We start from the raw sequence: 61804 nt of genomic DNA, 5'->3' as shown, positions 1-61804 counted from the left end.
CACACACACACACACACACACACACACACACACACACACACACACAGGGCTACAGACAGACAGAGGGACGGGGGGCATAAAAAGGATGAAATCAGACCTCTGATTCACGTTAAAAAACAACTCTGACAACAATCCAGGGTTCTCTAATAGGATGCTGATCAATTGGATGCAGAAGTCAACAGCTGCACCCCCCCTCTCTCTCTCTGTATACACAGAGGGAGACTTGGCTATGATGATGAACACGTTCACTTCCTCTTTTCACTTCCTCTTTTGATTCAACCCTTTCTCTCTCTCTCTCTCTCTCTCTCTCTCTCTCTCTCTCTCTCTCTCTTTCTCTCTCTCTCTCTCAATATGTCGCTCCATCTCCTCTTCTTATTCACCCTGCATCCAGCCCTCCACCTCTCTCTCTCTCTCTCTCTCTCTCTCTCTCTCTTTCTCTCTCTCTCTCTCACTCTGATTATGTTCCCTTCTTTCTGTATTGCTTTTGCCCTTCACGTCCTTCCCTCTCTGAATTCTTTGACTTTTCCGGCATCCAATCATTCTCTCTCTCTCTCTCTCTCTCTCTCTCTCTCTCTCTCTCTCTCTCTCTCTCTCTCTCTCTCTCTCTCTCTCTCTCTCTCTCTCTCTCTCTCTCCCCTCATCATCTTGCCTTTTTTGTCTCTTTCACCCTTCACCTGTTCCTGCTTATCTACAACCATCCTATCCCTATTTTCTTCTCGTCCTCCTCTCGACTCCTCTCCTGATTCTTCTTGTTTCTTGTTTCCCCTTTCACCCTTTTCTCCCTTTCACACTTTATCTCACTCTCTTTCTCTCAGTCCATGCCCTTCCCTCCTTTCCCTCTATACCTCTTCCTCTTTTCCCTCACCTCTTCCTCTCTGTCTTCCTCTCTCGCTTTTTCCCTCTCTTTCCCTTTCACCTTATCCACCCGATACCCCCCCTCTCTCCTCCCCTCATCTCTCTGTCACTCTCCTCCCCTCATCTCTGTCTGTCTCTTTTTCTCACTCTCTTTTCTCATTTCCTCCCTTGCCAACTTTCTTCCTGTTCTTCTCTTTTCCATCCTGTTCACCCACCCTCTCCATATCCTTTCCTACACATCCACACCCACCCACCCCCCCCCCCCCCCCCCCTCTCCTCTTCTCCTCCTATCTACCTCTCCTTGCCTGTCTAGCTGTGTCACTCTCAAGTTAGCTCTTTTCTTTTCTATCATCCTTATATACAGGTCCTTCTCAAAAAAATAGCACATTGTGTTAAAGTTAATTTTTTCCCATAATGTAATGATAAATAAATGGCAGTGGCATTGCATGAGAGTTATGGAAGCCCAGATATCCTTGATGCCTTGCTGTCAGCTGTTTTTTGTTCTTTGATCTGGAGACCCACACTTCCCTCTTCATTATACCCCATAGATTTCTATACCACGCTTAGGTACTTTGGTGGTTATGGACATTCTAAATCACCAGACATAACATTCCAATGACTTTCAATGGGGTTTCATTTCTGGCCAATTAAAATGTTCATAACCACGAAAGCACCAAAACTTGGTATAGAAATCTATGGGGTATAATGAGGAGGGAAGTGTGGGTCACCAGATCACATAATAAAAAACAGCTGACAGCTAAGCATCAAGGATATCTGGGCTTCCATAATTCTCATGCAATGCCAATGCCATTGACTTCAATGTTAAACGCAGTCAGGTCAGCAGTCTGACCCATGACTGCGGTTTTGAGTAATGAACCAGGCTGGGACTTTTAAGAAGCCTCAGGAATCTTTTACCGGTGTTTAGAGTTAATTTGTTGATTCAGATGATTAGGTTAATCTCGTCTAGAGAACCTTTTCATGATATGCTAATTTTTTGAGATAGGAATTTTGGGTTTTCATGAGCTGTATGTCAAAATCATCAGTATCAAAACAATTAAAGGCCTGAAATATTTCAGTTGGTGTGCAATGAATCTAAATACATGAAAGATAAATTTTTATCTTTACATTATGTAAAAAAAAATACTTTATCAGAATATGCTTATTCTTTGAGAAGGTCATGTCTATTATATTCTCTCTTCTGTATTCCTCTCTTCCCCTAATTTCCTCCTCCTTATCTGTCCTGTCTTGTCTCTTTGGCAACCTCCTCATATCCACCCCATCCTCTGCCCCCCTGGGCATTTCCTCTTTCTCCACCGTTTTATCCTGTCCCTTCTCTTTAACCTCTCTTCCTACATACATATCCATCCTACATGCCGTTCTTTTCCTATTTTTTCTCTCCTCTCCTCTCCTCTCCTCTCCTCTCCTCTCCTCTCCTCTCCTCTCTTCTTCTCCCCTCATCACCCCCCGACCAGTCATTTCCTCCTTTCCCTCGATTTCATCCTCTCTCTCTCTCTCTTTCTCCTCTCCTCCTACATACGTATTCATACTACACAACATTATTTTCCTCTTTTTTCTCTCCTCTCTCTCTCTCAATCTCTCTCTCTTTCTCCCATCTTCCTACATACGTATCCATTCTACCCACCGTCCTTTCCCTCTTTTTTCTCTCCTCTCCTCTCCTCTCATCTCTTCTCCTCTTCCCTCATCTCTCTCTTTCTCTTTCTCTCTCTCTCTCCCTCTCTTTTTCCCCTTTTTCTACATACCTATCAATCCAATACCCGCCATTCTTTTCCTCTTTTTTCTCTCCTCTCTCCTCTGTGTCTCTCTCTCTCCCTCTCTCTGTCTCTCCCCTTCCTCCAGTCATTCAGTGTAATTAACAGCTCTTCACCCAGCCCCGCTCCGCTCCTCTCCAGCTAACGTGTTGCACCTTTGGATGCAGCTGTAGGCAGAGCGGAACAGAGCAGAGAGAGAGAGAGAGAGAGAGAGAGAGAGAGAGATGCTCTTTATTTAATTGCGCTAGCTTGCACACCAGCCTGCCTGCCTGCCTGCCTGCATGCCCGTTTGCCTAACCACGCGCCAGCCTCCCTGCTCGCCAAACCACCCAAACCGCCCAAGCCTCTCTCTTGCTCCTAATGGCATTCATTCATTTGCCATCCAGCTTGTTTAGCCAATTTGGCAGCCATTTGAAATGTGTTTATTTGCATTCTGCCATGTACTACGTAGCATGGGTGAGGAGGAACAAGTGGCTGTGTGTGTGTGTGTGTGTGTGTGTGTGTGTGTTTGTGTTTGTGTGTGTGTGTGTGTGTGTGTGTGTGTGTGTGTGTGTGTGTGTGTGTGTGTGTGTGTGTGTGTGTGTGAGAGAGAGAGAGATATTTTTTATGTGTGTGTGTGCCGGTCTGTGCTTGGGTGTGCGTCTGTGTGTGTGTGTGTGTGTGTGTTTGTGTTTGTGTGTGTGTGTGTGTGTGTGTGTGTGTGTGTGTGTGTGTGTGTGTGTGTGTGTGTGTGTGTGTGTGTGTGTGTGTGTGTGTGTGAGAGAGAGAAAGAGAGAGAGAGATGTGCGAGTGCGCGTGTCTGTGCGTGCGTGCATGTGCGTATGTGTGTGTACGAAGGCGCATTGAAAACATGCAAATTTGCCTTTTTCCATTGCATTTTTTTCCATTTTCCGTTACCTAAAATAAAATAAAGCCCGTTCTCAGCCTGACATTACAGGACAATGATGAAAGATAATGTGCGGTTATGTCTCCGTGGATTTAATTATCGCGCTTCTCAAGTGTTCCCCTTCGCAGCAAGGTCAGAAATGTGCCAGCAACCAGAAGCAATAAACAGCTGTAATAAAAAATGTTAAAAAACTGTCAACAGGTCATACAGTAGGGCATAAATATCATTTCTAGTGGCAACATTTAACACCTTTCATTAATTAGTGTTTTAAGCAACCTTATATTCCTCTTTGTGGAAAATGCAAGCTGATTCAAAATGCAAGTCGCCAGTCTTGCTCACTAGTCAGAAAAATCAGCAACTAAGCAACTAAGCAACTAAGCCAGCAACCAAAGGCAATAAATAGCAATAATAGTGAGGAAAAAAACTGACTGTAGGTTGTCAAGAGTTGCCTACAGCATGATTTCTAAGGGCAATGTTTAACACCTTTCATTAATTAGTATTGTAAGCAACCTTATATTCATCTTTGTGGAAAATGCCAGCTGATTCAAAATGCAAGTTCCAAGATTCAAGATTCTTTTTATTGGTTCCAATGGAAATTTGTCTTGGACATACAGCTGTCGTACAACATACGTACAACACTGATACACATGATGAAAAATAAAACACGGACAGACATAAAGTGCCAGCATAGAGATATATAAAGTGCATACTTAAAGTGCATATTTAGTACATCCTCCTTCATGGCCTACATACTGTATGTAGGTCTGCCACTCTTCCTCACAGTGCAAGATCAGTAGCAGGGCTCCGCCCTACTGGTGATGCAACGTCTTCGACTCAGCTACACACAGTAGGGCAAGGCAGAGCCATACAGAGGGGAGAGTCGGGCAATCTCCACTGTGTCCTAGGGCCGACTTCCGCATTAGCAAAATTAGCTGTTTAGCGTCTCAGAACTGCTTAAGCGTTGCGAATGTTAGTGCCTAGAAGTGGGCGTAGCACACAGCAAATGCGATGCGATGCAATGTAGGGAATATGACAAGACTTGCTGTTCGTAGTAATAACTTCAGATAAACATCACAGATGGTAAAACTGTTGTGATTATCACCACCGAGACAGTTGATAGTTTACATATTTGTGGTGATTACCCCGCAGTATAGTTCCTTATTTTTGGCTTTTAATGTGGTGGTTTTATGTTGAGTCTATGGAAAGACAACCGCTTTAGGCACGACCTTATCTCGTTTTAAAGGCGGGGCTGCAATTTAATTCCTGGTCCTCCAATCGCGTAACTCTCCCCTCTGTATGGCTCTGGGCCAGGAGCTTGCTCAATCCTGCTACAGCGGGAACTCCACCCACTTTGTCTGGAACCAATCAACTCAGCATTTCCAACCGTCCTGGTAGAGGCAAGTTCAAGGTAGTGACGTGGTTTAAGCAGAGACTTTCTATTGGGCGAAGAAATGTTTGGTTTAAACTTTGTCACATCCCTCAACCAGTAGCAAGCCGAGGGAGGCGGGTCAACCAGGCCATGGAAACAAAGTTCTTCCTCTATGGAAATGCTAATCGTTATAGTCCTGGTCAGACCTGAATTGCGGTAGTAATCTGAAGTCTATGAAAGTCAGGCAACAAGATCAGAACTGTGCAGCAACCAGTAAACAGCTATAATAATAATAAAAAATGACAGCAGGTTGTCAGCAGTGCATGGGTAGAGTATGACGTCTAGGAGCAAAGTTGAATGCCTTTTATTAATTAGGACATTATTTTAAGACCTTGTATTTCTCTTTATGGACAGCTTCACAATGCAAGTTGCTAGGAGCACATATAGGAGCAATGTATAGGAGCATAGTTCTGGAGCAATGTTGTTATTTTTATCATGTCTATCGTTAATTGGATCAGTGTTAAAAGCCCCCTTGCATTTTTATATGGAAAATATAAAGTGTCATGTTACATTTTTAAGTACCACTGTGCACAATTCAGTGTAAGCCACCCACTTTGGCATTCCTCTTTATTGAAAACACAGATGCCTTGTCACATTGAACACTAACACTGTGCAGAGATTAGTGAACACAGCTGCTCGTTATAAATGCAAGTTCTCAACAACGCACACATATAAGGCAGTATGATTTCTGGAGCAAATCACACCTTGCATTTAATTACATCAATGTCTTATAAGCCACCCACCTTGAATTCTTTTGTGTGGAAAATGCAAATATAATCGTGTTACACAAGGGCACAGCGGTGTGTACACAGTTTAGTCAACACAGCTGATTCAAAAGGCAAGTTGTCAACAACTGTCATTCATTTCCATGTTGTATTTTAATTTCTTTCAAACGTTTGCCCCCCCCCCCCCCCCTCGTGGTGTGTGCCAAATACATCATCAGATGTTCCAACCCACAGGGCAGCTCTCTCTCTCTCTCTCTCTCTCTCTCTCTCTCTCTCTCTCTCTCTGTTACACACAGGCAAGTACACCATGTGCACGCACACACATGGCCATGTGCGCACACGCCCATGTCTGTGTTCCTGTGCCATGCCATTTCAAAGTCCTTGGTAATAACAAAGAATATTTCAGAATAACTCAGAATATTTCTCACTGAAAATCCAGATATGGAAAACATCCTCTAAACTCTGAAGGCCAATTTGTCAAGACCAGACTGTCGTCTTTGGTACAACGACCATGATAAAACTTTAAAAGAAGTCAATAACTTTTAGATGACCTTCACTGTAACAAATAGCTGTTAATTTAGGGCAATTCTGCAACAGCATTCTACTGTTTTTTGAAAAAACAGACAACTACTGTGAAAATACTACTTTGAGTCAAGTATTGAGCATAAACAGTAAGTACTGCACAATAGCAGCATTGGCCGTTGTGGAAGCAACCAAAATATTTTAGGCAGCACCATTGAAACTCTATCATCCTTCACTTGTCCGTGATCGCCATCAAGCTGCAATAGCCCACCACCTGAAGATCTTAAAGGAGTAGTCCGGTGTGAAATGGTTTACGTTGTGTCAATATGTGATGCTGAGCGCTGACGTTTGCCTCATACCTCGCATCCAAAGGTCCCCTGCATTCCGAAATCCGAGTGGTAGGCGGGACCCCGCGAGCTAGGTGAAATGCAGCTTCTGTTGGGAGGTCGTGGCACCTGTGTTAGCCATGGGGCTAAATCTTTACTTTACACCCATTTACGAGGCTCAAAGTTGCAAAAATGTTGATCCCGTAGTGTCGGGTGGTTGTTGACATGTAAATCCAGGCACTGAGAAGTTTGATAGTGCACCGTTGTTTTAACTACAATTACGTTTTTGAAGGCTGCGCCTCGGAGGACTCTGCCGGGCGCCGCCATCTTTTTTTCTAGTCGCGATACGTCAACAGGTCATGTGATACATCACGTGGTTATTGGACTGCAGTCGGAGACCGTCTAAAACTGACTTCAGCTTCAGCGACAAAATATTACAGTACTTATAGGTTTGTTTGTTTTTTTATATATATACAATGGGTGTTTTGTCGCTGAAGCTGAAGTTTTAGACGGTCTCCTTCTCAGTGCCTGGATTTACATGTCAACAACCACCCGACACTACGGGATCAACATTTTTGCAACTTTGAGCCTCGTAAATGGGTGTAAAGTAAAGATTTAGCCCCATGGCTAACACAGGTGCCACGACCTCCCAACAGAAGCTGCATTTCACCTAGCTCGCGGGGTCCCGCCTACCACTCGGATTTCGGAATGCAGGGGACCTTTGGATGCGAGGTATGAGGCAAACGTCAGCGCTCAGCATCACATATTGACACAACGTAAACCATTTCACACCGGACTACTCCTTTAAGTCATTCTCACTGGTTAAATATTCTCTGATACTAACAAGCATTAAACAATTTCTAAGGAAACTACAATACTTAAAAAGTGTTTGATGCAGCACATTATGATGATTTTCATCACTATGATTTTGATATGAAAGTGTGAATGGCTGAAACATTTTAAGAACTTGAACACTCTTGCAACAAGCAGCCTCTTCTAAACCAATCTGCGTATCAGTGCCTGGCCTCACCTGAGTAGGGCTGTTATGCCATTATTCAATTACGGGCGTCACCTGCCAAGGGCCTGATGACTCTGGTCACATGGTACTCTTGCACCTGTATATAAATCTGGACTATCAACACTTCAATTGCTTGCCTGCCTGCTGGCTGGCCTGCATCTGCATGGCACAGCATAGCACTTGCTTGCCTACAAGCTTGCTTACATGCTTTCATACTTTCCTCTTTGTGAAAGCTTGCTGTATGTGGCATCATTTGTGGCATTGTTGCATATAATGTGCCTGCTGCAAATTAGGCATTGCTTTGAGAGCTAGCTTGTAGTGCTGCTTGTTTGCTGTGCTACTTGGTGCAAATTATTTTTTTAAAGACTGACCAATGCTATATTCATCACTGGCCCCTCAAGAGATACAGTAAAAAGCCCACCTCTCACACTATCATTGTAACATAGCACTGCGTACTCTGAAATTTTATTCATGCCCACACTTTCAAAGGACCGCCGCCAATCATTTTCTCAATACAGCATAGCACCATAGTATCATGCTCAAGGCACTCCAGTCATGGTGAACGATGGGAGGGTGGGGTGGTAACATGAAGTATTGGCAGAGGACGCGCTCAACTTCTTGGAAAAACGAAAGTCTTTGGGTGCGAGATAAAAAGCGTCAACTTAAGGAGGAAAAATCCGCACTCACAAACTGTGTCTCATTATTTATTTATATTACCACCATGTCCAAAAAGCAAACGCGTTTCGGCTAACAAGCCTTCACCACGCACTGATGAAGGCTTGTTAGCCGAAACGCGTTTGCTTTTTGGACATGGTGGTAATATAAATAAATAATGAGACGCAGTTTGTGAGTGCGGATTTTTCTTCCTTAAGTTGGGGTGGTAACATGGCCAGGGTACCACAGTTATGGAGAATGATGGGTGGGGTGGGAAGTTGCCATGGCCATATTCATGAATACAACTATGACCCAGTATTTGCCTGTCACCACACAGTACAATTCAACTTTTTAACTGAAATGTACTGTTATTTTACTTATACTACTGCATAAATATTGTAGAGCACTTTTAGTTTAACAATACTAATACTGTGAACGTTCTGTAGAGTACTGTTATTTAACAGTTCAATTGCTGCTGAAAAAATGTTATATACTGTGATACATTAAACAGCAATGAGCTGTATTTGATTTTTGGTGTGAAATAACAGTAGAATTACAGGTAAATATAATTGCCAGTAACTGCCGTTATTTTGCAGGGAAATTTTCTTAGAGTGTTGGGTACCTTTTACAAGAAAGGATTTTGCCTGAAAACTATTTACATACAGAAATGAATGCCTTACATCTGCACTCTTTAACAACTTAATAGTTTTATGATGATATGATAAAACTGATAGAAAGAAAAGTCAGTAAATTTAAGGTTACCTTGAGTATAGGTAATAACAAAAGATATGGAGAGAAAATCATTCGCATACAGGAGGGATGTAGTCCTTACCTCAGCAGTCTTAAACTGCATCCCAGATTTATGATAAAATAATAAAACGTATAACAAAAGTCAATAACTTACAATTTATTGGCATAGTTTTCCTTTGAGCCAAATTTTCACCACGCCAAAAATAAAGTGTTGATATCGTAAAGCAGCGCTCTTCGTTTAGATGCTGAAAACAAATAACTTTTAAATTAACTTGAGAAAATATCAAAGGATATGAGTGAAAATGTGTGTGTACTCTACTCTGTTTGGGGGCAGAAGTGTACAGGTAGGCTATGTGTGTGTGTGTGTGTGTGTGTGTGTGTGTGTGTGTGTGTGTGTGTGTGTGTGTGTGTGTGTGTGTGTGTGTGTGTGTGTGTGTGTGTCTGTGTGTGTGTGTGTGTTGGGGGGGGTTGCTTTCACAATTTTGTCTCAGGCTTTGTGCATTTCTTCAATTTCATTCAAGGCTCTAAGGTTCAGGCAAGACTACGGTACGGAAACCCTCTGAAACCACACTTTATCAACCTTTCCCTCTGAGAAAGCGGAAGAACGCCATTTCAGCTGGTTAAAAATTAAAGGAGAAAGCACACCTATTACAAAGTAAATCATGTTGAGATGGGAACCGTGACATTTATATGCATGATATGGACAAAAAGATAACTGATTATGAATAATAAATGGGGAAGAAACGTTATTGGGAAATTCTATTCGAGGGGGCACATGTCTTAGATTAAGGGCTTGGATGGGGAGATGAATTTACGTACTTTTGCTCCAGACGGTGTTATTATCATCGAGCATTATACAGGGATGTATAACGTGGAGCATGGCTAGCATTTTAACTGGACCTGTGCGAGCACACAGACACACAGGGGCGGGCCAACAGGGCAATTGCCCAGGGCGGCACCTGAGTTTATGCACTGTTACCACATACTGTAGTTGTAATCATTACATTACTATTGGTCGTTTTTGTCAGTTATTCGAAGCGATTTTTTCCCATTTTTTTTGTCCGGGGGGGGGGGGTAATGGGTGAGGCAGTGGAGGGGGCATCACCCAGCATGCAACTCATTGCATCACCACCAATGCACACACATACAGTGCACACAGACAGACAGACAGACAGACAGACAGACAGACAGACAGACAGACAGACAGACGGGCAGACAGAGAGAGAGAGGGGGGGGTGCACTGAAGATTGACTATACACTACATAACACATACCAGAGCACAAATTAGAATACAATTTACTTTGTAATTGCCTTTTTGAGGGACCTCATCAAAGACGGCACTGCCACTTTACATTGACTAGTCATCTCCTTCCCACTTTGACATGTCAGTAGGTACAGTATGCTGTCAACTTCTGCCCACACTCTCAGCACGTTGACCCTGTGGGTCCCCACACCACATGTCAGACACGTGCCTGCAAAATATGACATATAACAAGTGCACACACATGCACGCTCTCACAAACACACACACCGACACACACGCACGCACAGGCACACACACACACACACCATGCACCATGTCTGATTTTTGACACATTATAATCCAAATTTAGGTTGATTTTGACAACCATGAACCATGCCGGCACTTACCTAATATATCTCCCACGGAAACAGACGCATGCACGCACGTACGCGCCATGCACACACACAACCTGTACAGTGTGCACGTGCACGCACATACACACACACACACACACACACACACACACACACACACACACACACACACACACACACACACACACACACACACACACACACACACAGCCACACACACACACACACACACACACACACACACAAACGCACAGCCAAACACACACACACATGGGGGCCGCTAGGGGGGGGGGCGGGGGGGGGGGGGGGGAGTGGTACAGATTCTAAGGGCCCAAGCACTGATAGGAGCCCTTAAGGGGGCCCAAGCACTGAGAGTGGCCCTTAAGGGGGCACAAAATTCAAATCTTTCAAGGGGCCCAACATTTCTGGCAGTGCCCCTGCACACACACACATGGGCCCTGCCATTTACGTACTTCCATTCATATTAACCCTAACAAGCACTCACAGTTTACATGCCCCTATAACTAATACCACACGTACACCTAACGTGCACGCACACACACACACATACGCCATTCCCAAAATGTATCAGCATCTGCTCTATTCTGGATTAATTAGGCTTTTGAATAGGTAACCTGAGTCTGTGGAGAGTTGTCTAAGCCTCAAGATAGTCACTGTTTATCCCTGAGGCCAATTAGGCCAAGCAAGAGACTAATGTCACCACAGACTAATGTCACTGGGGGGGGGGGGGGATACAGTAGATACAGTGTAATAACCAGTGTAACAATATTTAATACCATCAGGGCTCTAAATTAACACACGCCAACACGCCAAACACGGGTGAAAATTAATTTTGGCTAGTAGAAAAAAATACCTACCCGCCAATTTGGCTAGTAGCGCCCGAGTACAGTAACTTATGAACGGTAAACCGCTGCTCTGACGAACGTTATAGGGCGAGATTTCCTACATTACCCATGGACACTAGCGTCACGACGTAGCCTCCCACCGTGGGCTTTCCAGTGCATCGAGCGTCAACTCCATGCTGTTGCGCGCGCCAGGATTGAAAACATTTCAGACGACCAGCCTTCTGTCAGCTAAGCTGCGCTCACACTATTCTGACAGGCAGCTCTCCTCCTATGCTCTCGTCGCTTTCGCTACAACCCCGTCACTACTGCTATTATTACTATATGAACCTTGCTGTAACAGGCTGCATTTTTGAAGCAGCGAAACCCTGACCGTTTCAATAACAGGACTTACGCAGATTATGCATAGCGCTACTTCTGTTGTGTAGACTATGTTTTGTGCGAGTGATGAGAATGTGGCGGGGGTTAGAGCAAGGTTCTGTGTGTTGGTGAATGCTAGTAGTAATTGTAAATAGTGACGTTAAAAATGAGTGGTTGTGGAACGAAATAGCGACCAGGGCAGAGGAGGAGAGCCGACTGTCAGAGTAGTGTGACCGTAGCTGTCAGTTCAGTTGTCTTCTGAAATGTTCAGAGTCGTGGCGCAACTAAGTTGGAAAGCCCACGCCATCGGAAAGAAAAAAAAGCAACCAACGACGAAGCTGTGGAAGTAACAAAGGAAGCGAAGATTCCCGAGATATTATTTACTTTTAATTAAACTAGGCTTCTTGTCATTTTGTTGCGCATGGTAGAGAAGAGCTCCTCCTCTCTCCTCTCATTTTCCCCTCATCTCTCCTTCCTTGGGGTGTGCGTATGTGAGGTTTTGTAGTGTTTGGCTGTGTGCTTGGTTACTGTATGTTAAAGGTCTGTTATGTGAGTGGCTTGTGCGATGTGATTCAGCTGTTTTCAGAGGAATTGAACAAAAACTAATCAAATTAATTAGGCCTAAGTAATGAAAGTAAAAAATAAAGCAGAAGTTAAAAAATAATGAAAAAATATATAGCCTAGGCCTATAATATGCTTAATTATTATGTAGGCATATAGTAGCCTATGCAGGCCTATAGTGTATCGTATCTGTGTTGTAGAAACAGTTGGACAAAATGACCATTTAATTAGAAAAAAAATAACTAGCCTAATGCATAGTTTATTTTGGCGAGATTAAAAAAAATGGCTAGTTGAACTTCTGTTTGGCTGGTAAGAAAAAATGTCCACTAGCCAAATTGGCTGGTGGTGGAAAAAGTTAATTTAGAGCCCTGAATACCATGTAATACCAGTTTAATACCATGTACCAACCCTAACCCTTAGATGTAAGTACAATATTCATACATGGTGTTACACTGGTTGTTACACTAATGTGGTAGATCCACTGTAATAATGAACCATTAAAATAAAGTGCAACCGATTTTTTAAAGGCTTTTTAAACTTTGGTTAAGAGTGCCAAGTTTTTTTCTTAGATGGCTAATTGGAGCTCCCGTTTCAACTAAACTCTGACTAGTGACCCAGGGAAGCAGAGCCACCTAAGAAGAGAGTTGTGTCTACCGGGGACCAGGAAGTCGGTTGGTGATGTGATTCACGTAGATTGAAATATTTCTAAACAGCAACTTTCTGTTTGCTGGAGACTAACACAGAACCATTACATACCAAACAAAGATTACAAATGAATTACATTTACCTTTACCACATTTTTTCTGTTCTACGGCCACCTCCTGGAACTAAGTAGGCCTAACTACTTCTATTGGAACTAAAGTCAATGGTGATTTACATGTAAAACGCTCAGTGAGGCTCCATGAGAGCTGTGGAAAGATTGGACTATTAAGGGTCTATGGGAGTGACGTAAGGGGTCTTACACACCAGGGCGGTAAAGCGTCGCGGAACGGCCGCGTTTTTTTTACCGGCGTCGGTGAAAATACATTGAAACATATCTGTCCTTACACACCAACCGGCGGTAGTCGAGCGTCAGCGGCGCAGGAGCCGGCTCCGCGCCGCGCTGCATTTGGAAAATAGAACTCCAGCGTATTTTTCACGCCGGCGACCGGCGGTGTCCCATTCAAATGAATGGCAAAGTAGCATGCTAGCTTTGGCTGTGGGGAGGGTTTTGAATAGGACTGACCGCGCACGCCGACGCTGTCAGTGTGAAAGGCAGAGAAAAACACGCCGGCCAAAACCAAGCAGAAAGACCGTTCCGTTCCGCCTTGGTATGTTTTGGCCCTAACTCTCTTATTAGACGGCTCTGCAGGGAAGCATTCTCTTCTCTTTTTTTGTTTCTTGTGTGGTCCACAGTTTGTGTTTATCAAACAAACTCTGTAGGAAAACAGGTTCACCCGTAGTCTTCAAGACTATAATTTGGTAGACACACACTGGTAACACACCTAACCCACATAAAAAACCCACACCGTGTCAATCGATCCACATAAAAGCAATGGTGTACCCAGAGGCAATTCTAGGGTCAGGTGGGGCCCCAAGCGAAAATACAAAAGAGTGAATATTTGAACCAAAATCATCACTATTGTAATACAGTATGGGCTGTTATTCACTATCTAGGTGCTTGGGGGCCCCAAGCGGCTGCCTGCCTTGCCTGGTGGCAAGACGCGCCTCTGGGTGTACCTGTGGGCGTCAAGATCCTCATGGTGGTCCATGGTCCACACTGCATACAGAGATGGCCTTTGGAGCCGCTTACCCTAATACCCCCATACTCTGCAGGGAGACTGGTGGGTCGTGGTCTCCAGAGCTCAATTTGGTTGGCTAGACGCTGGTCAAACTAGATACTTCCATCCCAAACACACCAACACACACACACACACACACACACACACACACACACACACACACACACACACACACACACACACACACACACACACACGCACACACACACACACACACACTGCTCAGACAGGCAAGGTGTTTTGCAAAGACTAAAACAAAGTTTAACTGCCCAACTAACTCCCCAGTCCACAAGACACTGAGGTATCCATGGTTTTTGGATTTCATTAGGGTCCTCCGCATGCTGCTAACCCATTCACAAACACACACACACACACACACACACACACACACACACACACACACACACACACACACACACACACACACACACACACACACACACACACACACACACACACACACACACACACACACACAAGCACACACACAAGCACACACACACGCACACTTCGTAATGCCATTTTGCTCAACACCCTCACACACACACACACAAACAACTCCCTGACTGTGCATTCAACCTCATTTGAAAATGGCACTCAAGGATCTTTAACGTCAACCAAAATGCCACCACCCAAACCACCCAGCGCCCGTAAGGGACAAACAATGCCTATTTGATCCAACTGCCCTCGTGGCACTTATGTGACTTTCAAAAGGCCATTTTATCTGCAGGCAGTTATTATGATGATCATAAATGTTCTCTCTCTCTGTCTTTCTCTGTTCTCACTCAGTCACACACACATTGCACACACACGCACACGCACACACACACACTCAGATAAATAATGTATCTCTCTCTCTCTTTCTCTCTCACTCACTCAGTCAGTCACACACAAACATGCGCATGCGCGCGCACGGACACGCGCGCGCACACACACACACACACACACACACACACACACAGATGTATAATGCCTCTCTCTCTCTCTCTCTCCATCCCTCGGTAAATAGACAAAAGACGATATTATTATCAGTAATCACACAGGGCTTTGCTAAAAAGCCAGGCCGGGGGCAAAGAGTGTGTTGGTTTGACCTCAAGAGGTCAACAGCAGGCCTCTTTCGTACAGTGTGTTCTGTGTGCGTACTTAACGTGTCCTGCAATTAAAGGGTTAGAGTGCTCTGGACATGGTATTGAAATTGCATAGAAAAGCCTCACAAAGAGATTTGAAAATTGCCTGTTTGTGTTAAAAAAAGCCTAGTGAAACCTTCTGAACTGGTTTTTGACTGTGATGAATTCGCCTGAAATGGTAGGTAGAGTTTTGTGAGCATCCTGTGAGATAAAAGCATTGTACAAACTAGAAGCACTCCGAGAGCGCAGACCTCCGCCAAGGAAGCTGCTTGATAGAACATTTGACTATATTACACCCTAATGTTACACCGCCTCTGCCTTCTTTTTGTGGAGTTCCCGCAATTGGATTTCTGGTCACTAGGGGCGTCTAGACTTATAGGCCAGCAATTGTGATGAATCTTTAAAAAGGTCCTGGTTCTTGTTCGTGCTCCGGATCGCCACCAGAATTTAATCACTTATTCCTTAGGTCATTACAACTCGACAAAGGTTCAGCCAAATTCGTTTGCAAGTTTTTGAGTTATCCTTGCTGCGCAAAAAGTCTACTCAAGCAATTATCCGCTATACCGTTCCATAGGTGAAAAAAGTGTCCCATTCTGAATCCCTACAAACCACTTTTAGTTCCAAGAATGTTCCTGGAACACAAACCATTGGTTGCAATTTGGTTCTGGGTACGTTCCCAGGACGTCATTCTTGGTTGTTTTGGTTCTTGCTTGGTTGGCAGGAAAGTTTAATTTTCATTCCGAGATCATTATATGTGTGGTTCCCATTCTGTTCCCTCATCGTTCTCTCACCGTCCCTTTATTTCTGTTTATGTTGTGTTTCTTCCCTCACAGTTCCCATATGTTCCTTTAACCTTGTTGGTTACATATCATGCTCCTGATGTTCCCCCAACCTTGTTTATCATGTGTTTTGGTCCTGCCCCCCCTATCCCTGACAATGATTGAGGTACCCTGATCATGGTACTGTCCCACCTCCCATCCTCCACCATGATTGAAACACCCTTAGCATGGCACCACTCTGCCATACTGCTCTATTTAGGTACTGTTTAGAACTGCCTTTTACATGCATGAGGTCTACATTGTACATTTCTGTCTATGCAGTACTGTTCCACAATGAAGGCGAAAATGTAGGAGCTTGTGTGAATACATTTTAGTGGGGATTAATATCCAATGTCTTCTTAAATGAGGATTATAAAGAACCTAATCTACATCAAGTGCACATTGGAGCAAGCAAGGTAACAAGTGCTGTTACTGGCTAGCTCATTGCCAGCTGTAAAGAACAGTATTATCGAGGTTTAATGACAGATCAGTTTTGAAATATAGCATATTCTGAAACTCTTATTCTCTCTTAACATTTTTTTTTTTACTTTTGGCCAATTAGGTGGCCCCCGGTAGGTGGGGTTCCCTAGACTACAGCCATATCTAGCCTGTGATTAGAATTTGAGATCTGTAGAATGTTCAAGTCAAGTCAAGTCAAGTCAAGTCAAGTTTATTGTCAATTTCTTTACATGCACTGGTCATACAAAGAATTTGAAATTGCGTTTCTTGCTCTCCCATGCAGACATAGACTAATCTAGGTAAGGACATAGACAGTATAGACATAGACAGTACTCATACATGGACATAGACAGTATGGACGTAGACATTGCTCATACAGACATTTAAAGTGCAAGACTGGACAACAGAAGACTTGTAGAGAACATACATTAAGAGGAGGTATTTTGTTGTTCTTTTTTCTAAAAGTCCTTTATAGCGTTCTGACATAGTAATAGTAGCATTTGAAGAAATAAATAATTAAAAAAAGGTTTTTATTAAATACACCAGCAGCAGTATGTGTGTGTGTGTGTTTGTATGTGTTTTGTGTGCGTGTGCGTGTGTGTGTGTGTGTGTGTGTGTGTGTGTGTGTGTGTGTGTGTGTGTTTAGTGCAGGTAGAAAGTGCGGTGTGCGTCTGTGTGTGTGTACCTGTGTATGTGTGTGTGTGTGTGTGTGTGTGTGTGTGTATGTGTGTGAGTATGAGTTGTGTGTCAGTGTGTGTATGTTTGGGTTTAGTGCAGAAAGTGCAGTGTGCTTGTGTGTGTGTGCTTGTGGTGTGGTGTGTGTGAACTGGAAGGGTGTGTGTGTGTGTGTGTATGTGTGTGAGTATGAGTTGTGTGTGTGCATGTGTATGTTTTGAGTTAGTGCAGGTTGAAAGTTCAGTCACAGATGTAGTAGTGCAGGTGGAGTGTTCAGTCGCAGATATGGTGGTGGGGATGAGGGGGGGGGGGAGCGTTGTCAGTGGCCTGGCTGGCTAGAGGCTGACAGTGAAGGGAGAGTGGGTTGAGTGTTCAGTATCTTGATTGCTTGATGCATCGTGCTGCTTGCAAGCCTGGTGGTACGGGAACGGAGGCGCCTGTACCTCTTTCCAGAGGGCAGGAGGCTGAACAGTTTGTGTGCAGGGTGGCTTGTGTCTTTGATGATCATCAGTGCTTTTCGGGTGAGGCGTGCGGTGTAAATGTCCTGCAGGGAGGGGAGTGGTACTCCAATGATCTTCTTCGCTGTGTTCACAACACGCTGGAGTGTCTTCCTGTTTTTCTCCGTGCAGCTTCCTCCCCACACTGTGATGCAGCTGGACACGACGCTCTCTATGGTTCCTCTGTAGAATGTTGTCATGATGGAGGGTGTAGCACTTGCCTTCTTTAGTTTGCGCAAGAAGTAGAGACGCTGATGGGCCTTCTTCGCCAGTGATGTAGTGTTGGTGGTCCAAGAGAGGTCGTCGCTGATGTGCACTCCAAGGAACTTGGTGCTGCTCACTCTCTCCACAGCATCACCGTCGATGGTCAGTAAAATGACCCAAACTGGTCAAATCTCTTTAGCAAGTAAAATTCTAGAAGAACTGGGGAAAAATCCTTGCTTTATCCTTACCCAGCTCCACTTTATAGTTAAACCCTTAATGCAGAAACTCTATTATAACCTTATTGTCACCAAAATGGTTGCTTAATCGGTTATAAGAGTCCTTGCATTGTTGACTTATGATGTAGTTGAGTTTTTTCAGCAAAGAGTGAGTAGGCCCTTCGATGGGCCCATCTGCAGTAAGAGGCTACGGCGCCAAACGACTACCACCTTAACTATAGGTTCTCTGGAAAGATAACGTTTTTCTGTTCTGAATGTAGTGTAATGTAGTATAAGTTGGTTCAGCAAAAATGTATACCTTAGGGGACATCATATTTCACATTTCACAGGGCCTTTTTTCTGCTACTACCTGGAACAAATTTAAAAAGGAACTGAAATTAATGGAACTGATTACATTGACCAATTTGAATCGCAAAATGAGAACACTTGAGACTGACTCCCTCATTTGTAATTGTTTTAATTGATTTGTTATTGTTTTTCTTGATTTGTTACTTTAATGCAACTGTAATTTTAATTTTGTAACATGGGCTGCCACTTGGCCAGGACTCCCATCTAAAAGAGATGTTTAATCTCAACAGGTCTGTTTTCCTGGTAAAAAAAAGAGTTTAAATAAAAAATAAAACATTTAACTGCACAACGGATCCTTTCCAATGATGATATTCTCAAGTGTCTGATACAGACCAACCCTACCATGACTAACCACATTTTTTTGGAAAAACACTGCTATATTCTTTTTCAAGAACTGTACAGGCTCAAGACTATTTTTTTTCCAGATGACGTCACACCTGCATTCAAAGGAGGTTGGACTGTTAGTCACATCAGGTGTCTTATAGGGTTTTCACACCTGGTCCCCTTTAAGTGAAGCAAACCCAGTCCTCTTAAAGTGGACCAAAAAGTGAACCGAGAGCAAAATGACTCAGTTCTGTTTTTGTTCATATTGTGAGTTTATTACTAAAAGAACCCGCTAATCTTTCTGGTCATGTTAGGCTTTTATGGTGAGTGTGTCATCTTTTTGATCACACCAGGTCATCTAGAGCTCTCATTAAGTGATTAAACCTAGTCACAAGTCTAACTTTTCAGGACTCATAAGCAAACCGTACTGAGACCACATCAATAAAGGTCTCAGTACGTTTCACTTCCAAGGGGTCTGAGTACACTTTGGAGCGTTCACATATGCGCAGAAAATGTTGAGTCACAGCTCTGAGCTCACTTAAATGGCTGAAGGGTACCAGGTGTGAAAACCCTAATATAGTACATACACGCCACCATTTTCTGCCCGACATGAAAGGTACACCCACTTTGCCCAGGTATAGCCTACCTAAACGAAAGGTATACCATGCCTCAAAACGGAATCTGTTTGACGTCATGGCTAATTCCTGTCATGCTAAAGAGATTTGACCAGTTTGGGTCATCTGGTGTTGTTGTCCTCCATCCAGCATAGATTAAATTATTTTCGCCCACCCCACCACCTGCCACCGCCTCATCCTCTGACTACAAAGGGTCAGTGAGTGTCTTGTGTCGTGCTGAAGGGCCGTGAGCTATAGCAGAGAGACCTTATCTGCTCTGGGCTTCCTCTAGGCCAGTGATTCTCAAAGTGTGGTCCGGGGACCACTTGTGGTCCGCGACAGAGCTCAGGTGGTCCGCGAGGGGATCTCTACTTTTCCAAGACAAGCTAGCAGTATACTATATTTGTAACATTATTACAAAGCTAAACATAGCTGAAGTAGCCTATTATTTTCACCACAACAGGATGGGCTTGTGATGTGAATAATAGTAAGGGGTATCATTTGCAGTGTCAAATTAGCACCCGTCAACTGTCAATTCAGTTGACAGGTGGTCCCTGAAGATTTTTTGGGGGGACAAAGTGGTCCTCGGTCTGGAAAAGTTTGAGAAACACTGCTCTAGGCCAGTGTTTCCCAACCAGGGGTACGTGTACCACTAGGGGTACACGAGCACACTGCAGGCGGTACTTGGCAAAAACATTTTTTTAACAAATGTATGGAGCATAGTAACATTGGAATAGAAACAGTGATGTAAACAGGAGTTATGGGGTACAACGTGGTACAACGAAAAGGGTTAGGGGGTACACGAAACCAAAAAGGTTGGGAACCACTGCTCTAGGCCACCATTCACACCACACACCACACAGGCCTAAGAAGCATACTATACACAAAATGTATTCACACTTGAACACACACAGGCACACACGCACGCATGCACACACACACACAAGCACACACGCACGCACACATATGCGCATACATGCACGCACGCATGCACACACATACACACACACACCAAGCCTCTCTCTCTTTCTGAATTTCTCTCTCTCACGTACATACACCAAACACAGCTCTTTCTCTCTCTCTCTCTCTCTCTCTCTCTCTCTCTCTCTCTCTCTCTCTCTCTCTAACACTCACACACCCTCTTCTTCTCGTCTTCTCAGAAGCTACCAGCTGCGCCATCTGGCCAGTGTGGCAGGCAGTTAGGGCCAATACAGTGCAGCTCTCACATCAGCACACACACACACACACACACACACACACACACACACACACACACACACACACACACACACACACACACACACACACACACACACACACACACACACACACACACACACACACAGAGAGAGGACTATAGCCGTCTCTTTTCCGGCCGCAACAGGCCACTCTAATGAAGCAGACAATAGATGCCAGCCTAATCTCCAGGCTCCACAATACACAGGGGTGCAATCTACCCTGCCTGCCTGCCTGCCACACAGGGGAACGAGATAGCCAAAAGCCAACCCCCCCTTCACCCCTCCATACCTAACACACACACACACACACACAACCACACACACACAAACACACACACACACACACACACACACACACACACACACACACACACACACACACACACACACACACACACACCACACACACACACACACACACACACACACACACACACACACACACACACACACACCTCTTGTGTACACGACCACCATCTCATCTGAGCTGCCTGCCAACCAACCCCCATCCACATCATCACGCACACACACACACACACACACACACACACACACACACACACACACACACACACACACACACACACACACACACACACACACACACACACACACACACACACACACCTCCGGTATACACGATCACCACCAACATCTCCTTTTCATCTTTGTTCCTGTTCCCTTTGTCGTCGTTATCCAGGGGTTGGATGTTGAGGGCAGGTTGTCATGGGAACCAAAGGATGTGTGTGTCTGTGGGTGTTTGTGTGGGTGTGGGTGTGTGTGTGTGTGTTGGGAGGTGGAGGGGGTTGATCATTGGGTGGGTTGGCTGTAGAGGTTGGCCTGAGAACTGGACCGACTGGGCTGATTTATGTGTGGTGTCCTAAATTAGTTGGTATTGGGGAGGGGAGGACGATGGAGGTGGAGTGGAGTGGGGTGGGGTGGCGGTTGGTTATTGGTTGTAGCCTGGGGCTGGGGTCAAAGGTTATTCCCTTTTATCCTTTGAAGGCTGTTACAATTTAATACTTTAACCCGTTAAGACACGGCGTTATACATTTTCTGTCACTAGAAATGGCAATGACCAAGTTGTAGTGCGTTACTAAAGCCAAAAGAGAGTCCATGCGAGCGTCTGAGACAACTGTTGCATCTCGCTTATTTCCCCCCTTCTGCATCACATCTCTGAGAATCCTTAGTCCTGATTGGTTCTTCTGCATTTTGGTTTGGAAGCAGGACGAATCCGAGGTCCTCCAGACCTTCACGTGAGCTGACCAAGCTGAGCGGAAATACACAAGGAAAGGCTACTTTGACGACTGTTACAGTAAGGGTGGGCAATTATTCTGGCCTAAGCGCCGAATTGGGTTCAGATGACGGAGGCAACCTGCCTGTTTCTATAATAAGAAATAATGTTGTTGGCTATTTCATAACTGCACACATTATAATGAAATGTGCTGAATATTCAATAAATACTTTGTTAATGGACTTGGTTAATCTCGAAGCCACAAGACGCCAGGCTTGAGTAGCAATTTTAAGATTGTTGGGCGAGAGCATTGTTTCATCTTTAGAATGTAGAACTTGTCCTTCTGATTGGTTCTGCAGGTCAGATTAAATTGTTCAGAGTGCTGTTGCATGCGGCCTGAGTTTGTCCCTAAATGTCTTACCCATCTGAAAGGCCCCCCCAGCCCAATAGATACAATGTAATGAGCAGCCAATTTTGGGGCCCCTCTCTCCCTGGGCCTTGGACAACTGTCCCCTTTGTCCCCCCCTGTCAGCACCCCTGGTTATGATCATGTTAATTCAACAGCTAAAATCCAATAAGTAACCCTTACTTGAAAAAAGCTAGGACACCGATTGCCTTGAAAAAACAGACTAAAGTGGACTGAGAATCTAAAGTTAAATCTAGTAGCAATTACTCAGTGTAGTGTACTGCAAATCCCCCTTTGATGTAACTATGAACAGCAAGTTAAGTATACTTCAATTTTCATTCATTAAACCCATGTTGTGACGTTGTGACAACTAATCAACCAGTCCCTCTAATGTGAAATATGTTGTAACCTTTACTTTAAGAGTAAGTTGATCTTACTTGGTAAAATGAAGGACACCGGTTGCCTTGAAATGAACAAGTAAATAATACTTTAAGAGTAAGTTGATCTTACTTGGTAAAATGAAGGACACCGGTTGCCTTGAAATGAACAAGTAAATAATACTTGCATGCACAAGTTACTGTAAAAACAGGTTCTATTCTACAAAAAAAGACATTTAAACTTCCATGACAGATAATTTCAATATTTATTTGACATACAAACTCAAAGGCACAACAAAATCGCACACCACCTCAACCCCATGTTCAGCAGTAAAGTTATTTAGCACTAGCCAAATTAAAAGGTTTAGAACAGATAACATTAAAACATAAAATATATTTGGGTTTACAGTGCAGCAGGAAAGAATAAGTTAAAGGATCAGGCCACCCTTTTTTGATCCTCACATATTTGCAGTATTTCCAAGCATCATTCATGAATGTGCAATTTTGTCTCTGTGTTCGCATTGCCTCGTTTAACAGTATGGCCAAATAATGCATAGCAATGCAAGTCTATGGTACAAATAAAACAAATTAAGTACTTATTACCCACTTTAAAATTAATATAAAATTCACCACAGTGTAAAATTGCAATTTAATTCTGCCCTCTGATCACTTGTGGCTTGATGCTAAAGTTACCAGTAATTTCCAGTGATTATGCCAAGATATGCTAACTATTCTGATCCAATAACTCTAAGTACTGAAAACACTGAGAAGAATATGATATGCACATTCATGAATAATGCTAGGAAATACTGCAAATATGTGAAAATCAAAAAGGGGTCATCTGTTCCTTTAACAACAAACAAAAACTTCTGACAGTGAGTGCCGTCTATATACAAACTGCTGACAGTGAGTGCTGTCTATACGGTCTTCCAAGACACAATTCTTTACTGTACATTGCATAAATCATAACTATATAAGTACATCTGAACATCAATCATGATCAATGTTTCAATAATGTCTCTTCCAAGCGTAATAAACACACACAGGATGATTGGAGCCATGACAAACATTCAAACTGAACAGTTATGCTTCAAATGCTGAACCCAACCCTCCACATGTTTAACTCAACAGCAAGTTATTGAGAGTTAGCCTGTTTTGCCATGTTTTGCCCCAATCTAAACATCACACGCTGCACAAAGTTGAAGCTGTTGGTCATCCCCTTTGGATAGTCAAGATTAAGGGCGTATGACAAACCAAATAGCAAGCAAAAGGCCTCAGGCAATGTTTTCAGGTCATCCATCACAATACTTCCCTCACTGATAATTCCAGTTGACACTGACTCCAGGTAGAGGAGGTTGGGTCCGGGTGGTATGCCATCGTCTTCAATGACAGTCAAAGTCCCAAAGGAGACGTTGGCCAACACGTCGTCACCATCAGAATCCTGTAAAACAAATAGCAGCACAATGAGAACAGGTAAATACAGGGTGGACCAATAAATGAGACCTCTTAAATGCTTACATTGTGGAATGAAAAATACATTCCATGCATTACTTTCAAACATTCAGCAGTTCCTGATCCATTCTTTCACTTGTAAACCACAATGGAATTACACATTTCAGTAGGTTTAGTCATTGTATAGTACTACATGGTATTTTTTGGATATGTAAATGACAGTTAAAATACATAAACAAGCATGAAATACTGTACACGGCATTAACCATATATCAAGTAGTGTTACTTAGGCACAAGGTCACCTTGCATAGCAACTATTTTTAGTACATGTCTTTGTTATTACCTCTACACTCTACTAATTTCTTGCTAGATTTGCTTAACAGTAATCAAAATGTATTCCCAATGTATTCCCAAACAATGTTTGTTCCTAACCGGACAGGCTGATATCACAGAATGTTTGACTTGGAGTTGCATTGCAATTTTTGGTGTTCCCTTTATTTTTCAAGCTGTATCTTCAGCTAATTGTTCTACATCCATAACTTACCAAGCAGGTGTTGTAAAAGTCTGTGGGGGCATCACCAAGAAGGATTGGGAGACCGCAGAGTATTAGTGTGCATAGAGCCACCACATCTTGTTTCTAGAAGTGAACAACACCACATACATTGCATTATTGACGTAATGGTAGGAATCACTTTTACAGAGACAAAGAAGCTCCCGCACATTGTTCACATTTGCAGAGTTTTTACTTGCAACCTGTCGGTCTGTGACCTTTCTCAAGCAATGGTTGAATTGCTTGAGAAAGGTCACAGACCGAAACGTTGCAAGTAAAAACTCTGCAAATGTGAACAGTGTGCGGGAGCTTCTTTGTCTCCAGACGTTGGTGACCCAGTGGATCCACTCCTACGCACCTGGCAAAAGGAGGTGTGCAAGAATCCAAAAAATAGGAATCACTTTTACAGCATTACAGCAACATGTAATGTAGTAGATTTCAATGTTGTCTTGTCTATGACGTAGAGGAGTCATTTCATCTGACAGATACTTTGGGGCCCAACCAGCATTTATTTTAATGCTAGGTAAGACCCAAAAACTGCAAATCTCACACCAATATTAAGGATGCAATGACTTATATACTGTAGGTTGTCTATTTAGAGCATGTTTACCGTTTAGGTCCGTTTGTCCCACGAGTTGTTGGAGCCTCTCGCCAACAACTCCATGCTTAGATTCGAAGAGTTCGACAAAACGGGCAGTGTGACGATCCAGGACGTCAAAAAAGTCTTTAAGTTGCCACTCTGTTGAACTCTGAGACAACCTGTGAAATACAGTAAAAACAGAATACACCGCATATTAGGAAAGGTAACAGTAACAGCTTGTGATCATACTCATATATATCGCCCCAGAACAATCCTAAATTCATCCACATTCAGGATAGGATTACCTTTGAAACAAGTGTCATCTCTGAATGAGTGGTAGCCTTCAGGTGAGGTCTCTGGATGCAGTACCTTCTCCAAGATGTCGTTATGGCTCAGCAAAGCTTGAAGCATCTGCAGTATGGGAACATAGACAACAGAATTACCACTTATACAGAGGATATTCGACTGGCATAATAATTGGAAATTGCTGTGCTATGTAAGATGCTCTCTTGCTAGCTGTTGATAGAGATCCATCTTTATCTGTATGTTTCAACAGGACATTGTTTTGCAGAACAGCGTTCAATATTTCAGTGACACCATAATTAACATCCAAATTAACACAATACTGCTTTACTATGTCTTGGATTGCAGTCTGTAAGACTGGGTGTGACAGTAAATGAATCTGATTAAGAGACAGAATTAATTATTGGACAGCATACTCCGGAATATGTGGGACAGTTTGCATTTTCAAAAAAAGCAAAGCAAGGTTACGCTGACTGCTAACTGCTTACTGCTTACGCTAACTGATTTTCAAGATCATTTATGCTATCTGCTGAGCCCATATTCTCCATTTTCAGACTGTTGATCTCCATCTTGTGATGCAACTGTTCTGACTTCAGGTTTGAATGGAGCAGCACACTCACTATGCACTCTGCTTTTATGTGCCTTAAATGTTGAATACACAGGGGTTTCAAAGTCACAGCCTTCATATGGGCATGGGACATTTTGCCTCAACTTTAAATGACGGCGCACAAGTGTGAAGAACTCTGTTTCAGTGCAAGAATCGCTGTATTCACATACCTGACAATGAAACAACGCAACCGCTGTATTCGTTTGTCTAATGTCTGTCTGTGTGTTCAGCTTGGCCAAGTGCACTTTGAGAGCATTAAATGACTTAAACGTGCATAAACAATCCATGTGAAGACAAGGGATTGGTTGTTGACTAGTAAGCCCGCCATGTATAACTGTCCTCTTTTTTCTGTTGCAAACGTGCAACGCTTACATTTCCATTGCATGTCCCCACGGAAATACAATTCAAATATTATAGGCTACCAACATGGATTCCAGTAATGTTATCACACACTTACAAATTAATCAAATATAAAGTTGCGCATAAACTAACAAAAACACACTAACACATTGAGGAAAAGTTAGTTATCTCTGCAACAGGCGGGCTGACATGTCCTGGCAAGTGCCATCAATTCAAAACACTGACTTTTTTGCTATCTGTCTTAAGACCTTATAAAGTCCACAAAAACTAAAAATTGTGGTGTTTATCTGTAACATTCTAAATTCATAATGGTTCTTGAGAGAAAACAACTAAAAAAATACCCGTTTAGGACAATCACACAGCAGGATTCCAACGAAGTTTGCTCTTTTCTCCACATGTCTGGTCTCCTCTGATTCCTCCTGCTCATTCCTCTTCTTCCTTGATCTTGACCAATCCATGAGGAAATTGCACTTAATAGCGCCCCCTTGTGGGAACATTACTCTTGGAGTTACTCGTCTCATTCAAGTTCAGCTTAATTCAGTTGAGAAGTAATTTGTTTTTTCTCCTCTCTAAGTAACTGTTACTGTAATCAAACCATTAAAATGCTCATATTTATGACTGTGAGTAAAGTAAACCAACCAAATGCAAGTAAACCCTATTGTTGGATTTTACAGTGAGGGCAAGAGGGCATGTGTGTGCGTGCGTGTGTGTGTGTGTGTGTGTGTGTGTGTGTGTGTGTGTGTGTGTGTGTGTGTGTGTGTGTGTGTGTGTGTGTGTGTGTGTGTGTGTGTGTGTGTGTGTGTGTGTGTGTGTGTGTGTGTGTGTGTGTCCGTGTGCGCGTGGGCCAATGGCATCCCAGCGGTCCGGGACAAAAGTGACAAACAATGTGTGACCTTGTTTGCCTGACCGGAACCCACTGATAATATGAGAAAACAAGAAGACAGATAACCATCTATCACCCTGTCCACCCCAGACATATTAGTTGTATTATGAAGATAAACTCATTGCACGCACACGCGCGCACGCACACACGCACGCACACACACACACACACACACACACACACACACACACACACACACACACACACACACACACACACACACACACACACACACACACACACACACACACACTAGGCTTCGCCAATGCACACATTTATGCAACTCTTCAGAAAAATGCATTTTTCATCAGCACATCCTTTTCAAGCAATATAAGATGCGTCTGCTTGGTTTTTCATCATCAGGATGATTTTAGCAAAATAACACGTCAATCAACTGTGTTGATGCACATTTTTCTGACTCTTGTAGCCTCTTACTGCAGCAGGGGTCGCCGGCGACCCTATTCACTTGCTGAAAATGCTTAACTACATCATAACAACATTGCTGTGACATTACAGAGAGCCATAGTGCTGCGCTAAGGGGTTAAAAATATATATTTGTAGGGCCTTTTCCCCTTTATTTGTGACAGGACAGTGGAGGAGAGAGAGGAAATGAGTGGGGAGAGAGAAACGGAGAAGGACTGGCAAATGACCCGGGCCAGTATCGAACTCTGGTGGACAGCGTAGTAATCCAGTGACCTATACCGTTAGGCTACAGCAGGGCCACATGATTTTCAACATCAATAATCAACATTTTAGCAGAATGGAAAGCACAGCTTGTGATTAAGCAACATGATCTCCAGAATTCCGTGCTCCTGGACACGGATGTTAAGGACACAAAATCCGTGTCCAGGAGCACGGATTTTGCCGCGATACAACGTCTAATTCATACGTGCTGGGCAATATTAGGTTTCAATAAAGTAATAAAGCATTAGTAAGGTAAGTAAAAAAACATTGTATTAAATGAAACGATTAGTCGACTATGAAAATTCTTTCCGACCTATTTTTATAATCGATTAGTCATGATTAGTCGATTAATCGTCCCAGCCCTACATGGCACAGCATAACGTTTGCTTGCCTACTTTGCGGGTATGCTTTTTGCGCCAGCTAAGTGGCACTTTGTGAGCACTTTTGGCTTATGGTATTTCTTAGCTATTCTTCTTTCCCAGCTTGTAATTATGACAATTGTAATTTTGTCACAAAGGTTGCCCGCTAGGAGGGCCTACCGTGTTTCTCCAACTTTTTCAGACCGAGGACTACTTTATTCCCCCCTTTATTCTCTGGACCAGCTATCAACTGAATTGACAGTTGATGCAGATCACTTACTTTTTATTAGAAGCCTGGCTTATTGTGGTGACAATACTTCAGCTATGTTTAGCTTTGTAATAACGTTACAAATATAGCCTACTGCTGGCTTGTCTTGGAAAAGTAAATCCCCTCACAGACCACCTGAGCTCTGTTGCGGAGCACCTGTGGTCTCCGGACCACACTTTGAGAATCACTGGCCTACAGCCACCTGTAGACTAGGAGACTAGGGGCCCCAAGTCATCTTAATCCGGCCCTGAATCTGGCCATTTTCTCAAGTGAAGAGAAGCTGGCGTGAATGTGAGTGGATTGTCCCTCATCTGCCCACATCCATCCTCCTTGACACCTGATGCTCACCCCACTCCATATTTTTTTGATTGCCATTGTGAGAACTCGGAGAGGGGAAGTGAGGTCCCATGAGGATGACCACTCCAGCACAGCGTGACATCATCAAGAATGCAGCTGTAATTGGCGCCATCAAAGATTTTCTAGCTTCTAACTCTAACCCTTTCCACCGTCTCTGGTGGCATCTCGTACGTAGTGGAGTGAGGTGTACTGGGATTTCTTTTCTTTCCTTTTTGTTCCTTTTTCTTACTTTCTTACTTTCCTATTCTTTCCGTTGCCATTGCCAACTCTCTCAATTTGGGAAAAACCTCCAACCATACCAGATATATTGAGCGGTAAATTATAGAGCATTGTAGGCTGTAAAAGCAAGCTAATGATGTATGTGCAACAAAATAACTACATGATATTTCATTGCTGTCTCACCAATTCCACGTGATTGTACATAACGAGAAGCCGATGTTTGTTTGCTTTCTTTTCATTTTGTCTTTACTTCAGTTCTTCCAATATATACACCTTTGTCACGCTGAAGAATATACCCAATCTAATCTATTTCTGTGTCTCAAATAGTGAACTTCATGCACTACCTATGTTTCAGTACTAATGGTGTATTGATTACACACTGAAAAATATTGTCTAGAGTGCACAAGTGCACCATTTGAGACGCAGCATATACCTTGTGGACATGCTTTTGTAGCCAATTGCCCTCCACTAACCTGAAAAGGACAATAGATTTGGCCAGTGTAATAAACCCCACAAGGCAGGATGGCCAGTATTTTCCTCTTTGCCACCTGAGCTCCTCCATGTTATCTTCGATTGCAGAGATATCTCGAGGGCATTGAGATACAGAGCGGATGACCACTTCACAGCATTGCCTCATCAAGTATGCAGGGGAAATTGGTCGCATCCCGTGTTGCAGTAAGGTGTGCTGAGATTTTTTTTCCCCATCTTTTTTCTTCTTCTATTCCTCTTTTTTATTCTGTCCATTTAACTACTGACTCTTATTCTTCTTTTTCTTTTATTTTCCAATTGTTTTCTTCTTTCCTCTGTCCATTTCTCCGCTGACTCCCTCTCTTCTTTTTCTCGCTCTTCCTCTTCTTCTCTCCATTTCCCAGCTGACGCTGCTTCTTTTTTATTTCTTTTTTTCCCTTTTCTTCACTTGCTTCTCTCTTTTTCCTTCCGTTTCCAACGGTTCATCAGACGGTAAGGTTGAGGGTTTTTTTTTGAAAGGCTGATGCTCACATCTGCGGACAAGTGCACAGAAGTTTCTTTGACCTGTCATCTGCAGCATTAATGGGCCAGACACACACACACACACACACATGCACACACACGCTGACGCTGTGGGGTGAAGTGATGCGGCTTGTCTCCGTCGTTCTCACAAATTCATGACAGGGCATGAAATGTGAAAATGTGAGGGAGAAAAATATCTCGTTGATGAAATCTTTTCAGAGGATAATACTCAGGCTCTTGACACGGAATGTCGGAAATACAAAAAGTGCTGTCAGTGAGGTTAACATGCAGTATGCTCAATTATTTAAAAACACATTATTTCCATTGTGGAGATTCTGAAATCAATAAGAATGTAGGCCTAATGCTTATGTCCTTAAATCTCTCTCTCTCTCTCAAAAAAAAGAATCTTTTATATGGACGAATAGGCTTCCAACCCATCCAGAGAAGCATTGATGGACTATGTATCCTGTCAATCAAATGGCCAAGACAGACAGTGGAAGAACATTTTGGAGAAAATTGTTTTCACCTCAGCCAATTGGAAACGTTCAAAGGGTTTAGAAAATACACCTTTTTTTTATAAAATGCCAGAAACTTTAATATGACATCATGATGTTCATGATTGTTGTCACAATATTTCCTATCATAAATGCTATATGTCCATGTCGAGGGACCCAGTTTTGAATCTGGTATAGGTCACTTCCCAAAATCTCTCCCCCACTCTCCTGCTCGTCACTTTCCTATCCGTTATAAAGGCCTTAAAAGTCCATAAAAATGTTGGCCTAATAGGCTGTTGCTAAAGGAACCAAACCAGATGGTGTGCAAATGTGTCAACTGTGGCAATCACTGTTCTTTTTTAACCCAGACTCACGACTGATAGGTAATTTCCTGAGACAGCACACTCTTGCTTCTAAGCACTTCCAATCAGCCGCTGTTTGTCTGCTAACAGTCAGTGAATGTCTAAATCCGGCTTCCGTCTTCCCAGCACTCTATTTTTGGCTTGAAAGGGGGTGGCAGAATAAATCTGAGGAATTTAATTAAAATTTACGGTTTGCTCCTCCTCACATTGATAGCACTAAACCAGCGTCTACCGTACATGGGCGGTACCAGACACTTTGGATGAATGGTTGAGTGATTGGTGTAGCTGAGAGCGTTTGTTTACAATTAAATGGCCATGTTAAAGAAAGCACTGAAGAGCGCTGACTCATGACTGTCCCTAGAGTCAAACGCTATGGCTGACAGCCTCCTAAAAAGCTTGCTACCTAACACATGCAATTGGGGACCAATTCTGAGCCCCCTGGGCCTGAGACAGACAACTGACCCCTTCACCTGGCTGGATGACCATATGTCATGACCATGTGTTTCGGAGTGCTGTGTCACAATTAGAGATGCACCGGATCCTGATTTTTAGGATCCTGCCGGATACCGGATCCACTGCTTAAAATCCTGCCGGATCCGGAACCGGATACCGGATCCTACAAAAGGGTTGAAACATATAGTCTACTCGCACACGTGGGCCCTCATTGGCTTATTGCCACACTGCCTGCAACGGTCGCTTCCAAAGGGCTTTCACTCCATGAGGTGATTGGGGTTGTGAAAGACTGACTGAAAAGTAACATGCCGGATACCGGATCCACTGCTTAAGATCCTGCCGGACCCGGATCCTGTGAAAACCCCTATTATCCTGCCGTATCCGGAACCGGAACCGGAACTGGATCCGATGCATCTCTAGTCAAAATGGCAATGGGAGTTGGAGTTTCTCAGTTGGGCTTTCACTTTCAGTTTCAGGTTGCCCTCTCTGATTGCTCTTGTTTACACATGTTTTAAAATGTCTTAACATACTTCACATACCATCCCATTCTCTTTTATTGTAAGGTGTCTGCATAACTTTTGCAAATCGAAAATGCTGTAAATCTCTCTAAAGTAGTAGTGAATCAAGTTGATTTCTTCAATCAGACAAGTGAGTGAATTGTATTTACCTGCTATTTAATCTCCTCTTAAGCCTCGGACAAACACTTCATCAGGGTTTTCTGATAGAATGTGTGTACTCTCATCATGCAGTAATCACCATAGAAGAGGAGGAAGGATAATTAAGACGAAAAAAAAAGAGAGACAGATTTCTGTAAATATCACGATACTTTAATCAAGATAGTGAAGGAAGAAGGGAAATTAAAACAAATAACGGCACAGAATTAGCGTGAAAGCTGAACAGGCTGTCAACGCAACCCGTCATCGCTAATCAGTGCAGCTGTGTTTTCAGCCACGTCTGAGTTTACCGACGGCAAGCATGCGGACAGCTCCTCCGCTAATCCAATCTCCGCTAATAATCGCTGCGCTTGTGTGTACTGTGTGTGTTTACTTTGTGTATACTTTGCGTGTGTGTACTTTGTGTGTGTGTGTGTGAGAGAGAGAGAGAGAGAGAGAGAGAGAGAGGGAGAGAGAGAGAGAGAGAGATCTTAGCAAAAAAGTGTGGGTTTTGTGTTTCTGGGTGTGTGTATGGCTGTGTACGTGTGAGTACATGTTGTGTACATATGCTATGGGAGTGCGAGTCTGTATGATAATGTGTGTTTGTGTTATGTAGGCCTACAGTGTGTGTACGTGAGTGTGTTTGTGTGTGTGTGCGCCTGTGTGTGTACACATAGATTTATTAAGTTATCAACACTTCCTAATGAAAGCGCTCGCCCTTGTCCCTACACACACACACACACACACACACACACACACACACACACACACACACACACACACACACACACACACACACACACACACACACACACACACACACACACACACCTTTACGTGTCTCAAGGAGGCACGTACGTTTTAAGCTGGTGTGTGGACACAAACGCCACGTGTTAATTTGTGACCACAGAGCATGTCCAGCAGACCTTGTATGCACACAAGTTGTTTTCTTCACGCCTTAGGGCCTGAACTGTAATTGTTTACGCTATACCGCAGGTCTTCCTTATTGAGTGAACATGACCGTTGCTAATTATTGAGCATCAGCTGTGTTATGCCCGACGCGTTGGATTATGTTTATCGTACCGTGTCTGATTATTTGGGGACCAGCGGCTTACACTTACTTTTCATACACTCTTCATACACGTACGCGCGCCGTGCACACACACTCACACACATACGCAAAGCGACACACACACATTCAAATCGACTTTGAGTATCATGAAAAGCGCTATATAAAACGTAGACTATGTATTATTATTATTATTATTATCATTATTATTATTATTATACGCGTACACACACACACACACACACACACACACACACACACACACACACACACACAGTCTATCACTTTCTCTTTGTCTCTTACACACAATCTCTCTCCCTCTCTCTCTCTCTGTCTCTCCTTCTTGCCCTCTATCTCTCGCTGTAGCTTTCTATCTGTGACGTGCAATATTTTGGTTTTGAGGCCCTGTGCCTAGTGGTGTGCATTGGCACTGCCCTCACGATTAAATTCGATTCGATTACGATTCAGGAGGTAGCGATTCGACTTGATTCGATTCGATTCAATTCTACAATGCATTGCAATGCATTACATTTCTACTGAAAGCAAAGCAAATATTTCATCAGTCATGATGAGGCAATACAAGTAGTCAGATACCGAGCAACACTTTATTGGCTGTTGCAGTCTTGCAGTTTTCAATGCTTTGAAGTGCTTTTATTTAATTTAACATTCATTTGCTCCGGAAATATCCATGGAAGTAATTGAAACTTGAAAAAATATGCCTCATCGATTATGGCACTTGCCGCATTGAATTGAATTGTCCATGCCCCGCATTGCGATGCATTGCCGAATCGATTATGGTTGACACCACTACCTGTGCCTGTGATTACCTTGTTCATTTGCAGTGGGCCCACACTACAATCACAGTGCATGAAAAACATCACAGAATCCTTTTTCACATTGCTCGCATTAAAGTAAGATATGGCTATAGCATATTAAATGATGAGCTGATAGTGATAATGCTCCCAATTAGTTACAAAAATGCTCTTCCTTAAAGAGATATGAATCATTTTCCATTATAATCTGGAAGGAAGATGGAATGACTATAGCCCCCCTCCTTCGTTTCATATATGTATACATTTTTAAATTATCATTATTAGTTATTGTCCTACACAGCAGAGAGTGGTTGCAATCTTCATTTCACTGCCAATTGTGGCAGCACAAGAAAGCATGTGACAAATAAAAAAATATTGAATCTTGAATTTTGAAATGTGAGAATGACGTTTCTGTTATTCTGCAAACAAATACACACCATTAACAATTATTATTGGACATTGTCGCCAGAGTGTGTTTGTTTCCAAAATAACATAAGCTTGTTAGTAATGGACATTCTCACTGAGAAATCGAGAGAGGTGTCTAATATCAGGGTAATTTTGTCTTCAACTGTATTTGCATCAGAAAAAATGGTGAGATTAGTGTATGAAAGTCAAGCAGCCTAGTCAGGGCCGTTTCAAACATATTTGGGGGTCCTATAGGCAAAGAGGGACTTGGCCCTTGGGCCCCTTTTTTTCTCCTCAAGCTATTGAGGAGAGCTAGCCTTATTATCATCGACTTTCAAATCTCTTGGAGACTGGAGCAAGAGCATAACAATTAACATTTCCCAAACGGCATGGTTGACCCTTGGTTTGCTACTGGTTGTTTGCTTCCCGACAAAGTGGGAGGGGGTTCCCGATTTTTCCAGAGCTCAGAAATGATATTTGTATTCCTCCTGGCCTGACTAGAAGCAACACTGAAGGTGGACTGAGGCAATTAGTCCTCTCGACTGGTTTTGATCGGCCTGAGTTCAGTAGAAAGAGGATATGGCTGGATGAATTCAGCTGAAGTATTGTACTGCCCTACAGGCAGTAACTGCGCAGAGCTCAAAACTGAGTCAGTTGACTTTAAAATGGTACTGAAATCTGGTTGAAGTGTTTTACTTTACATTACCAACTTTTTTGAAGATCAATCATTTTATTTAACTTTAGACTTTGATGTATATGGCATTAAAGTCATAGTAACTCATTGTAAACGGCAATGCAGTTACTGCCTTTTTGCTTTGTAGGGCAGTGTAGGATTCAAAGGTTATGTGTCATGTGTACAGTAAGTACTGCATGTAGCTGCTGCATACAGATGCATGCTGGGAATTATGTGAGTGTTGCTCTCTCAACACAAGCACACACACACACACACACACACACACACACACACACACACACACACACACACACACACACACACACACACACACACACGTAAACACACACATGTAAACACACACACACACACACACACACACACACACACACACACACACACACACACACACACACACACACACACACACACACACAAACACAATCTCTGAAGTCTTTTTATCTGCCCAACCCAACCACCCCCCTCTGTCATACACATGATAACCAGATATTAACCTCTCTCTGTGGTAGAAAATACTGAGTATGCCTTTCTTTCTTTTCAGAAGTGTTTTGGAAGAGAATAGCCTTCTCAGCCATTTAATTCAATTGTTCGTTGGTCAACCATTGTTTAAAGCAGTGGGAATTCCATGCCCACGACGATCTGTGTCATGAAAATGTCCTCATTATACAGCCACAGAAAGACACCACTCACGTTCCCTCTGCTACTTTAAATTCTGACATTGCCTTTGACTCTAACCCCTCTCTCTCTCTCAGCACTGATGTTCCGTCTCTGAAGCCTCCCACCTCTACCGCAATGCATATGGATTCCTCCACCATCCTCTCCATGATGCCCTCCTCCCCACTCTGGGAGAACGCCTCCAGCCACCTCCCTGACCCCTACTTCTCCTCCTCCTCCTCCTCCTCCTCCTCCCACCTCCTCAACGATTCCTCCAGGCAGAATTGGACCATGGGAGGTGATGACGGTAATAATAATCTTATTTGTATAGCACATATGGGCGTCCATGGCCCAGAGGTTAAGGAGATGGGCTTTAGATCAGAGGGGTGTTAGTTCGAATCCCACCCTCCCACTTCCTACCTCACTCCATGGCTGAGGTGTCCTAGAGCAAGGCACCTAACCCCACACTCTGCTCCAGGGCCTGTAACCAATATTCTGCACTTAAAATAACTGCAGTCGCTTTGGATAAGGCCCCAGAGTAATGGGTACCCTCCTCCCTCTAATCTACGTGGCATAAAATCAGAAAAATAACAGAAAATCCTTTTTTAAATCAGAAAAGCTCTGGGCTGGCAAGATGGTTAAGGGAAAAAAAGTCTCATTAAAAAGAAAAAAGTCCCTTTTTGTGGAGATGTTGGAGTCCTAAATATATTTTGTTTGTTTTATTTGTGCCTAGTGTGTCACATTTCCCCTTTCCCATTTATTGAAAATTTGATCCAATTTGATTTATGGAGCAGGAGGTCCTCTCATCCCACTCATCTACATGGTGAAAAATCAGAAAGAAATATCAGACAAAAATAAAGCTCTGACTGGCTTTACAGATCTCTGACACTTTTTTTTGTTTTCTTTTTGATGGAGTTCTTGATGATTGCGACTGATTCTCACCCTCAGCAATGGGCGTCGTTATGCCCGGGCCGCTCATCTAAGTGGCATAAGATAAAATAAAAATAACAGAAAGTGGGCAAGAAGGGAATGGAAAACTCCCTCATTGCTTTAAAAATGTCCATGGTCCCTCTCCTCATTCTCCTCCTCTCCTGTTTATTATTCAAAACAATAAAAGAAAAAAATTACCAAAAATAACATCCCTCCTTTTTGTCATGTTGGTGGAGGTCTCGATGATGGCGATGGGTTCGCGCCCGCAGTAATGGGCGTCTTCATCTCGCTCATCACATGGAATGACAAAATCTGAAAAATGAATAAAAATTAAAGAAAATGGTAGTATTCTAGGAAAAAATAGAAACCCTGGAGGTCAAAAGGGGTCAGGAGAAAACACCATTTTTGTTTTTATTTTGTGGACCAGGTCTTGATGACAGCGGCGGGTTCGCACCCAGGATAATGGTTGTCCTCATCCCCCTCACTTACGTGGCATAAAACCAGAGAGATAGCAGAAAATATATATTTTTCTTTTTGTAGTATATTTTTCTTTATGTGATCGAAAATAGCATTCCTTTTTGTTTTCTTGTTGGTGAAGGTTTCGATGGCGGCAGGTCTGCACCCGGGGTAACGGGCGTCCTCATCCCGCACTCATACAGGGAATGACATCTGAAAAAATCTAGAAAATGAAAGAAAAATGAAAGAAAAACTCTACTTTTGCTTCAAAATTCCCTTTTGTGGTTTCGTGGACCACCAGGTTTCGACGACGGCGGTGGGTTCGCACCCGGGGTAACGGGCGTCCTCATCCCCATCATCTACGTGGCGGTGTGCGTGGTGGGGCTGGGCGGCAACTCGCTGGTCATCCACATCGTGCTGCACTACTCGCGGCCCGAGTCGGTCACCAACATCTACATCCTGAACCTGGCCATCGCCGACGAGCTCTTCATGCTGGGCCTCCCCTTCCTGGCCGTGCAGAACGCGCTGCTGCACTGGCCCTTCGGCTCGCTCATGTGCCGACTGGTCATGACGGTGGACGCCATCAACCAGGTGAGACTGTGTGTGTGTGTGTGTGTGTGTGTGTCATAGGCGTAGCAAAGGGTGGGCCTGGGCCCGCCCACTTGACATCCAGGTCCGCCCCATTCACACTCGACAGTCAACTGTTGCCTCATTGAACTATAATTAATGGCATAGTAATGAACAATAATTAATAATTTTGTCAAAAGTCTGGTTCATCTTCTATGATATCATTTTTGGGCGCGGTATTATAATGTCTACCTACACGCATTCAGGTTGGGCCCATCCGATTTTTTCTGGGTCCACCTGTTTTATTATTTCTGCCTACGCCCCTGGTGTGTGTGTGTGTGTGTGTGTGTGTGTGTGTGTGTGTGTGTGTGTGTGTGTGTGTGTGTGTGTGTGTGTGTGTGTGTGTGTGTGTGTGTGTGTGTGTGTGTGCGAGAGAGAGAAAGCCCCTGAAATGCCCCATCCCCAAAGCGGCCCCTCCCTTGATAAAAAAGGCAAAGCAGAAAAAAACTTGTACAAAGTATAACTGATAAAAAGCCACTGGCAAAAAAAGGAGGAAACTCTGGCACTGCGGTTTCATTATTTTTACTGTTTCCAAGCCAGAAAGAGCCAACATTAAAAAAGAAGGAGGAAACTGTGGTTTCATTATTTTCTTTACTGTTTTCAAGGCAACAAAGAAAACATAAAAAATAATGAAACCAGAGTCCCACTGTTTCCTCCTTCTCCTCCTTTTGATGTTTGCTACCCACTCACAGCACTTCCATTCTCCTTTTTACCTGAGCCAAAAAGCCAGTACCATTGCCAATTGCGTTATTATTGCAATAGTGTGGTAAAAGCGCAGAAATAACATGTTAATAGCCCTAATTCAAGATTTTCACAATGGTACACAGAAATGTGTCTGGTCTAGCTAGCCTGGTAAACCAGACTAAATGTGAGATTAAATGTGTAATTCAGTTTGGCCCTGATGAATGAGACGTCGGAAGATTGTTGATGAGAACAACCCATTGTTTTTTCAAACTGTGTCTGTGCCTATTGGCCAACGCCTTGTCGTCACTCCCTCAAAACCATGCCCGCTTTGCATCCAAAGATTCAAAACAAATCAAAACAAATCTCTGCGTTGTGATTGGCCAGCCAGTGCTAGGGCCTGGGGCATTGTCCGAGGCTAGACCCACTCGCAGGCGAAATCATTTTTTGCCTCTGGCGGGTGGGGCTGGTTTACTAGGCTATGTTTGGGAAACAATAGCCTACTTGATACTGTAAGACAGTGGTTCCCAACCCTTTTTTCCCCCCTGCGCACCCTGTTGTACATTTCAATGTGGTTCACACACCCCCTAAGCAAATGTTTTGGTGTGCTGATGGCCATACAAGTATGGCTTCACTATGCTATGGAGATGGAGAGAAGAGACAAGAAAGAAGAGAAGGTCCACTTAGGCTTCAGAATCTTCGCTGTAATAATGACACAAGATTAGATAGTAATAAATGCTTATCATTGTCATGCAGAAGGTGCCGGTGAACTGGTTGATGGTGGAGAAAGAAAGGATGGGAGAGAGAGAGAGATGGAGAGAATAGAAGGTTAATTTAGCTTTCAATATCTCGACTGTAATGACACAAGATTAGCTGATAATAGGTGCTCATCGTCGGCAGGTATATGCGTTACTGACATGGCGCGTTTGGACCACACACTATGTACAGTCATTTTGGGGAATCCTCATTTCCAGTAGACCTAGAGTTTTTTCTGCCGTCATTACAATGCATGACACATCTAGGAGTTATACATTACACTTCAGGTAAACCCTGGCTTCCAGCATAAAATTCACCATACAATAAAAAACTACTTAATGTTCATTAATGCTGTATAAGAACTCACATATCCGCCATTGCACTATTCAGCTCGCGCACCACCCTGTGGCAGGCACCCCAGTTTGGGAAACCCTACTTGGATGTTTGGACTACCGTATCATTAAAAACTATAATGAAGACAACTCGGATCAGTGGTAGAAAACTTTTAAGTAAAAGCAATTTAAAAGCAATTTATCAGAAAGTAAGCAGCCAATTCTGTTGTTGCCCAGCGACATTGTTAAAGGTACACTGTGCAGGAGATGGTCAAAAAAGGCACTGCAATTATGCTGCTCATTGAAACTGGGCTGCCTATTGCCACATTTGATGCTTACATGAACGTTTACTAAGTAATAAACACATATTTTCTAGTATGGTCCAAGCAGTCATTTTTGCAGCTAAAAATGGCGGACCATGGAGAAGATCCCCCCTTTCATGTATGAAAAGTGCTATTTTTCCAGTCATATTGAATACTTAGAATTTGATGGTGGTGGTAAGTATTCATGAAAAAGGTAACATTAGTGAATGGGCAGCATGAATTCTGGAAATAAACAACTAAAAATCTCACACAGTGTCCCTTTAAGAAAAAGTTGCCTTAGTGCACCTCAATATCTAACCTCCTGTCTCCTTTTTCTTGTGCTTCGCTCATACCCCAGCTCCGTGCGGTCAACCAAGGCACAACAACTTTTGGGAGACTTTTCCCCATTCAACACAAATGAGAAAATTTGACCTTTGAATTGTGCTTTTGCGAGGTATTGAGCTAAATGTCAATTGTCAATGGCATCTTGTCTGGCATCATGAGGTCACAAACAAAAGCAGAGGACAGGAGTTTGGATACTTGTAACTCAACAGAGACCTCTCAAACTTGCAGTGATTAGTGACGTGTTATCAGGTGTTGATTTGGACTCTTTGCGGACACATTTAGAGGTTCCCTTTGTGTCAGAGGTTTTTTTTTTAAGAAAGTGTTGCCAGAGATCTGTTCACCCTGCTCTGTTATTATCTAATCTTCATCTGTCAATTTGACAGCAAAGATACAGAACTTGTGCCAAAATTAGCATGCTCTGCCTGCCTGACTGTCTGTCTGTCTCTCTCTCTCTCTCTATCATTAGTTCTTCTACCTGAAGGTGATCCTATCGCCATTGCCATCTAATTTTGTGTCTTTGTGATGAACCTCTCTCTCTTTCTCTTTAGGATGGGACTAGTTTTATAGGGGGACCTGGGTAAAGTGATAACAGAGAAATTTAGTCCTGTCCAAACGCGCCATGTTAGTAACGCATATACTACCTGCCGACGATGAGCACCTATTATCAGCTAATCTTGTGTCATTACAGTCGAGATATTGAAAGCTAAATGAACCTTCTATTCTCTCCATCTCTCTCTCTCTCCCATCCTTTCTTTCTCCACCATCAACCAGTTCACCGGCACCTTCCGCCTGACAATGATAAGCATCTATTACTATCCAATCTCGTGTCATTATTACAGCGAAGATTCTGAAGCCTAAATGGACCTTCTCTTCTTTCTTGTCTCTTCTCTCCATCTCTCTCTCTCTCTGTCTCTCACCCACATCTCTCTCATCCCCCTATGCCTTCACCACCGACCAGTTCACAAGCATCTTCACAGTGATAAGCATCTATTGTCACGTGTCATCCTTATTATAGCAAAGATACAGAAGCCTAAATGCACTTTTTCTCTTTTCTCCACCCCACTCCCGCCCCCAACCCCCTCTCTCATATCCCACCATCATTACATACCCAGTTCACCAGCATTTTCAGCCTGACTGTTATGAGCATCAACAATGCACCATTGTAGGGCTGACCAATTTTCACTTTTAAGGGGTGGTGCCAGAACAAAAGCATAGAAAATGTTAAAAGAACTCATCTCATTTCTCTTCTGTCTCTCTCTCTCTCTCTCTCTCTCTATCTCTCTCTCTCTCTCATGCCAATATCATCGGCCGCCAGTTCACCAGCATCTTCTGCCTGACGGTGATGAGCATCGACCGCTACCTGGCGGTGGTGCACCCGCTGCGCTCGGCGCGGTGGCGGCAGCCGCGCGTGGCCAAGGCCGTCAACGCCACCGTCTGGGCGGTGTCCATGGTGACGGTGCTGCCGGTGGTGGTGTACGCTGACGTGATGCAGGAGGACGGCAACTGCAGCATCGTGTGGCCGGAGCCCAGCGAGGTCTGGAAGGCCTCCTTCATCATCTACACGTCGGCCGTGGGCTTCTTCGGGCCGCTCCTGGTCATCTGCCTGTGCTACCTGCTGATCGTCGTCAAGGTGAGGTTTTTTTAAAGGCAAACTACGTAATGTTTAGGAGTTTGTTAATCACTTGGCCAACTACTGCTGTAATGGGTCCTTGGCAGCCGTGGCCTTGTGGTTAAGGAGATGGGCTTTGGAGCAGAGGATTGCAGGTTCGAATCCCACCCTTACCACTCCCCACCACGCTCCATGGCTGAGGTGCCTTTGAGCAAGGCACCTAACCCCACACTGCTCCAGGGACTGTAACCAATTAGCCTGGGCGAAAGCGACTGTTGACTCTATCAAACAGTCTGGCAAAAGGCAAGAGGAATCCGTCTCCGTGTAGGGTGGGAGATGGTCTGATCTTACTCTGCCATTTAAATTCATTCAGTTCCAAATTCAAATTAAAGCCCATATTGTGCTTTATTAGCATGACTGTTACGATATAGCGTCGCAAAAACATACAAATAACAAAACAAAATGTGAATAGTGTTACCTTAACCAATCAGTAACGGACTTCGCGGGTGAGTTCTGAGTAAACACTCTCAACTGTTTGCTGATTGGCTAAACACTGAGAGAACCAAGCTGGAGGCTTTTGCCAGACGATGTGCGGAGCCAAAATCTTTGGTTGGAGTACATAGGATGGCGTCGCCAGGCTAGTAACCAATACCCTGTGCTTCACTTTGGATAAAAAAACTAAGTGTAATGTCAGCTAAGTGTAATGTAATGTAATGGAAAATAAACCTGGAAAAAATATTGTCGCAAAATATTGTCTTCCACTGCTGCTTGCTAGTTGACGTCAAGGTGAGCTTTAAAGGCCGCCTGCAGAATGTTTACGAGTTTGTTAATCAACTAGCTAACTTCTGCTTTAATAAGTCCTCCTTGGGCAATCAACCTGAATCTCAGGTGCTGCACTTGTGCACTGCGGGCACTCTGTCTCAGTGCGTAATTAATATGACATACGCTCTGAAACATGAACACTGAAGTGCACAAGTGCTCCATTTGAGATCCAGCATCGTCTTCCTCTGGTACCTTCTAATTGGGGTTAAGGTTAGCTGTAGGCTCTTTGTGCAGATCTTTGCTGGAAAGGCTCAGCAACAACATTGGCTACAAAGGCTCATAACAACATTGTTATTACATTACCAATTAAGGACACTACATTTTTTGTGAAAATAAGTTTATAACAGAGACTCTGTGCAAATGTGTTAATGAAGCTGTAATGTTTGTAAGATACTTTTTCAGGAAGATATACTTGGGGGCAGACAAAGTCATTTTACCTGACAAACTTGGCGTGGATTTTCAAATACTGAGAATATTCTGTTCGAAATCAGAATACTTTGTGCATGCAACAACAGCACTCAATGTAACTTGCTCCCTAGAGAATGAACCATGTAGTCAACGATTTCACAGACACAGTTCTAGTTGAGTTCTTGTAGAGTCAAAAGGAATCGCGGTCATCAAGGTCATCTCTGAAGGGGAAATGTAGTCATGAAGGTGAGCGGTAGCTTATTCGAGATGAAATGACAGTTGACAAGTTGAGCGGTGAATTCGTCCAAAGAAAGATACAGTCATGAAGGGGAACGCTTGAGTGAGTGAGTCAAGGCGAGTCTGTTTGAAAGGGAATACAGTTGTCAAGGTGAGTGCTCGTTTAGTTAAGAGGAAGAGCTCATGGTGACCTGTTCAATGTCATTCTTTCTTGACCTTCAATGGTACAGACACATGCACACGAGTGCACTCACGCACGCACATACACACGTACACACACACACACACACACACACACACGCTCGCTGTCTCAGAGATGAAGGAGTTAAGTGAGGAAGAATATCACACTGACATTCAACACAGGCACACACACTAACGCACACAAACAAACACACACACACACACACACACACACACACACACACACACACACACACACACACACACACACACACACACACACACACACACACACACACACACACACACACACTTAACATATTAATGTATGCATGACAAAAAACAAGGACACACACACACACACACACACACACACACACACACACACACACACACACACACACACACACACACACACACAAACAAAATATAATCAACACAGGCACAACAGGAACACAAACACATACCTTGAGCATGCTCCAATTAGTTTAGCTGATGACAAAGCCCCTAATCAATGGGCAATGATCAAAAACAAAGGTTAAAAACATAATTGAGTTTTGAAAACATTGACACAATACTGAATTATGGCTCAGTAAGGCAGAGACTGTATGACATGGTCAAGGTGAGTCTCTAGTTGACAGGGAACATGGTTGAAATAGGATTAAATGCTTTTGATGCCATACACAGTCGTGTCACTCTCTGTCTGTCTGTCTGTCTGTCTCACACACACACACACGCACGCACGCACGCACGCACGCACGCACGCACGCACGCACGCACGCACGCACGCACGCACACACGCACACACGCACACACAGCCCCACCTATCTTTTCTACAAAGACTTGAGTTATTCCCCTACACACATTCCTCCCGGGATTCAAACCTGAGACATCCAATGCCACAATTACCTCCCCTAATATTAGGCCATATGTTCTGCCACATACTTGATCATCTTCCTATGAATTAATGTTGGTAATGGAAGCATAGATGTTATGACGGTTCACAGCACTAGTTATTCCCTCACACACATTCCTCCTCCTGGGATTCAAACCTGCCACCATCCAAATTGCAAGACGACGACCTCCCCTTACCATTAGCACACAGCTGTCGCTAAGCTCTCGCATAATTTCTTCCAGCCAGTGCGCTGAAGCACCTGTTCCTAATTAGCACATCTCCTCAGCCAGGTATAGACGAGCTAAGTGGCTAATTAGGGGACTCGCATATGCTATTAGCAGAGTCAGAAGGAACATATGGCAGGACTTTCTCAAACCAGTTGGTCCAACGCTGGCTTGGAGCCTACAGTACAAGCCAGGGGAGAATTTCTCGAAAGCAGTTGCTAACTACGGTAGGTACTTCATTGGTTGCAGACCTACCCGAGTTGCTAACTGCTAATAACTACTCTTTCGAGAAATGCACCCCAGATGCCTGAGGACGTACTGTGCAGCCCAAGCTCCTGGATGAGAGACAAGCCTTTAGTTAGAGAGGTCCCTGAGGAAAATATACAGCTCCCTGTGGTTCAGTGAAGTGTCCTTGAGGAGAACAACTGACACTGGAATGCTTATTATAGCGGGCTGGGCAAAGTCCTACTGCTCCCGCTGCTTTATATTCCCACATTTTTTATATGGGTCTTCTTTTACAGAGTTGGCCTAAGTAATTATTATTCTTAGTAGTTTATTTCCAGAAGTTATGCTGCCCATTCACAAGTGTTTTCTTCTTGACAAATGTTTACCACCACCACCATCCAGAAGTATTCATTATGACTGGGAAAATTGCACTCTTCATACACGACAAGGTGGATCTTCTCTGTGACTGGCGTCCACCATTTTGAATTTCAATGAGTAGACATCTTTAGCTGCATAACTTACTCCTACTTTGGTCAGATCAGTAAATATTATTACTTAATAAATAAACTTAGTAAATATTCATAAATAGTTTGTGAACGAGCGGCATACAATTACCTGCAAAAGTGACATACTCAACTTTTAAAGTGTTTATGAAACGAAAACAAAGTAAAGGAATTTGACCATTTCCAGGACAGATTCTGAAAGTTCTAAGCCTTGTGAATAAAATGGGATATTGTCTGGGTGATATTTTGTCCTAAAAGTCATGTTAAAACGTTCCCAAAAAGTGTTTTTTTGGTGACATGCAAATTTTATGCAAATGATATGCGTGACATAGAAGGGGTGAGTTCACCTCAATCCACCTTGTTCAGATCAATGGCGGCTAGTACCAAAACAAAGCGCAGTGTCAAGCAGTGTGTTGCTGGAGGGCCGAACGGTGCCAGCTGCAAAAATGGCTACTTGACAGAAGGAATATCTTTGCACAAGTTCCCTTCTGTGAAGAATGATGGAACTGTGGCCGACAAGGAGAAGGCTAAATCAAGCTAGGGCTCTGTGGATCCAATGCGTGGTTTTGAAGCAAGCTTGTGGTCACTGTTGTGCTCGGCACATTTCCACCCCTTGTGCTTCACCACAAATGTGGAGGTCGCGGGCATGGTTGGACTGAAGAGAATGCTATTGCCTCAAGCAGTTCCAACAATTGACATCGCCGGCGTGCAGACTGAAACTGCCCCTGTAACTGCTCGGGCACGAAGACAGGTGAGTGCACTGCTTTGCTTTAGGCTACTCGTTTTACCTCGTCCATCTGCTTTGTATGTTGTTTTCAGGAAAGGGTAATGCACATTACATGCCAAACCGATGCGAATGCTCTCGGAATATGCACTTTTTATTGATTGCCATTCAACTGGTCAATAAATTGGTTTTGGGAGGATATCCGCACATCAGCGTGGTGCTCTCAGTCGAGGACAGCCAACTCACAGATTGGGCTACTCAGGGCTTTTTCTGAACGGGGAAATAGGGGCGCTCCACCCTCATACCTCCGTGGGTGCACCCTCATACTTTTATTTATATATATATATATATATATTTGAGCGCCCCTAATAAATTTCTCATTCATGGGGGGGAACACCCCCCTTCACCCCCTGTGACCTGCCATGATGCTCCCTCATGCCAAAAAATCCTAGAAAAAGTCCTGCTACTGCTTAGCGAATAAACAGAGATGCACATAGCGTAGGCCTACTTTGAAGCGTTGATTGTTTGTTTTTAGTATTGTGGTGCATGTGTGGCTGACATTTGGACACACCTCGTCCTCAGAGTCCGGCTGAAGGACACGCGACGCCTGTGACTTTGAGCACAACAAAATAATAATAATGATAAACGCTAAAAATATGCTGAGGACTCAGGCTATATAGGGCGTTTTTCCAACAGCCTAATACATCTGTTTTTTCTCTAGTTGATGATATTTTTGCATGTAGCCTACATGCATTTCAATCACACTATATCGCGCAATTGAATCAAAATGCCCCCCACAAATACACACGCCATGTCATCTGTGGGTCATGGCAAAGCGCCCTTGGCAACCGTAACCATAAACAAAACGAACTGTCAGGCTATGTCAACAATCGTCACTTCGCCTGTCAGACATGTCACTTTCTGCAGATGTATCAGTGCCTCTGAAATAGATTTGTGCTGCTGTTTTTTTTTTCTCATGAGGTTGGATGTGTGGTTTTTCGACACGCTGATGTTTGTATCAGAATTTTGGTTCCTTTATAAGATGTGGGTCCATCAAATGTGTGTTGTTTTCTCAGATCGCCATACTAGCAAACCAGGGACTCCCCTCTATGATGTCACAGCCCAGCTCATTAGTCACACCAAATTTCACAGAATTCACACTTTGAGTTGCCATTTTCACAAGTTCCTCCAGGATGATTGGGTTCAAAGTCTCATCGATGCTATCAGAAAAAACAAGGCTTTAATGGGAATGACCGTTTGTTTTCGTTTCATAAACACTTTAAGAGAACTCTTGTTGGAACATAGGAGTGGGCCTACTTCCACCGGGAGCGTACCTATGTTCCCCAGGTCCTATGTTCCCCTGTCTTTGTATGGGAACGGGGAACATAGGAGCTTTTTTCTAAAAAAGGGTTCTATTTTCCCCGCATTGTATGTTTCCGAGTTTTCAAATTGTGCACATCCCAAAACCATCCCTAAACCTAACCTGTCGTAATGCAATGTTTCTGAGTTGTAAATTTGTGTCCTGACCAAAACTATCCCTAAACCTAACCTGTCAGAGGTGCAACAACAACCTGCGCTTTGCCATGCAGCAGCAGTCTAGCAGTGGGGAACATAGAACCCTTTTTTGAAAAAAGAGTCCCATGTTCACCGGTAGAGGGGAACATAGGACCTGGAGAACATAGAACCTGAGGAGCATAGGGATGACCCCCTTCCACCAAGGTGAATCCCATCAGACAAGCCTGGTTGGCAATATAGCTGGTCCCCGATATCGAGAGCTAAATAGCACAAGGCCAGAGGGTATATTGTCTGTTAACCCCGCTAGCTGTAATAGTTCATGACCAAAGACAATAGAGAGAGATGATTCCCCTATACATGGGTTCTCAGTCTTTATCAACACAATGTTATGAGGAGGGGCAAGACACTGGCAGCCAACCACGTGAGCTAATTTTTTGACAGACAGCGGTTTCCAACAATCAGAGGTTGAGTTGTGCGCAGCTAGGTTCGCGCAGTCAGGTTGTAAACAAAATTTAGAACACATGTATACACTGTAACAAATAGCTGTTTATTTACGGAAATTCTGCAACAGCATTCTACTGCTTTTCGAAAAAACAGACAACTACTGTGAAAATATTACTTTGAGTCACATATTGAGCATAAACAGTAAGTACTGCACAATAGCAGTATTCGCCGTTGTGGAAAAAACTAGAGATGCACCGGATCCTGATTTTTAGGATCCTGCCGGATACCAGATCCACTGAATAAGATCATGCCGGATCCGGAACCGGATACCGGATCCTACAAAAGGTTTGAAACATATAGTCTACTCGCACACGTGGGCCCTTTTTATTACGTTGGCGCAAACTATTGTTTAGACTCATTGGCTTATTGCCACACTGCCTTCAATAGCCGCTTCCAAAGGGATTTCACTCCATGCAGTGATTGGGGTTGTGAAAGACTGAAAAGCCTAGGCTAGACATGCACCATACCCTGATTTTTAGGTAACATGCCGGATACCGGATCCACTGCTTAAGATCCTGCCGGACCCGGACCCTGTGAAAAACTCTATTATCCTGACGGATCCGGATCCGGAACCGGAACCGGATCCGGTGCATCTCTAGAAAATAACAAGTTATTTTAGGCAGCACCATTGAAACCCATTCATCCTCCACTTGTCCGTGATCACCATCAAACTTCAATACCACCTGAAGAACTGAAGTCATTCTGACTGGTTAAAGATTATCTGATACTATCAAGCATGATGAAACAATTTCTAAGGAAACTGCAATACTTAAAAAGTGCTTGATGCAGCAAAGTGTGAGTAGCACATGCATTTTGATAGTGATGAAAGTGTGAATGGCTGAAACATTTTGAGAACTTGTAACACTCTTGCAACAAGCAGCCCCATCTAAACCAATCTGCTAATCAGTGCCTGGCCTCACCTGAGTAGGGCTGTTATGCCATTATTCAATTACGGGCGTCACCTGCCAAGGGCCTGATGACTCTGGTCACATGGTACTCTTGCACCTGTATATAAATCTGGACTATCAACACTTCAGTTGCTTGCCTGCCTGCTGGCTGGCCTGCATGGCACAGCATAGCACTTGTTTGCCTACAAGCTTGCCTACAAGCTTGCTTACATGCTTGCACACTTTCCTCTTTGTGAAAGCTTGCTGTATGTGGCATCATTTGTGGCATTGTGGCATATAATGTGCCTGCTGCAAATTGGGCATTGCTTTGAGAGCTAGCTTGTAGTGCTGCTTGTTTGCTGTGCTACTTGGTGCAAAATAATTTTTAAAGACTGACCAATGCTATATTCATCATTGGCTCATCAAGAGATACAGTAAAAAGCCCACCTTGCACACTATCATTGTAACATAGCACTGCGCACTCTGACATTTTGTTCATGCCCACACTTTCAAAGGACCACCGCAAACCATTTTCTCAATACAGCATTGCGCCATAGTATCATGCTCAAGGCACTCCAGTCATGGTGAGCGATGGGAGGGTGGGGTGGTAACATGGCCAGGGTACCACAGTTATGGAGAATGATGGGTGGGGTGGGAAGTTGCCATGGCCATATTCATGAATACAACTATGACCCAGTATTTGCCTGTCATCACACAGTACAATTCAACTTTTTAACTGAAATGTACTGTTATTTTTCTGTAGAGTACTGTTATTTAACAGTTCAATTGCTGCTGAAAAAATGTTATATACTGTGATACATTAAACAGCAATGAGCTGTATTTGATATTTGGTGTGAAATAACAGTAGAATTACAGGTAAATATAATTGCCAGTAACTGCCGTTATTTTGCAGGGAAATTTTCTTAGAGTGTACTACCGCCATGGCTGGAGGGTGGAACATGTCACAGGACACAGTGAATTTTTGTCAGCTGTCATGTGATGTAAGTGCAAACAGAAGATAGTTTTCAATACAATCGCCCGAGGGGCCTACCATGATGTTTTTTCAAATCCCCCCGCTAGACTTAGAGGACCTCGCTGACCAATCAGGAGCCTCCTACTATCTGCTGGCGTACAGGCAGATGGTGGATATTTCAATCTGGGAGGAGATCCGATGGGAAAGGTCTCTGTGCAAATGCACAAGGGGGTGCGCAAGGATGAATGGATGCGAATCCAATCCGAAAATTCTAATCTAGGTTTAAGTGAAATCTTTTACGTTTCAATCCTCCTCAGATCTAATTTGAGAGCTCCAGACATGTCTTTAAATCTAGCCTGGCCCTAAGGTCAAAATGTCACCGTCCTGGCAAGGTAAAATCCAATAGACCATCATCATGATGGTGTGTTAGCGCAGTTTAGGTAAACACAGCCATAAATCATTGGCGGTCGCCGGTCTCTCAGCGCTACGTACGTAGCCTATAATGAATGCTACTGGGGGAAGGTTTACCAGAGGGTAGAGAATTTTTTTAAAATATCTTTGGGAGTATGTACCCAATGCTCCAACAACAGCAACATTAGAAGACCCTTAATCCCTGAACAACATTCAGACTAGGGGTCGACCAATACAGGTGTTTTAATGGCCGATGCAATACCCGATTCCCGATACTCGATATTTGGGCCCGATGGGTTAAAAAAAAGGTTAAAAAATGACAAATATTCCAGGTCTCAAGTTAAAAATAAACATTCCTTTAACATTATCAAATTGAGGTAGAACTTGTAACATTTAAACACCCACTCTAACAATCAAGTAATAAAAAAATAAAGTGTCTTGGTGCTTTTTAAAAAAAACCCGAATGACATAAAATAATAAATATTGCGTATCGGCCAAAACCTTAAAAAAATGCAAATATCGGTCCGATATATATATCGGTCTATCCTTAATTCAGACTTCAACACATCAAGCCATAGAGATCTTCTGCAGTATATTGTAGTGTAGGCGGAACCTGAGCTGGCCTTAATTCAGAAATCTCATGTGAATACATTTTCCCCCACATACGTGCCTCTATTGCATCTGAGGACATTTCTACTCAACCGATCAAAGCATCTGCCCTACAAAGTTCTTGGGCCGTACATACCGCACCTTCCCTAGTGAGAGTTTGTTTCAGCCGAGCTATGAAGCCTTAAATCCCTCATAGGACTGAATGGCAAAGTTTCCTTCGCTTGGCCAAATACGTGTGTATGTGTTCCTGGCGTTAGGCACTATATACCTTACCTTCTCTCAGCCGAGCGATGAAGCCTTATTGGGGAGGGAGTGATGTAGTAGCCAACCTACAATCCCTGGCCTTGAATATACGTTAGAGGTCATTTCTACTCAGCTGATCAAAGCATCTGCACATACAAAGCTCTTGGATAGTACATACATACCCGCACCTTCCCCCGAACAGCACATCAGAGCTCATTTCACCTCAGCCGAGCTATGAAGGTCTTATTGGGGAATGAGGGACACCGTACGTAGCCTGCCCTCCCTCCTTGAATTTACATCAAAGGTCGTTTCTGCTCAGCTGACCAAAGCATCTGCCAATATAGCCATTTCCCTTCTGTCCATCTGCCCAGAACCAGGGCCGTCGCTAGACATAAGAAGAGTATGCAGAGTGCTTAGGGCACCAACCAGTGCTTGGGGCACCAACCAGTGCTTGGGGCACCAACCAGTGCTTAGGGCACCAGCCAGTGCTTAGGGCACCAACCAGCGCTTAGGGCACCAACTAGTGCTTAGCTTGGGGCACCAACCAGTGCTTGGGGACACCAACCAGTGCTTAGGGCACCAACCAGTGCTTAGGGCACCAACCAGTGCTTAGGGCACCAACCAGTGCTTAGGGCACCAACCAGTGCTTGGGGCACCAACCAGTGCTTGGGGCACCAACCAGTGCTTAGGGCACCAACCAGTGCTTAGGGCACCAACCAGTGCTTAGGGCACCAACCAGTGCTTAGGGCACCAACCAGTGCTTGGGGCACCAACCAGTGCTTCAGTGGTGTAGTCTACTTTTTTATGGTGGGTATACTGTATATTTGAGCATTTTCTGAAGTGGGTATACTGTATATACTTGTGCTATTCAAAACAATGGATCAATCGATTTAAGTGGGTATACTGAAATCCCAGAAATTTAGAAGTAAGTATACTCTGTATACCCGCGTTCTACGTAGACTACACCACTGCAGTGCTTGGAGCACCAACCACTTTGCCCCCAAAATTGGGGCTTCTTAAATTGAGATTGATAAAAAAAAAACGTCATGGAAACAAATATGGAATTTCATTACAAAACATATATTTATTAGTTAGTATATTATTATTATTATTATTTCATCATGAGGGGGCCCTCCTGATCAGTTATGCTTGGGGCCTTCTAACCATTAGCAGTGGCCCTGCCCAGAGCTCTTGTACAGCAGTGCACATACTCTCACAGTACATGGGAGCTCATTTCCCCTCAACCGAGCTATGAAGCTCTTCACTGGGGGAGTTGAGTGATATACATGGTACAAACCCTCCCTGGTCTGAATGTACATCAGAGGTCATTTCCTGTAAAGAACCTCATTGGAAAGTGAGTCACACTGTTTTATTCTAAAGGGCTTGGATGACCGGGATCATTATTTTCCATTTTTTACTGTGCAGCGCGGCAGACTTTTTTTTTAGCGTTTCTGAGAGGAAGGTTTTTTTTCAAAGCCAGAGTCGGGCTCCTTTGAGACTCTCTAATTGGTCAGTGCACTCATTAGGAGCCATTGATGTGGTGTAGTGTAGTGTCGTGTCGTGTTTGCCATCCGTGAAAGCAAGCAAGCAAGGCGGCGGGTGGCAAGGGGTTTAGCAGGGACCTTTTCACTAGTTACAGTGGCTTTCACTCCAAGTGTACTGCAGTAATGTTGTCACTGAGAGCGAGAGAGAGTGTATTAAAACACTCTTGCTGTGTCTCAGATGGTGCACTTGTGCACTATGTTTGAGTGCATAATTAATACGCCATACGCACTGAAACATGAACATTGACTGAAGTGCACCAGTGTACAGAGTCAAAGGCAATGTCAGAATTTAAAGTAGCAGAGGGAACGTGAGTGGTGTCTTTCTGTGGATGTAGTCGATTTAATGAGGACATTTTCATGACACAGATCGTCATGGGCATGGAATTCCCACTGCTTTAAACAGTGGTTGACCAACGACCAACGACCAATCAAACTAAATGGCTGAGAAGACTATTCTCTTCCAAAACAATCTACCTTCTGAAAAGAAAGAAAGGCATACTCTGTATTTTCCTCTCACATTGATTGTACTGTTTGCTGCTGATTATGTCCTCATTTGTGAGTCACTTCGGATCAAAGAGACAGCTAAATGTAATGTAATTTAATTTTATATAGCCTAATGCGACACACACACACACACACGCACACACACACACACACACACACACACACACACACACACACACACACACACACACACACACAGCTGAATTATTGTGTGTCTACTTTTGTGGATTTTAACTCATGGAATGAGCCTTGAGATCGCCAAAGCAGCAGGAGTGGCTAAGTATCCATTTTAGATTTATGTAAAGAACTCTTGGGAACAGCTGGAGCCGGCGCTGGACTGCTGTGCTGCATGGCACTGGAGGATATTCAAGCTAAATGGTTTAGTGACTAAATGAGATAGATCGGAGTGAGTCATAAACGCTTCAGAGGAGCAGATCATCGGTCTGGCCTCATTAGTATGTCGCATGGAGGGCTTTTCCGTTTTTGGGTAGTTTACCTCTTTAGTTTATCCTTTGCTAAGAGTCTATTTGGGGTGGCCTTCAGTCAATAGGACGATACAACACCTGTAAATGATGAACCATTACGGCAGGATATTTACCCACACACCGATATGGATATTCAGACTGTTAAAATCCCCAGGGAAGCAGTATCGATATATTTCCGCAGATTTTGGCTTACTATGTTAATTTACAAAAACATACACAGCTGAAGCCAATATAATCTATCTCAGTGGTGGCTGACAAGCGATCAAAATGACTTGCTGGAATAGCTTACCCAACATGATGTGCTTTTTGAGGTATCCTGCTAAGATACACAGATACTCGTTTGGATGTTGATTAGCGTTAAAATGAACGTGAAATTAAAATGAAACTTGAAAATGTACCTTGAATCTTGTTTCTGGCATGTTCAGGCATGTGTTTTAGATGTTTCCTACATTCTCCCAAGGGAAATAAGGTAACTGAGCCATTAAGCTGGATAAGAGGCAACAAGGCATGCATAAGACATCATTAACTTGGCAGAGCACAACTAGGCCTACCTAGTTAATTGATTCATTTGGTAATGCTGTAATCCCTGATGAGGCATCATGCCAACCATACATACTGTGGATACACAGATTTGGATTTGAGGAGGAGAAATCATTTTTTGATAAAGTGCACCAAAAAAATAATACACTTTGGAAGTAGACAGGTATGTGAATGGGCAACGCAAATGTACATCTAAAATTAATACATAGGCCTACTAAATGTATTCTAAAAATATATAAGCAATGAAACAATAAAAATCTCCTCTTGGTCTACTACTCTAATCTGAGCACAATGCACATGCAGCATCGTTTGTGCAGTAATGTCTATCGTAGCAGATCTGCAAGGAACAAGCGGAGTTCAAGATCAAGCGCATGGTGATGGTGGTGGCTGTGGGGTTCTTGCTGTACCTCTTATTTCATATCCTGCCTTTTGTTTGTCTCTTATCTGTCTCTCCTCCGCACAAGGCCTTGTTGTGCTGCCGCAATTCAGAACTCAAGATCACGACTAGTAGTCATGTTCATGTTTGTGCTGTCCCTTATATCTCATATCCTGCCTCTTTCTTGTCTGTCTCCCCTCTCATCTTTTCCTCCAACCTAGGTCAGTAATGCAGGTCGCAAGGCACGTGTGACCTCTGTGCGTCGGCAGAAGTCGGAGCGCAAGATCATGCGCATGCTCATATTGGTTGTGGCCGTGTTCGTGCGGTCCATTTTTTATCTCATATCCTGCCTTTTTTTTGTCCGTCTCCACTCTCATCTTTTCCTCCAACCTAGATCCGGAACCCAGGTCGCAAGGCACGCACACAAGATCACAAGATCACGCGCATGGTGGTAGTAGTTGTGGCCATGTTCATGATATGCCTTTTATCTCATCTTCTGCCTCTTGTTTTCCTTTCTCCCCAATCCAACTTAGGTCCGTAACGCAGGTCGCAAGGCACGGTCTGTGCGTCGGTGGAAGTCGGAGCGCAAGATCACGCGCATGGTGGTGGTGGTCGTGGCTCTGTTCGTGCGGCCCCTTTTTATCTCATATCCTGCCTCTTTTTTTGTCTGTTTCCCTTCTCCTCTTTCCCTCCAACCTAGGTCCGTAACGCAGGACGCAAGGCACGTGCATCAGCGGAAGTCAGAGCGCAAGATCACGCGCATGGTCGTACTGGTCATGGTCACATTGTGATATCCCTTTTATCTCATATCCTGCTTCTTGTTTTCCTGTCTCCCCCCTCCAACCTAGGTCCGTAATGCAGGTCGCAAGGCATGCGCGGCCTCGGTGCGTCGGCGGAAGTCGGAGCGCAAGGTCACGCGCATGGTGGTGGTGGTGGTGGAGTGTTCGTGCTGTGACTTTTATCTCATATCCTGCTTCTTGTTTTCCTGTCTCCCCCCTCCAACCTAGGTCCGTAATGCAGGTCGCAAGGCATGCGCGGCCTCGGTGCGTCGGCGGAAGTCGGAGCGCAAGGTCACGCGCATGGTGGTGGTGGTGGTGGAGTGTTCGTGCTGTGACTTTTATCTCATGTTCTGCCTCTTGTCTTCCTTTCTCCCCTATCCAACCTAGGTCCGTAACGCAGGTCGCAAGGCACGCGCGGCCTCGGTGCGTCGGCGGAAGTCGGAGCGCAAGATCACGCGCATGGTGGTGGTGGTGGTGGAGTGTTCGTGCTGTGACTTTTATCTCATGTTCTGCCTCTTGTCTTCCTTTCTCCCCTATCCAACCTAGGTCCGTAACGCAGGTCGCAAGGCACGCGCGGCCTCGGTGCGTCGGCGGAAGTCGGAGCGCAAGATCACGCGCATGGTGGTGGTGGTGGTGGCCGTGTTCGTGCTGTGCTGGCTTCCCTTTTACGTCCTGAACATCGTCAACCTGCTGGTGCTGCTGCCGCCGGACCTGCGGGGCCTCTACGTCTTCGTGGTGGTGCTCTCCTACGCCAACAGCTGCGCCAACCCCATCCTGTATGGCTTCCTGTCCGACAACTTCAAGCGCGGCTTCCGCAAGGCGCTGTGCCGCTCCTCGCGCAGGGTGGAGAGCCAGAGGGGCACTGGAGCAGGCAGAGGTGGCGGTGGTGGTGGTGGTGGTGGTGGGGGTGGCGACGTCGGGCAAGGTGATCAGCACAATCACCATCAGGGAAAAGCATCTGCTGGGCACAAGTGTCTGTCTGCCGAGGACAGAGTCCAGAGAGAGGTGGAGGACTTCCAGAATAGCTTGAGAGCTACTGTTAACCCAGAGGAGGAGGAGGAGGAGGAGGAGGAGGAGGAGGAGGAGGAGGAATATGATGAGGAAGAGTATGGGGAGCAGGATGGAGAGACGCAGGAGGAGGAAGGAGCGGTGCAGATGGTGGAGATTTGCAAGATTGCGCAAAACGGGAGCGGGGGGAAGGGTGTTGTCGTCGGGGAGGGAACCAGAGGCTGTTTGCCACAGAAAGGGAAAGGGAAGGCATCCAAGAGGCAGGTGCCGAGTGCCTCTGCAGGTCAAGAGGCCAACGGAGATTTAACTGGGGGGGTTGGAGGGCCGGGCTCTGGAGGAGGAGGAGGAGTTGGAGGACCCATAGGAGTCATTCCTTTAGTGGTGAACGGGGCCCGAAGCAGCAATGTCCGACCGCTCACTGAGATCTCAGTGGAGAACAGCTCAGTGCTGGAGATCAGCTACCTGTAACCAGGGAGGGATTAAACTATTTGAAGAGTACCATCAAAGAGGGTAGATTAAAGAAAGAGGATTCAAACTCCGCCCACCCAATGTAAAAGAGTGTGCTCAAGTTTGATCTCCTAAGGGGGCGTTGTCCCCTCCTTCTTCTTCTCTTTTTGTGATGTTTGGTGGTGGTTTGCACCAGATGTGCGCTACCGCCATCTACAGCGCTAAGGGGGCTCCATTGATTCTCAACCGTAAGACTCCAAAGGTCTCCTAACCAAAGGTCTCCTAAAGGGGCTTTAACCTGACATCATATGGATCCCGGAAAAGTCAGAGCCTGAAGTATCTTCCTCTTATCTACCCTCTTTGGTACCATCACATGTGATAAGAACTGTTGAGTTCTCACTATGATGTCACAAACACTCTGCGGGACTTTTAATGCCAAGTTTGAGAGCTGTAGAATGTTCAGGTCAAATTCTAGAAGGACTGCCAAAATCCTTATTTCTCAAAGGGTAAAAGAGTGCCGCTCGGCATTCATAAACGATTTGGACCCCTTCTCCAGCTTCTAACATCACGTGGACCCCAGCACCCTTTATGGTGGTTCATCCTGACAAACGTACACTATGCTAATTGATGTAAGGTCCCGGAAACCGTGAGGTGGGGAAGTTAGGTTTGTCCTGGTCCCTTGGAATTTGTTGCCTCGTAAGATATGTCGCCCCCTGGGTCTTGACCCAGCAGAGCCCTTCACTAATCTCACCCTGCCTGTGTACATGTACCTCAGTGGTGTAGTCTACTTTTTTATGGTGGGTATACTGTATATTTGAGATTTTTTTGAAGTCGGTACACTGTATATATTTGTGCTATTCAAAACAATGGATCAATCAATTTTATGTGGGTATACTGAAACCCCTGAAATTTAGAAGTGGGTATACTCCGTATACCCGCGTTCTACGTAGACTACACCACTGATGTACCTGACAAGACAGGGCTTGAGTGAACCAGAGTATGGCTCTAAAGCCCATTGGGAAACTCCAACTCCCATTGTCATTGTGACACAGCACTCCACAGCACACAAGTGAACACTGCACACTGCACACAACGAAATTGCATTTATGCCTCACCCGTGCAAGGGGGCAGCCCTCAGTGGCGCCCCATGGGGAGCAGTGCGGTGGGACGGTACCATGCTCAGGGTACCTCAGTCATGGAGGAGGATGGGGGAGAGCACTGGTTGATTACTCCCCCCATCAACCTGGTGGGTCGGGAGTCGAACCGGTAACCTCTGGGATGCAAGTCTGACGCCCTAACCACTCACCCATGACTGCCCTTACTTCATCAACCAGATAGGCAGACAGCCTCTAGTCTCCACATAGCGTGATTGGCAGCTGGAATTACGTGAATCCTCCTCAGGACCATTAATATGTTAAATATATGTATGTAAAAAAAGACAAAGACGAAGACGTGCAATGAATGTGTCTATTTAAAACCCACATTGGCTAATATCGTAAATTATTGTCTTGTTTGAACAAATTTAATACTGTTACAACTGTACTGCTGTCGGTATGGGTCTAGCGGAGTTTATGTTTGTATTGGGGCCCGGGACGGTATAATTAGTTTGTGTACAGGCATTTTGTGACCATCACATGCTCTGCAAACTGTCTTGATGAATTCTTTGCCTTGATTATGGCCAGACTTGCTGTTATCTGTACATATAATGCAAGTGTCCTTGAATGTTGAATGTTGTCATTTTATTCCGTTTGCTTTCCCTCCTGCTCCCCTGCTGTGCTCATATGCACAGTAAAATAGTGTCAATTCAACCCTTAGAGTTAACATCTATATTGAATTTGGTTCTAGAGTACTCTCTTAGTGTTGAATTAACACTGTTTTATTGTGTGTGGCGGCGTGCTTCAGCCTCACAGGAAGAAAGCCTTGCAGGGGAGCATGTGAGGCTTTCCCATAGGAGAGCAATTCTACCCATGTTCTCTCTCCCAACTCTCCCACCTCACCCAACTAATTTCCTCTTCCTCTCGCTCCAAGCCCATGAAATTACCATGGAAAATAGTGCCAGCTTAATGTCTCTGGAGAGAAATGAAGCTCATCCTTTTTTGTGTGCGTTGCTGGCGAAGGACAACAGAGTCCTCAATTAAAGCAATTTTAGCATGCTGCTGGCGTCGCTTATCATTAGGATCTGCGCGCTGGTTTCTCAGAAATACCAGCCGAATTAATTCTAGCAACAGCGGTAATTCCAGCAACCTATGGTGGCTAATTGGCGAAAAGTGAAAATTGAAAAAAAAAAAAAGCTCAGTGAGAGAGAGAGAGAACTCTGAGATACTATGTACCTTCTGCATGAATGAGAACGTGCGCAATGGGGTAAAAAAAACAACAACAAAAAAACTGATGACCCTTTCGCTTCAAAGGCTATTAGATTCGGAGAAAACTAGCAGAGTAAAATCACCAAAAGCACATGCCAAAATATATCCTTGTTTTCATGGGTTTGTTAAACACAAAATATCAATCTAAAACCTAAGAGCACTACAGGGTGTCCCTATATTACAATCTTCTTAAATATTACATAACAAATCAAGGCTACTTACATTTTTAGCAGCCTACATCAAAGCATTTCCCGTAGATACCCAACCCAAGTAATCACATTCCAAAACTTTTAAGGCTAGCATAGGCTGACAAACTAATTCCAAAGCCTTCGCCTCCGAGTCAAGTTTAATTAGTTTACAATTTAGATTTAATTAATTAATTTAAAAACCTGTTATTTTCCCATGGGTTAGAGTAGACAAAGGTAAAAAAAAAAAACAACCAAAGACTCGCTGTATACCTTCTATTCATATGAACGCCTCCTGTGTGTTAGCCAGCCAACTTCCGATGCAGCCCCTCACTGCAGGTAGTGTGGAGGAGGATTCTCCACTCAAGCTGTGCTGCAATTTCAAGCAAGGTGACCTTTGGCAACATCTTTTTTTTCCCACAAGATGAACACCATCCCCACTGGGTCGAGTTAGGGAAGGATTTTCCGAGTCTTGAACAGGTGCCTTCACTGATAGATCGGTCAAACGTTTGTCCAAGGGCCAGGCACACTGACAGCATTGGCCGGGCCCAGGACAAACTAGTCATATGAAAGGAGCCCCCTGACCTATACAATGTAATGAGGACACAATTCTGGGGCCCTCTTCTCCCCCGGGGGGTTGTCCCCCCCTGTTGCCTTCCCTGCCCACTCCCTCAAATGGGCTTTATTCTTCCTTTGACCTCCCAGCTTGTGGTTGTAAAATCCGTGACCGGACTCAGCTTGAGGCATTGCAGGCCATGTAGAAAGGGATTGGGGAAACATTCATGCAAAATGTTGTGCAAGGCTGCATACAAAGGTGCCTGAAGGTTGTCAAAAGTCAAAAATGAATACATGTTGCAGTGTTATGCAATTTAACATTCTTGCAGTTGGTCCCACTCTCTGAGTGTTGAATTAACACTGTAAAATGTATGCATCTTAGAGATGAACGAGAAGGAGCAGGACATAACTCTTGCCAGGTGCGGTGGCTGTGGTATACCCTAAAATTTAACACTCACACCATTGCTCATACTCTCTAAGTCAATGGTTCCCAACGTTTTTTTTTTGCCATAGGACCCAATTTTGATATCCCAAATTTTTGGGGACCCCATAAACATTTTTTTCGCCACCAAAACACATGACTGACCTAACTTACAGGCTAAACCAATAGATATTTATGGCAGTCTAAGGCTGTATGCAGTGTTTCAATCACAATATTAATTACTTATATTATATTAATTAGTAAAATATGGGTTTTTTCAGACCTAGACATTTCAGGTGACTCAAAAATGGTGTCCCGACCCCAGTGTCGAAAAAAACTCTGCTCTAAATCAGTGTTTCCCAACCTTTTTTGTCCTGCGTACCCCCTAAGCCTTGTTGTCATATGAAGAGTACCCCCCTCACACAGGCTCTATCTGCTATCCCACAGTGGCTACTACACACATGTATTTGTTATTATTACATTTTTCCAAGTACCCCCTGAGGTGTGCTCACGTACCCCTAGTGGTACACATACCCCTGGTTGGGAAACACTGCTCTAAATGTTGAATTCAACACATATTACGTACTCAATTCCTCAAGACAGAAACACCTCTGCAGAGATGACACTACATGACTCTCACATCAGCTGCTCCCGATGCTGTAGCAGGCGCCAGAGAGATTTGTTACCACATGGAATTAATCCTAGGAAATAATTAGTCTTGTCAAAGCCGATTGGCAAAGCATATTTTTGTCATTCACACTCCTGATACGAGGCATAAATGCGACCTGCACTTCACGTGCAATCATCACAACACGTGCCCATGGAATATATAATGAAACGCAGTGCATTAGTCGTGTCCTTAAGGCAGGGTTTTGAATGCAAATGAGGACACAAGAAAAAAGACGCTCCGGCATTTGCATTTTAACTCATTGTGGGACAATTGGCTGCCTCTGCACCCTTTGAAACGGGGCAGTTGTTGCTTAGGGAGCAGGACCTGTTGGTGAGCAGCCAACACACATTTTGATCACCTAAAATGTGTAGTATTTTAAAATACATTGAAATTGATTTATTTTTTCATTATTTAAGGAATATTTTGTATTATTATTTTATTATTTATTTCAATATTCATGTTGCATAGGCTAGCCTATGGGACCTGTAGGCCTAATTCAAGAAAAATTGGCTCTCTTTCACTAACTCAGTAAAGTGGGTGCTTTGAGGAAAAAAAATGCATTTTGATTATGACCACCCCAAAATGATACACAGAGGAGCTTTAATTAATTAGATGATTGCTCTCTACACAGTATAATGGTTGCTTTGA

At 43.9% G+C, this 61804-nt stretch overlaps 1 protein-coding gene and 1 long non-coding RNA gene across 2 annotated transcripts; one reads left to right on the top strand and one right to left on the bottom strand.

The window, feature by feature from the left end:
* Positions 1-23146: 23146 nt before the first annotated feature.
* On the bottom strand, positions 23147-26934 carry LOC134454236 (uncharacterized). Its single transcript, XR_010035812.1, has 5 exons — positions 26867-26934; positions 25561-25666; positions 25286-25434; positions 24670-24762; positions 23147-24114 (listed from the first exon to the last, which is right to left on the bottom strand). It is a non-coding gene; the product is annotated as an uncharacterized LOC134454236 (long non-coding RNA).
* A 9085-nt stretch (positions 26935-36019) lies between these two features.
* LOC134456558 (somatostatin receptor type 5-like) lies at positions 36020-57183 on the top strand. The gene is made up of 5 exons (XM_063207960.1): positions 36020-36188; positions 37569-37858; positions 41626-41940; positions 56054-56366; positions 56541-57183. Exons 1-5 carry the CDS (start codon positions 36020-36022, stop codon positions 56981-56983), a joined length of 1530 nt encoding a protein of 509 aa, XP_063064030.1. The 3' UTR covers positions 56984-57183.
* The last annotated feature ends 4621 nt before the right edge of the window (positions 57184-61804 follow it).

Source organism: Engraulis encrasicolus, chromosome 1 (assembly GCF_034702125.1).
Source record: "Engraulis encrasicolus isolate BLACKSEA-1 chromosome 1, IST_EnEncr_1.0, whole genome shotgun sequence".
Classification (NCBI taxonomy): domain Eukaryota; kingdom Metazoa; phylum Chordata; class Actinopteri; order Clupeiformes; family Engraulidae; genus Engraulis; species Engraulis encrasicolus.
The sequence above is the reverse complement of the archived record's forward strand: the minus strand, read 5'-3'. Positions and strand labels throughout refer to the sequence as shown.

What these genes read in the sequence shown, in the direction of transcription:
- LOC134456558 (XM_063207960.1), top strand. Translation starts at nt 36,020, where the DNA reads ATGCATATGGATTCCTCCACCATCCTCTCCATGATGCCCTCCTCCCCA. An exon ending in CGGTGGACGCCATCAACCAG is followed by an intron (nt 37,859 to 41,625) that starts GTGAGACTGTGT and finishes ATCGGCCGCCAG; the next exon opens with TTCACCAGCATCTTCTGCCT. An exon ending in ACCTGCTGATCGTCGTCAAG is followed by an intron (nt 41,941 to 56,053) that starts GTGAGGTTTTTT and finishes TATCCAACCTAG; the next exon opens with GTCCGTAACGCAGGTCGCAA.